General features: G+C 40.4%; 2 protein-coding genes across 2 annotated transcripts; both read left to right on the top strand.

The window, feature by feature from the left end:
* Positions 1-26,233: 26,233 nt before the first annotated feature.
* On the top strand, positions 26,234-43,989 carry LOC131234424 (rho GTPase-activating protein 5-like). The gene is made up of 5 exons (XM_058231283.1): positions 26,234-26,995; positions 33,599-33,719; positions 33,797-33,916; positions 41,748-41,978; positions 43,184-43,989. The coding sequence occupies exons 1-5, from the start codon at positions 26,568-26,570 to the stop codon at positions 43,775-43,777; spliced, it is 1,494 nt and encodes a 497-aa protein (XP_058087266.1). The 5' UTR covers positions 26,234-26,567; the 3' UTR covers positions 43,778-43,989.
* Positions 43,990-67,882: 23,893 nt separating this feature from the next.
* On the top strand, positions 67,883-69,192 carry LOC131235198 (uncharacterized). Its single transcript, XM_058232343.1, has one exon. The coding sequence runs from the start codon at positions 68,009-68,011 to the stop codon at positions 68,885-68,887; it is 879 nt and encodes a 292-aa protein (XP_058088326.1). The 5' UTR covers positions 67,883-68,008; the 3' UTR covers positions 68,888-69,192.
* The last annotated feature ends 2,897 nt before the right edge of the window (positions 69,193-72,089 follow it).

Consider the following 72,089-nt stretch of genomic DNA (forward strand, 5'->3'; position numbering starts at 1 on the left):
TGAATTCGAGACACCTCCTGTGTTAGCTCCTAATGAACCTTGGGGCTAGTATAATGTCAAGCACACCAAGTTTCAAGGCGAGCTCGAAAGCATCTGCAGCCGAAAGAAGATATACCGCGTTGTGGCCGACTCCTTTTGCTTTTATCTTTATGATTTTATCAATGTAATTCCACCGTGGATACTCATGTAATCCGATGCAAAAATCATTTGATGAATGAACATACTTAGTCTTTTTACTCATTTGACTCATCTTACAAGTTTTCTGTTTCGCTGAGTCTTCACGAATGCTCAAAGCCCGACTTATGGATAATAGAACTTTAGATGTTTGGCGTTCCATGGATGGGGCAACAACTGACTAGTTAAGTCTTCCAATTGATACGTTCCCGGTTGGGTGGTGCTTGAGATTCTTCCCAATTGGGTCACAGTGTGCCTGCACCAACTTCCTTTGTGTTTAGGAACATTTTTCGGAGGACCATGTCCCCAACTCAGAAATGCCTGACCTTGACTCGGGCGTTGTAGAATCGAGCTATTTGTAGCTGCCGAGCCATCATTCACAACCGAGCTCTTTCCCTCTGTTCTTCTACGAGGTCGAGTCCGAGCGTCAGGATTTCTTCATTGTCTTGCTCATTGAACGAGCTGACCCAGGCTGAAGGTAGTTCTATCTCAACCGGGGTGACAGCTTCTGATCCATACACGAAGGAGAAGGGAGTCTCTCCCGTGGCTGTTTGAGCGGTGGTTCGGTATGCCCACAATATTTTAGGAAGCTCCTTGGCCCATGCTCCTTTAGCTCGGTCGAGCTTGGTTCAGAGATGTTGTTTTATGATTTTGTTGACTGCCTCAACTTGTCCGTTAGTCTGAGGGTGATGGGTGATGAGTTAACATTTCTGATCCTGAGATTATCGCACATTTCTCGGTACTGCTTGTTATCGAACTGCTTTCCGTTGTCTGATATAATGGTCTGAGGTATTCTGAATCGGCAGATGATGTTTTTCGAGACAAAGTCTGTGATCTTTTGTTCGTTTATCTTTCCCAATGGCTCAGTTTCAGCCCATTTTGTGAAGTATTCCACCGCAACGACGGCAAACTTTGCCTATCCTTTCCCCAAAGGGAGCGACCCGATGATGTCAATTTCCCACTATCCGAATGGCCAAGGACCGGCCATGGGAGTCAGTTCTTCGGGAGGTTATCTCGGAACGGCCATGAATCATTGGCATTTATCGCAACTCTGGACGAGTTTACGCGCGTCGTGCTGGATGGTCGGTAAGTAATATCCTTGGCGTAGGACCTTGTGTGCGAGTGATCGTCCTCCTGAGTGATTTCTGTAAATACCCTCGTGAATCTCCCGCAATACATAATCATCTTCGTTGGGATTCAAGCATCGTAGCAAAGGAGCAAAAAATCTTTTTTTTACAATACTCCATTGAGTATAGTATAACGAGAGGCTCAGATCTTCAATTATCGGGCCTCGGCACGATCCTCGGGCAACTCTCCACTGCCGAGATATCGGACGATCAGGTCGAGCCAAGTAAGTTCCGAATCGATTGTATGTACGGTCGAGCTAACCGGATCATCAATACTCGGTTTAACAACGTACTCGATCAAGATGAACTTGGGTATGTCGTCCTCGTCGGCAGTATTCGAGTGACAATACATAGCTGAAAAGCTTCGATCAACTCTTTGACTTTCTTCATATATGCTTTCAGCTGCTCTTTTCGTGTCTGATACACACTAGTGACTTGATTGACGACCAATTGCAAATCGCTGAAGACATTGAGATGAGTAATGCCCAGACTTGCTGCGAGTTGGAGGCCAAGCAACAAGGCTTCGTATTCTGCTGTATTGTTCGAGGCTTGAAATCCATGTAGGCTTGATCGGGAGTTTCTAAGACGACTCTTTCCCAGCTTGCGTTAGAGTTGGAAGAGTCATCGACATACAGCTTCCAGGGTTTTGGGTCGGGCGAGGATTCGGGAGAAGCTATCGTCAATTGATTAATGAATTCATCTCCAAGCTCGATAGGTAGATTGACCGATGGTGTCACTTCGACTATGAAGTCGACTACAGCCTGTCCCTTAATAGTTACTCTCAGCTTATACTGAGTTTGATTGCCCACTTTGTTAGTCGGTCGGACGCTTTTGGTTTCTGAAGGATCAGGCGCAGTGGGAGGTCGGTCAAAATGGTGATCGTGTGAGCTTGAAAGTATGGCCGAAGTTGTCGCGAGGAGACGACTAAGACCAAGGCCACCTTCTCCAAAGGCGGGTATCTTGTCTCTGCCGGTAACAATGCTTTGCTGACGTAGACGTAATAGACCAACAGTTGCTTTCCTTCGTGTTCGCGTATCAAAGCCGAGCTGACAGCTGCGTCGGATACGGACAGGTATAGTAGCAGAGTTTCTCCTGGCTCGGATTTTGACAAGAGAGGTGGGGATCCAAGATAAGACTTCAATTGTTAGAACACTGCTTCGCATTCTTCCATCCAATCTAACGTTTACCATCCTTTCAACTATTTGAAGAATGGGAGGCATTTGTCGGTAGCTTGGGAGAGGAAATGGTTGAGTGCGGCTATCCGTCTAGTCAGCCTTTGTACATCTTTAATTGTTCTCGGGGACTTCATATCGAGCAGTGCTTTAATTTTCTCTAGGTTTGCCTCGATCCTTCGCTGACTGAGAAGGAATCCGAGGAACTTTCCTGAGCTTACGCCAAAGGCACACTTGCTCGGATGAACTTCATTTGGAACTTGCGAAGGATTAAGAACATCTCTTCTAGGTCGGCTATATGATTGGCTGCATATATACTTTTGACAAGCATGTCATCAATGTATATTTCCATGGTTTGGTTGATCTGCCGAGCAAACATTTTATTCACCAATCGTTGATAGGTCGCTCCAGCGTTCTTTAAACCAAATTGCATCACATGGTAACAATAAAGTCCTTTGTCAGTGACAAAGGTAGTCTTAGATTTATCAGATTGATGCATTACAATTTGATTGTATCCATAATAAGCATCCATAAAGCTAAGGAGTTCATGCCCTGCCGTGCTATCTACCAGCTGATCGATTCTCGGAAGAGGGAAGCTATCCTTTGGGCAGGCTTTGTTTAGGTCAGTATAGTCAATATAAACTCGCCACTTCCTATTGGCTTTTTTCACAAGTACGACATTAGCTACCGATTCTGGATAGTATATCTCCTCTATGAATTTAGCCTTGAGGAGCTTGCTGACCTCTTCTTCAATGATAGCGTACCTTTCAGAGCCGAGGGGACGTCGCTTCTGTCGGATCGTCCGGTGGGTCGAATCAATGTTGAGTCGATGAATCATCACCGAAGGATTAATTCCCAGCATGTCTTCATGGCTCCATGTAAATACATCAGCATATCGTCGGAGTAGAGCTATCAGCTTATTTTTCAAGAGAGATAACAGAGACAAGCCAATCTGTACTATTTTGGACTCGTTTGTCTCGACCAAAGGCACCAGAATAAGGTCCTCTACCGGTTGTCCTCGCTCGTGGGTCTCAGAACGAGGATCCAATGATTCAATCATGGATACCTCGGCTGGAGCTTTCACGGTCGTGGCCTATTGGTCACCTTTAACGATTCCTACACTCGACTCGGTCGGGAATTTCATGAAAAGGTGGTAAGTCGACACCACAGCTTGGAGAAGACATAGAGAGGGTCGGCCGAGTATCCATTGTAAACTGATGGTTGATCGACTATCAGAAAGTCGACCATTATTGTTACTTGATGAGGAGGGTTCCCCGCATTGAGAAGCAATAAAATAACTCCTTCAGGGAGTGTTCGTCCTCCCGAGAAGCCGATCAATGAGGTGTGAACCGGCCGCAAAGCTGATTATTCGATTCCCATTTTGTCGATTGCTTGAGTGAACAGTACATCTGCAGATGACTCTGTATCGATGAGAATGCGGAATACTTTTCGGTTTGCTATAGTCAGCGTGATGACTAATGCATCATCGTGCGGATGATAAATGCCTCAGGTGTCTTCATCGGTGAAGGATATGCAATATCTCTCCATTTTCTTCCCCATCGGGGACCAAGACAGGATCAGGATTTCAAACTCGGGTCGACTGATGTTCTTCGCATGATTTTTTCGAGCATTGTTTGAGTTGCCCCCACCTCGGGGACCACCTACAATTGTTCAGATTTCCTCAATGGGTCGATTATCACCCTGACGTTCGTCCGTTGTCTCGGTCCTCTCGACATGCTCTCTGAGTTAGCCTTCTCGAATGAGCCTCTCGATTTCTTCTTTTAAGTGATAACAATCACTTATATTGTGGCCATGATCGTGATGGTAATGGTAATGTTTATCCTTACTCCGTCGGTTCAGATTGCCTCGGAGTTTATTCGGTCAATTAACGAATCCTTCACCCTTAATTTCCAACAACACCTGCTCCTGCGGTTTATTGAGTGGAGTGTATGTTGAAAATTTATGATCGGGTCGTTTACCTGACCTACGCTCATCACGCGCCCAATCTTCCTTACACTTCTTTCCTCCGGCCAAGTCAACTTCTTTTTTCGCTAACTCTTTGGTCGAGATTTTTACATTCTGAGCCGCTTCACGCATGATCCGGGTTTCCTCGGTATCCGCATACTTATCTGATCGGGTCATGAATTCAGCCAGAGTCAGGAGCGAATTTTTATCCAGAGATGCTATGAACAGTTTGTCCCTAACGCCTTGCATAATCGAGTTAAGGGCTATTTCATCTGAATGCTTCCGGACTTGGAGCGACTCAAAGTTGAAATGCTTGATATATTCTTTTAGTAGTTATCCCTCCTTCTGAACTATGTTGTTCAGATGCGCGGGTGGTTTTAGTTTCTTTTTCCCACCAATGAAATTAGTGAGGAAAGCGTCGCTGAGTTCCGTAAATGAGCTGATGGACTTCGATTTTAACTGTTTGAACCAAAGTCGAGCTACGTCGGCCAGAGTAAGAGAGAAGGCTTGGCACATCAAGGCATCTGAGGCGTCATGCAGTTCCATATATGTTCTGAAGGATTCAATGTGCTCGGTCAAATCAGTCTTACCGGTGAAGGGTGTAATCTGCGGGAGACGGAATCGTTCGGGCAACCGAGCTTGCATTATTTCTTCTATGAATGGGGATGCTTTTGCCTCAGGCCCCATCTGGTGTGCATCACAACCTTGTTTCATGTCTGCAATCTCTTCTCGTACTTCCCTCCTGAAGTCCTGGAGGAAGGCTTTCCAGGGTTCATCGCTTTCTGCAGTCCCCTCAACCGGAGGCCTGCTACGCCTTCTTCGATTTATTTCATGTCGAAGATCGTTGTCAAGTAGTGGGGCGGTCACGGAATGAGCGAGTACTGGCTCGGATGAGCCATGGTGTCGACTTTGCTAAGGGGCAGATTGCTGAGCAACAGGCTGGGCGTCGGTGAATTGCTGTGGAGCGTTCATCACCTGACCTTCTGTGCGCAGCGGTAACGGGAGTTGCTGATGATGAATTTGTTTCAAAATTTATTTCATGACGTTTATATCAGATCTGAGTTCCTGAACCTCCCTGTCCAAACGCCCATTGTCTCGGTTCCGCTGGGTATTCCTAGTCGCGGCAGAGGTTGCCGGACGAGCAGCGGAACCCTTCCGATTGTTGGGTTGATTCTGAGCTCCTTGGGCTCCGTTCATACCCGGTCGTCCTTCGGTTGCAGGTGGTCCAGTGACAGCAACCTCATTCGGCTCCCCTCGACTAGTTCTTCTAGTTGTTGCCATTAAAACTCGTTTGAAGTTACTGGATAAAGCCTGGAAAACGACTTTCCGTATCGTTTCTCATAGACGGCGCCAATCTATTGATGTAAAAAACTGTTGCATCCTCTTCTCACGTCCTAGCGCCTGCACAAGAAGGACACAAGGGAGACCCTGGCTCAAGCCGGGGAACCTCTGATGCTAAAGTTAGCGCTAGGACTGTGCAAGAGAAGGGTGTTCTGAGAGAATTTTCTGCGTACCTTTCACTGTAGAGATTTTTCATTTTTATAGGAATGGGAGGGTCCCATCGTGCAGGCATTCTCTTCCGAATATCTCGGAGATTTGATTTTATTATAATCTGTTTATGGATTCTGCCCGATCCCGAGATCTTTGGGGTCGGGAATCCTTTTCACAAGATTTTCGAGACAATATTTATGTTTACACTGTCTCTTCCTTGCTCGACTCGGCCTCAACCGGCGCTGGTAATAAATGAGTCTCGGCTGGCTGTAAGGATGGGGCTTTTTGCCTTCTGTCGGATGAAATATAGTCGGTATATAACCGATATCCTTTCTTAATCTGATAGCTGACGCTGTAACCGACCTAATATGGGGTGATTTTATGTTCGGTTAGGAGACTTCTAGCGTTCGGGCTTTAATCGGTCCCATTAGACGTTGCTGCCTCGTTATCTGAGTCAACTTTATGGGTCTTATATATTTTGCCTAAGGCTCATGACTTTGTAAGTCTCGATCGAGGTTCATTCCTCACCATCCAAGCTAAGTCTCTCCTTGAGGCATTTAATTCTTTTGCCTCGGTCGGGCTTATTGCCTCGGAATCCCGGGCAGTGTCAATAGAGTTGGTCCATTCCATAACCGGGTCTCCGAACTTGTCATATTTTTCCCCAACACATCCCATTAGTAGTAACCGTATGAACGATTTGTATTAAAAGTATTACGGTGGACCCCAGGAAGCTTTCAATGGCGGATATTTCTAGCTCCATGATTTCGTGTAGTGTGGGCCACTTGAGTTTTGTTTCTGCCTCATTTTTTACTAATGTCCTACCATGAGGTAGTGAAAGTGATGATGGACAGGGTGGATGTCAGACAGATTGGCCCCACAGAGCTTCTATGTAGCTAGGGTGAAGTCTGTCCTCTATTTGGTAGAGCAGGTAGAACTATCTCTTCACGAGACACGAGGCAAGGTTTTATCTCAATCAATACCGTCCACATTGGTCATCCTATCATGGATGGCCCACAAGTAAATAAAATAAAATAAAAAGCACTTATCAAATAATCCTATCCACTAGTTAATGGCGTTGAAAATGTAACTACAATAACATTTGAAAATGTAACTACAATAACATTTCTTATTTTTCCGATCACTTCCTTCTGTACGGTTCATCTAAGATTTAAAATGTTTCATTTTTGGAATCATGCACTATAATGATATGTTAAAATGGATGAACATGTAACACACATGCATCAAGGTGGCCCCACGGTCAAGATCCCGAAGTGTACTGGGTGGCCTTACCCACCTTGGTGGAGATGTGGATTGCGTCCTGCCAGTCTTGTAGCCCAAATGGGCAGTTATGTAAGTGGGCACCCTGTGATGTATTTGTTTATCTACATTTCTCATCTGTTCTCTAATACCATTCAAGGTATATGCACAAAAATGAAGCAGTCCAAGACATATCATACAAAATAATAAACCCGAGTTGCATTAAATGTACAAAGCATTAAATGTCAATTGTATCAAAATGCAAGAGTCAGCTGTAGTGTTGTCCACTTTAACATTGTATCTGCCTTATTAAATGTATAAAGCATTGAATGCGAGAGTGATATGTGGTGTTATCCACTTTAGCATTGTATCCACTTTATTTTTTGTGCCAACATATGTAAATAGATAAATCACCATAGGCCCACCCACAGAAATGTTGTTCATTCAAGGCTAAAGGCGGTGGGTAGATTGCAATCTGCGTACCTTCAGTGCAACCTTAACTATGATGCCCACCTTGATGTATATATTGTATATCCACACTGTTTATTTATTTTTGCAGCGCATTGTAGCAATTAAGAATAAAAATCATGCATATCAAATAATAAGAAAAAACAGGCAGATCCAAAACTTAGATAGTGTTGTCATCCATTCATTTTCCCAGACCATGCTGGATAATTAAAAACCTCCCGTGGCTATAAAAGTTTTGGATCAAGCTGATATTTGATCTTTCCCTCATTCAAATATGTTTAACCTTATCAATAGAATAGATGGAAACTAAACATTAAGGTGGACCATAAAAGTTTTTAATGGTGGGCCTTCAATCAATACTCTTTCCCATGGTGTCGTCCACTTGAGATTTGGATCTGCTTCATTTTTTTTGGCTCATTTCCTTAACTTAAGGCGTATTTGGATCAACGGCCCAGATTGTACCGCATTGTTTATATATAAAATAATACATTACACGGCATTTGATTTCGAATTCAAATCCAATATACACGTGCCGGCTGAGTACGTCATCAAACCAGATTTATAGGGACACGCATCTCTGTTGTCATTCCGAAATGCATCGTGCAGTGCAACGCTTTCATTGCACTGCACCGCCAGCGGAAAAAAAAAGAGTTTCAGCAGGTTTTTCGTTCGGTGGTCCATAACGCCTTTCTACCATCTCCTTCTACTTCTTCGATCGTCCTCACCCCCTGTGAGAGAAGAGATCGTCCTTTTCTGACCACATTTGAGACGTGGGGTTGGTTGTTAGCCTCTTTCAGGTCGGCTACGACGAATATGAGATGAGTTCAGTTGTTGCATGAATTTTGCATAAATTCATCTTCCTTCTGCCCTTTAAAAATTATTCTAACATATTTTGTGAAACCAGGTAGTTTATTTTCTTTCCATTATAGTTTCAAGGATGAAAGGTGATTAGGGTTTTATGTTGAGAGTATCTATCTTTAGAGTCGTGGATACAGTTAGTCTCCATATACCTTCTTTTACAGGATCAGTTGCGTATAGTGGAGACAGTTCTCTCCTATACCCTACGAAGAGGTTGTCCCAAGCAATACACCCGAATCCAATTTTTCGTAAAGGGAGATCTTCTTGACAACACTGCGTATCAGCAGTGTATCCGGGAGATGGATTCGCCTCCCGATACTCAGGACATGACCTTTGCATGTCATCTAGTGTGAGAGTAATGAACTCCATTGACCAATACAATCTCTATTTTAGGTATGGCTATAAAAGAAAATATTATCCTCCATCTTCTTCCACAAAAAAACTCAGATCTAAAAGTATTTCGTAGGGTTTGTAATATCCTGTGGCTTGTTGATTGTTGAAGGTAATACTCCTTTTCAACTTCATATGATCTTGAATCCATCATCCTTCTTCTCATAAGGCCACGATTTGATTGCATGTTCGGCAATCCTTATTTGTTGTGATTGTATTCTATCATATTGTGATTATTCAATGTTTAGGTAGATGTCTGAAAGACTATCATATAGTTTCAGGTTATGTAAACTCTATTGTAAAGATGCTCCAGGATCATGTCGATTCTAACTTCCATATTATTTTTGCATATCGTAAATAGTGAGGTTTGAATGTCGCCAACTGGTGCAAACAAGTCTTGCATACGTGCAGATCCTGATACTAATCGATTCATTCCTTTGTAACGAAGGACAGAGGTGCGCTAATACTATCCTAAAATCAAACATATATAACTAATATGCTCTTATTTCAATCTAAGTATATTTTTTGTTATGTTACTGTTAAACTTCTCCTAATCACGAACTCATTTTGCTCCACTGTAACGTGTGCTACGTCTTCGATTGCCTGATTGTATTATACTTCATAGATAGATATATTTTAGATATGTTAATCATGTTAAGAATCCATATGTTGTGATTTCAACTCACCTTTCGTGTACTATAATGCCTTGCTGTTCATTTAGTCTTATACTGTCATTTGCAGTAATAAATAGAAAATAACTGAAAAGAATAACGTGTCAGTTCCATATTGATCTTATGGGGTCTCATAGTGGTAACTCTAGCCGATCCCAGTCATCCAGTAGTGATTAGAATGAAAATGACATAGTAGCTGCATTAACCGCGATTGCAGCGTCTGCGTGTTTTATGGAAGTTGCTGAATATTATCGTCGTTATTATATCAAGGCTTCGCTTAGAGGTGGTCATATAAAGAGAAATGGATTCATAAATGAAATTATAAAAAAGAGCGATGTTGATTGTCTAGCACAATAAGAATGGGTCAGGATAAGTTCTTCGAATTGTGCTCTCTAATTAGAGATAGAAATTTACTTTTTGATTGAAGGAAGTGCAATTTAGAGGAACAAGTGGTAATGTTTCTGCATACCATTGGTCACAACGTACGAAACCATGTCATTGGTCATCGTTTTTCAATGTTTGGAGAGACATTTAGTCGTCATTTTAATAGAGTGCTTGATGCTGTAATTAGACTTTATCCGGAATATGTGAAGTTCTCAGGTTTACATACTCTCAAAGAGATATCCGATAATCCATTGTGGAATCCATACTTTCAGGTAAAACATTAAAAAGTTATTTATATGATATAAAGTATGTGCTAATTACTAAATAACAACCTAAAAGTCAGATCAATTTCTTATAGGATTGTATTAGGGCAGTCGATGAGACTCATATACCCGCATATTTTCCTAAAAAAGCAAGTGCCACCTTTTGAAATTGAAAAGGTTTTGTCTCAGAATGTTATGACAACTTGTACATTTGATATGAAATTTGTATATGTGCTTGCGGGTTTGAATGGTTCTGCCCCTAATGCTTGTGTTTTTCAAAATGCATTAACCCGTCCACTAAATTATTTTCTTGTTCCTCATGGTAAATAAAGAATGTTGTTATTACCTCTAAAGTAGTAGCATGTCAAATGTAATATGTTTAATATACATGCATTGCTTTGTGTAGAAAATTATTATGTCATGGGTGTGGGATACACACATTCTCCTGAGTTTATGGCGCCTTATCGAGGTGTTCGATATCATTTGAATGAGTTTCGTATAGGAAGAAAGTCTGCTAATAAGAAAGAACTCTTCAATTATCGTCGTGTCTAGCTGCGAAATGTCATTGAACGTTGTTTTGATCCCTTAAAAGGTTGTTTTCCCATACTACGTGTAGCACCAAAGTTCAAGTTTATAAGTCAAGTAAAGATTGTTATAGCTTGCTGTATTATACACAACTTCATCCGTATTTATAGTGAAGATGGTTTTAGTAAAGCAGTTGAGGATAGTGAAAATAGTTCTGAGGACATTTCACCAACTCCTGTGGAGGTAACTACGGCTAAAGAAAATTGTGCATTATCTCACGTGACAGACCGCACCAGAGAAGAATGGGCGAAAAAGAGGGATGAGATTGCGGAGATAATGTGGAATGACAGTCTCCCTCGCACCCGGCAGTAACATTGACTTTGTCTAATATCTGTTTTTGTGTAATGTTGTTTGTGTAACAGTAGAATTTTTAAATTATAGTGTTTTCGTATTTAGGATTTGTGGTTACATTAGGTTTGAAGTATGCACGGACTTTAATATAAAAGAATTTTACACTGCTTGCTATATAACAGTCAATGTGATACTGTATTTAGAATGTCGTCTTCTCTAATTTTCATTGACTAATAGTGATAATATGTTTCTTTATTTCATAAATTCTTATTTCCATTGACTATTACTAATGCATAGGTGTAATGAATTTCTTATGGAGTTCTTACAAGGGAGTAAGAGATAAGAATGAGATAGAATCCCCTACAAAAGGTAGAAGCTCCCCAAAAAAAAGCACGGCATCTCCGAGTAAGATATTCGGAATCCTAAGTAAGAAAACTTCAACACCAACCAGTAATGCTCCTTCATTGATGAACCAGCATAATCGCAATAGAAAATCTACAACTAGTAAAAAAATCAACTCGGATTCAGTGGATTGATCTTATGGATAATGCATTGGTAGATACACTAATCGAACAGGTCAATCTTGGAAGGAAAAGTGACATTGACTTCAAACCAGAAGCATATAGGGCAATGATCAATGAAATTTTTTATAAACATGGAATTGAACTAGAGAATAAACACATTTCTAACCGCTTGCGCACATTAAAAAGATTCTACTGGGCCATGAAAGACATGTTGGATGCTTCTGGTTTTGGATGGGACACTGAACAAAAAATGGTAATCGCTACAGATGATGTGTGGGATGGGTATATTGCAGTAAGTATTAGTCTTAAGTCAAGTAAATAGCTTTACTTCTATATGTTTTTTTCCCAGAATATGTGCTGCCTTTGCTGACAATATGCTAAGTCTAATATGTACTTTTTTACTATTTTTGCAGTCTCACCCATATGCAGAAAGAGTGCGTGGGAAACATATAGACAAATACAATGACCTGGCTTTTATGTTCAGCAACGAATGTCCCCATGGGTCATTTGCGAGCACTGCATACTCGTCATTACTTTCTGGTTGACGCCGATCAAGAAATGAGTTCAACTCTGACTCTGAGTCCGATGAATATGGGTCTGAGACAGTTCGCCTTTCATCTGACGATAAGGATGACCATGACAGTGGTTCCGCCCTTCGTTTGAATAAGGGATCACAGTAGTTAAAAAGGGCTAACAAAGTCCCTGTGGAGACCTTTAGGGGGTCCAAGAACAGTCAATCCATTGCTAGTGGTTTAACCTGACAAAAAAATGTTAAGCCGAGTGATCTCATCGGTGATAGGATGGGCGAAATGGCTGAGGCAGTCAAGTCGCTCACCATTACTATGTCTCAGGGCAAAACTATGAGTCGACTCCAAAAAATGTTGGGCATACTTGAAGAAGTTGACGGCCTCAGCCCCGAGGACCAACTTCGTGCTGCCAAGTTGTTGCGGGGGGATCTTATTAGTGCTAGTTTTTTCATGAAGATGGGCCATGAGAGGAAGAAGGAGTGGGTACAGAAACTCTTCACATGCAGTGGCCCTATATAAAAAATATCTACCTTTGATATCCGGGAGATGGGAACTTGATGAAACTTAACTCTTTTTTTTTTCTTTTTGTATAAATGTTATGGTGATTTGGGTTTGGATGTGTGCTTCTGTAGCACACAACATGCTGGATTAATTTAATTTTGGGTAGTGGCATTGCTGATGGTTGGACCATCTGCAACTATGTTGATATATCTCTGCCTAATTTCATCCGTATACATGTTTATATATTTTAGCTCACTTTATTTGAAATATTGGCCAATGTAAGTCTATTGGTTAATGCATATACCTATAGTAATGTTAGTCTGAAATTATTATAAAGACAAACATTTGGGTTGGAGTTGCAGTTTTAATTATCGTTATATCATCTCATTCAACTGTTATATATAGATCATATGTTAAAGTTGTGATGATTTCTTCATCTGGTCAGTTTTGTGGTATCACTGTCTGATTTCATATCATGATGATTGAACTTGCATGATGCTTCTTTTTATAAGTAACATGGTATATAAATTTCTACTCACAGCAGCCACGATTTGTTTCCATCATTTGGATGAGTATTGTTATGTCAGTTTGGGAATGAATAAAAGATCCGTTTTAGGTGAGAGTACAAATGTTTATAGTGGGGACAGAATTTACATTTATTCGTCTATAAATTTCATCATTATCTTCTCTTATCTGTTGTTGTTATATGTAGATGATTCTAAGGAAATTCCATGACCAGTTAATACACTTCAAATCTGACCCCATATTTATTTTTTAGGTACAAATTATGGGTAAATACTATATGGTATATGTGGGTAAAGTCCAGGAATCTATGACAACTAGGAGGTTGCTGAGGAACAGGTAAATGGATTCAGTGGGTGCAGACACAGATATTTCAAAACATAAGGTGAGGCTGCGACAGAGTGGACCAGATTCAAGGTATGAATCACTTTTCATATGTAAACTTCGAATAATCCATGGCGTATTTGTGGGTATTACGAGATTGGTAAACCATATCATACCTGAGATTGTCCTTGTGGTTCAATGAATGTAGGCCACTTTGTAGAAACGTGGATCTTGCAACACCCCTAGTGAACAATACAGGGCCTCAACAATCATGACAAAAGGACTCTCCAAAAGACTTGAAAGTGAAGCTGCTCCGTTTCATCCATCGGCTACCTCCGACGAACACCAAATTGGGGTGCAGAATTCCGATGAATCGAACTCCGTCGTGAATCGATATGGTACAGAGGAAGGGATTATGAATGCCTTCTTTAAAGTCCTAATTGGAGTGGTGCTTATATACGTAGTAATTGCATGGTTTCTTTCATACTTATGATCAAGGGATCATTAGCTGGGCCGGATAATATAGCCGAAAAAGCATAATGGAGATTGCTCAGGAAGAGCTGTTTTGTTTTTTTTTTCTCTTTATTATTATTATTATTTGTTAATGGACATATTTTACTTAATTTGTATTAATTATATTATGTATATGTTATTTCATAGGTTTTTTTTTTTTTGAAAAATTTTGGTACGTGAGTGATGGGGACCGCTTGACTGTTAATCACTCGCATTAATGTTATTTTGTATGTGTTTTGTGCTATATGTACTCTATCACTACCGAGTCTGATCCTTCAACAAACAGTGAATTAGAAATATCTACTGTTTACATATACAAACCTACTCTATACTAAACATTCTGTTTGTCAATGATAAAATGGAAGGATATGGTCTATAGTGCTATGAATACCATGACCATACAATAATACAATGCAATACAATCCTATATGTGCGCCCTTAGGCAGCTTGAATGTGAGACCCGTATCCTAGCTCGTACCGTTTTGTAAGCTTCCGCGGTCCTCCCGGTCGAATTCCAGCGACCCGCAACGCGTAGATAACAGTTGCGCGCGATCTTGAGTTGTATCCCGCATTCCAAAGTCGGCTCGACCCGAGACTTATACCCTAACGACCGCGCCGTCACCGCGTATAATGTTTCGAAAAAATCTGTATAAAGACCCAAGTATCACCTCAGGTAGGAATCATTAAGGACCGAATCCTTTAGAAATTAAATAAAAATTATTTAGGTACTAAACTAAATTAATTAGTAGATTACCTTGAACCGCTTTCTATATGAACTGCAAGACCCAAACCCATTAGGATTGCTAACTCTACATTACCTAAAAACTTAGGAGAAATCTCAAAACCCAGTTGCTCTTGAGAGCACAATGAAACTCTGTATTAGACCTGGACCGCGTGTCAAATGTCTGATTACTGCGAAACCATATGATTATGACCACCTTGCTGGGCTTGACAACCATATCGGGAATCAAGTCCAAATAGTATCCAGAAACGCACAACTTGAGCCCGGAGCGAAGTGTGTGAGGAACGCGAATATCTTTAGAAAATGAATTCAAACTTAAGTGATTTGGGTCATTTGCTTGCATGCCAAATCTAAGGTTTCAGACCATCAGATTTTGACCCAACTACACCCTTTGATCAAGGAAATTTTTCAACACATGTCAGTATACTTATAGTCCTAATCGAGTGACGATGACTGTTGAACTGAAACTGGTCCTCCACGGTCAATCCTCAAATCCGATCAGATCGAAATCTTAACCTGGCATAGATTCATGGTCAGAGAACTTTCTCCAGACCGTATGCGAGGTATAGTCCTCCAGATGGGCTCCGTTGGCCCGAAATAGACGATTTTTTGCTATAACCTAAGTATATCATGGCCCTAGGGCCATTGACATCAGTTCTGAGCCTATATAAGGGCCTTAACTCACCCCTCTATCATTCCATACGAATTTCCTAACCCTAGGAGAGAGAAGAGAGAAAAAAGGAGGAAAGAGTGAGGAGAAGAGAGAGAGAGAGAGAGAGAGAGAGAGAAAGATAGCTGCTAGGATTCATTCCCACCACTCCATGGGCCGAATCATTTCTCCCGTGTCGCTACACCGTCGAATTCAAATCTATTTTTAGGTAAGAAATCCTAACCCTAATCTATTTTTGGAATCCGAATAGAGGAACGGTGAAATAACTAACCTATTTCATGATTTAGGTAGTCGTGGTGCCGTAGACAAAGGCGTAGTGTACGAACCGAGTTCATAATCGGCGTATCGGCGAGAGGTGCGGACTATAAACATTTAGGTTATGATTTTTAAGGCTTTCAATGTCAGTTAATGATTTATGACTGACTTGATCGCTGTCACATGTACTTAGATGTGATATTTTTCGTGTATTGCACATACATATGAATTATGTTGAATATAATGCATTCTATGTGTTTGTTGAAATGTTTGAATGAATATGGAATTAGGATTTATGCTTGCCATGATTTCTAATTGAGAATACATGATTGTTGTATGTATAACAACTCCTTTACGAGAGGATTTGCCATAATATATGTTATAACTAAATTATTATATGTATGTTGATATGTGTAGTCTAAGTGTTTGATAAAATGCCTGAATGAGAAGTTTCTTGTTGAAATGTATTTAATAAGGGCGTTGAGATAGGATTCTCAAATACCTTATCTATAGTTACAGTTTCCTTCATGTAACCTATCTTGATACTATGTGAGTTATAGATGAAATGCCCATGTCTGACAACATGTGTACTATGTGTTTATTATAATGCTCAAATAAGATTTACATTCGAATTGTTTGTCACATGTTGTTTGACTATCACATATGAATGCCTACTGTATTTGAGTATGATTGAGACTAATACGTAGTCCAGGCAATCGGTAACGGTTTACGATCAGTGGACGACCTACTTTTGCCACAACGGATACGTTCAATGAATCCGAGTCGTATGGTGATTATTGACAGTGGTTAGGCCACTTACCAGTCGATGAATCCGAGGCATATGCACTTCCTGTCGATTAATTCAACGTGCGCTCGTACTAGTCGAGCTTGTCAAGTAACCCGATTGGCCTAATGTATATTCACCATGTATGAACGTTACTGCTTGAATCTAAGGTACCACTTACCAGTGAAAAGCCCATTTAACTTTGGTACCACGATCCGCTAAGACTCATGAGCCGGGCACGGTAGTATGAGACACCGTGGTCGAGCTGTCGGCCTACGCTGGAGTGACGAGCCTCCCCGTAATGTCCATTAAGCAACCCAAACTCGTGAGCCGAATACGATGGTATGAGACACTGTATTCGAGTTGTCAACCTACGCTAAGGTGATGAGTCTTTCCCGTAGTGACCTCAAGTATAAACTAGGCCTATACCGAGGTGAAGAGCCTCCCGTAGTGACCTGAACTTGCCTGTCCACTGTTTTTAAATCAGGGGTGACGTTGCCCTATAACTTTCCTATCGTATGTGATTAACTAGGATTGACGACCCTATATGGATCCTCGTTGAGTAAATGATATAAAGGGAGGTACCTTAGCTTCTCGAACCTGCTGTATGAATAAACATAATTAAGTATTGGCTAACACGATCATGCATCGCATTGTATGTGCTTTGGCGAGAAAGCGCACGTGTCCAGAGTGGTGTATGCCGCGATCGTAAGATGATGTCGCTGAAAGAGTGCAGGCAAGAGCATGCATCGTTGTAGCATATCATTCTTGCATTAACAAGAGTACTTAAGACATGATTGTTGTACTGCTTTATCATTACTAATTGATTGAATTGATAACATGTTAACCTTTGCCTTATAGCTCCACTGAGTTAATCACCCACTCCCACTCTGGGACGGTGTTTTAAAACACCAACCAAACTCTGTTATAGCTTCAGGTGATGGCGATGCTTACGAGGTGGAGTCTGACTTTTATGATGACGAGGAGAAGTTTGCAACTCTCTGGTGAGTCTATGTAGACTTGGAGTTGCGTCGACGGGATTACAAGGATACCGATTAAATGTCATTACATTGTATCATTTTTGTAAATTTTAGAACTATATATGTAATTATTTAACCTGGTGACATGTTCATACTTTGGGGACTTACAACTACTTATATGCTTTATATACTTATTACAATCTTCCACTTGCGTAATCTAATTGTCTCTGGAGTATGATATGCTGATTTGGTATAACCCCACTCATGTTTAATGCACTAATATGGACAACATTTAATCATCATTATCTATGTTGCATAAGTAATGCGTTGGAACTCGGGAGCTGAGCTTCTACTCAACCCCCGATTTTTAAGGTGTTACAAGTTAGTATCAGAGCATGATTTAGATTAAAATGGACCTGTGTTATGGTAACACGACGCACATTGACGTACTTTAACTTAGGAGGGAGCGATAAAACGTAGAAACGAATGTAAGATTCCAAGTTTCGCCAACAGGCGAAATTGACCGTTGAAACATGACCCGTATGTATCTGTGATCATGCGAGATGATCCTAGTTCTTTTCTAGACCGTCAATCGGCGGGTTTAGAAGATAATTTAATATATTCCACTCTTAAATGACCGGAACACATGAATATGCACGAGATAAACTCCGAAAACGTCTCAAACGAACTCGGGGGGCCCAAACGGTACAAATCAAGGGGACCAAGGTGGACGACGCCCATTTCCGGCACCCCGGGGGAATGCCATCGCCCTAGGTCCAGTGGACCGCGATGGCATCACCCCTACCACCAGGCCTCACGGTCCACGTTCAGCGGGCCTGTCGGGCCGCAATGGGTCGGGCGGGCCGACCATTGTACATGCACGTGGGGCCCACGAAATTGTGTGGGACCCCTTATATCTCCCCTTTTTGCTTCATTTCGTCCATTTGTGCAGTCCGCCGTGATGTAAGTGTTTTATCTGTACTGCTTGCTTATGGACCCCACCTGACGTGTGCTGTGTCCAGCAAGTGCACTTGGACCCTACTAGATGTATGTGTTGTATTTGCACACTATCCATCCACGATGGGGCGAACCTTGATGATATGTGGTATATCCACTCCGTCCAGACCTTGGATGGTGGGGATGAGATTGACTAGCATACCTCACTCCAGCTATGTAGCTGCTTTACCACATCAGCAAGTTCTGTGGGCCACCGTGATGTATTTGTTTCATGGCCCATTGGTGCGGCCCATTGATACGGCCCACTTGATGTATATGAGGCCCATTAGTGCGACCCATGTGATGAGGCTCAACTTGATGTATACAAGGCCCGTTGCGATGTATATTAGGCTCGGGAGATGTGACCCACTTGATGTATATTAGGCCCATGTGATGCGGCCCATCGTGATGTATTCGAGGCCCATGAGATGCAGCCCATCATGATGCGTATTAGGCCCTAAGATGTGGCCCATTGTGATGTATATGCGGCTCATGAGTGAGGTCCATAATGATGTGTATTAGGTCCTTATGTGAGGCCATGGGCCTACGATACGTTTGGCTCTATGTAGGTCACTCATTGGGAGCAGTGATGGTTAAATGTCCACATTGATGGACGATATGGTTAAATGTCCACATTATGACCTCCCCTTAGGCCATTTGTTAGGCCGATTTCGATTGTCGAGGCCGATTGCGATTGTCGAGGTCGAATCTGATTCTCGAGGCTGATTCCGATTGTCGAAGCTGATTCCGAGGTCGATTCTGATTGTCGAGGCCGATTCCGATTGTCGAGACTAATTCCCATTACCGAGGCCGATTATCGGTGCTGATTGTCGATACTGATTATGAGTATATAACAGCATAACATCATAATACATGCCCATACGAATCATCTGCATGTTTGTTATGAGATGTTGATGACCATTGCATATGTCATAGGGCAGGTTGTTTATGGGACTCCCTGATAGGCGGAGTCGTCCCACCTGAGCGCTCGGTATATGTAGGATTGATACATGATTGGACTGTATGACTTAGGCATCTCGCATTTGTGTGATATGACTACTGTTTGCCCTAGCGACATCAGGGCTGTGGCCTCCACAGACATGTCGTAGATGGCCGGATGAGACATCGAAAATGTTTGGTTCTAACATACGGGCGTCATAGATGTCCCTGGGTAAAAATTTCTAAACCCTCTTGGTACCAGAGGTTGCTCCAACGCCTAAACCGAGTGGATACATGAGCGCACGAGGGCTGCATACCGTTAAGCCGCGTCTCCCACTGTGTTGTGGTCGATTGAAAGGGGGTGTGACCTTACCTGCCTGAGTGAGGGGGCAACATTTAGGTTGAGTTTGACCAGCTTGAGGAATGAGTTCGCTATTGACGAGTCGGGCCCGATATTGGCAGGCGGATAGTGAGATCTCTTCCACTTATCCAGTTGGGCGCTCGGATAGGGGTGACAAACTGGTGTAGAGTGTAATAGATTCCGGTGATGATCCCAGAGATGTACAGTACTGATACGTGGACTTATTGAGTAGGAGTTGCATACTCATTCATTCATTCACTATCCACTCGAGCTGGTGGTGTACAACTAATTGTTGTGTACCTTCGCAATGACAAGGATTTCGGTTGGGCCGCACGACTAACTTGAGATTAGGAGTCTATTACATTGTGTCTGACTATTTAAATTAGGTATGAGACTGGTTTGGATAGAAGTCCATTGTAATGGACCTCATAGCCTATGATACTACGTACTATCATCCTAACTTCACTCCAGCTTGGTCATTTCATTCGCACCGTATATTGCATTACATCCATAGCATTTAGCATTTTGGGTTGCCATGTTTCTGCATTGATATCGCCGTTAGTATTCATGCCTTGTATCGTATAACCTTGGTACGACTGATGACACTTATGGACTTACCAGTATTTCCGCTTACTCTGATATCGTATGATTCATGATCTTGTCAGTATTTTCGCTTATTCCGATATTGTATGATTTATGACATTGTATTGTATACTTGGTACTTATCTTGTGTACACACTTATACCACCCTCTAAGCTTTCTATAAGCTTATGCATGATAAATGTGATCAGGTGGCGTTAGGTCGCAGTAGCATCAAGCTTGAAGCGTGTAGCCGTCTTTTGGAGCTTTGATTTTCAATATACGTATTTCTCTTTAAGTACTGTATTCAGATGTTTATATTAGTGGATATGTGATGATGATGTTGCCTTTATGATTTGGGTAAACTTGTGGTTATGCTTATTACGAGTAAAATGTACATTTGGAAAAAAAAAATCCTCCTTGTAGGATCGTAGGATCGGAATCTGGCATATGGACGCTGGGAGTCGAGAATGGGATATTATAGAAGCTGTCGACATTAAATTCAGCAATCGAAAATTTTATAAGCCTGGTTTTCAAATTTGAAGTGTGACATTGAATATGCAATATATTAAGATGGGCCCCACTTCGAATCCACACCTAATCCACTTCCCTTTATATGCATGAAAATTGATTAGCTGGGCCCCTATGGTGAATGCTAGTGTGCCAAATAGTACCTGGTCGTCTAGATGGGCCCACAACATGTAGGAAGGAGGATGGAGCACGCTGATTTGTGTGCCGTACATCTAAAGTGGCCCCCGCCGGAACGCCGGCGTCGAATTGTGACTTGAATACCAATTTCATCTGGACGTGGATTGCGTCCTACCCCTGCCCGTCTCTACTCACGAACGGGCAGTTCTGTGGCGGGCCCACCGTTATGTGTATGTTTATCCACACCGTCCATCTCTTTTCTCATATCATATTTAGGTATGTGAATAAAAATGGAACATATCCAACGCAATCCGCGTCCATTGCATCCATCCAACGAGCGGTCCTAAGACGGCTAGCCTAGAAAGTGCCCCACCTGTCAATGTTTTGTGAGATTGTTTTCATTCATCAGTCCTTTTTACGGTGGATTCAGCTCGTTCCACACGTCACTTGGACCACACTTTAACAAGAAAACTGACAATGAAGGAATAAACAGCACATATATAGTTCATATACAATGCTCATGTGTAGCCACTTTAATGATAATAACGTTCTATTTATATGTCCAGGTGAATCTTCCCTGTTTTTTCCACCTGATAAATGGTTTTGATTTGGTACCCCATGTCAAAATGACACGTAACAGCGAGCATCCATTTCCATATCACTCGCGCGATTCTGCTCACATCTCGTAGTCATAAATCTAGCTCTCCTGCGCTTTCTTCACAATCGCAGACAAGACAAAATCACAGGAGATGCGACCGGATATCCAGGCGATCTTAACCATGTCATCCAAGGGCGCGGATTAGATACTGACAAGGTCAGTAGCCAAATCACTACTGAAGTGACGTCACCAAGTCTGTGGACCTTATCATGATGCGTGCGTTGTATCCATACCATCCAACCATTCGTAGATATTGTTTTATGGCATGAAAAAAAGAATGACATAGACCTAACTTAAAGTGGACCCACCACATATAACGGTGGACCAGTCACACCCACCGTTGAAACATTTATAAGGCCCAACATGATGTATTTTTTAGATCTAACCTATTCATAAGTTAACACAGAGATAGATGAAGTGAAAAAAGAAATATATAAGCTTGATCGGAAACTTCCGTGGCCCCTAAGAAGTTTTGAACGGTGGATGTCACTGTCCCTACTGTTTTCTATGGTGGGGTCCACTTGAACTTTAGATCTATCTCATTATTTTTCTCATGCAATAAAATGATCTGTCCAAATGGATGGACGGTATGGATACAACACATGCATCATGGTGGGGTCCGCATAGCTTGGTGACATCACTTCAGTATCTAATCCCTGCCCGTCATCCGAACTCACGATCAGGTGGACCCTATCTGTACACACAATCTAAACCATTGGTAAGTTCCTTTAGTTCCTTTCATTCCATTTACGACAGTCGATTAGGTGAGAGGACAGCCTCACCTAAGACGGTGTGGTCCTTACAGTGGGGTTACCATGGGGCCCACCTTTGATGTATGTATTATGTATCAACCGCATCCATCCGCTTTCTCCGATTAATTGTAGGGCATTGTATCAAAAATGAAGTAGATCAAGTTCAAGCGTACCATACCATAAGAAATATAGTGATTGACCATTAATGAGCCACAAATGTTTTGAATCAAGCTAATATAGTTTTTTCCTTATCCAAATTTATGCGACCTTGTCAACATATTGGATGGTAAATAAACACTACGAAAACATAAGGTGCACTCTAAGAAATATTTTATAGTAAGACCATTAATCACCACTGTTTCTTCCTATGGTACAGCCCACGTAGTAATTAGAATTGCTTCAGTTTTATTATAATACGCTGAAATGATTTGGAAAAATAAATGGATGGCATGGATACGTAATACATGCACCAAGATGGGCATCACAATAACTCCTTACCAAGGTATGCACCGCACTATCTTGTCTGAGCCTGGATCTCACATAATCCACTCTTTCTAGGGCCAGAGTGATTTTTATTTATCATCCAACTTTATTTATAAGGTCTATTTATAAGGTCACATGGACAAGCATGGAGGGAAAACATAAACATTATCTTGATTCAAAACTTATGTGGCTCATAATAAAATTTCAACAGTTGGTATTTACTTCACACCACTCACTCGGTGTAGCCTACTTGAGAACTGGATGTACTTAAACTTTGGACTCAGGCTCTAAAATGAGCTGGTAAGACAGATAGACAGTGTAGATAAGACATATATTAAAGACACTCCCCACCATTTTATGGGATGTAAATTGCGTCCTACCCCTTCTGTCTCTGGCCCTGAAAATTGATGTTTCTCTTTATCCAAGCCGTCCATCCTTCTTCTTAAATCATTTTAAGGCATGACTATAAAAATAAGGTAGATCCAACATTAAAGTGGACCACACCAAATAATAAGCTTGGTTAAATTAAATGCAGAAAACATTAAAGGTCAATTGCATTAAATGCAAGAGTCATCTTTCGTGTGGTCCATTTGAGCCTGGGATCTGCCTCGTTTTCGTGCTTATACCTTAAAATAATATGAGAAAAGTTATGGACAGCTTGGATAAATAAATACATCACCGTGGGCCTGCCCACAGAACCGCCCCTTGGGGGCGGGGTAGGACGCAATCCACGTCCCATTTAATCGTGTTGTCATCACCTGACGAACGCCACTAGCTGGCACACAGTACATTTGTAAAATGAGAGAAGCTTTGATACTCTGGAAGTGATGGACAATGACACACAGGCACTTGCAAATTACTTTAAAATTGTACACGTGTCACACAAGCATTACAGATTAAACTGTGCAAGTTATGTTTAAGAGTTTCGACGATAAAGCGAAAATCACTCTTATTTAGTTATTTAGCTATGAGTGTCCATGAAGCAGAGGTTTAATCTGATTGTTCAACCAGTCTTGAGTTATGGAATATTGTAATTCAACGACAATGATTTCCACAACTTGGACAGTTTCATTTGAGTTACTTAATAGTACATGCATCATTTCTCAGTGCCTGCGTATCAAAGGTAATCCGCAGCCAGAGCATCGAATGCTATCTCCCACATCCTGTCTCTCGTGTTTTGTTACTTCCTTATAAGTACATCCCACTGTACTGCTAATCAACTATAGCTGTTGCATCTAGTCTCATGTTTTTAATAATCCACGCCGTTAATACAATGGACCTCACCGTGGATGGATTTAAAATACCTATAATCCTTCGATTATTCAAACTGATTTCTTCTTCAGAACAACTTTGATACTCTGTCAAAGTGTCACTGTCTATACTCAGGCACTCAAAAATTACACAGCAATTGCGCATGTGGAATACCAGTGGTCAAAGTAAACTGTCATATTATCATACCTACTGTAACGTATCGTCCACTAAAAGTCATATAATTCTACCCACCGTAATATAGTGTAAAACTAGGGCTGGGAGCCGGGTTGGGCCGGTTTGGTGCTCAACCCTAACCTAACCCAAGGTTCCTTACCTCAATCCCAACCCAACCCAACCCAGCCTCCAGTTGGGAATTCTCAACCCAAGCCTAACCCAAATGGGCTCGGCCGGATTGAGTGGGTTGGTCGGGTATACATGCTAATATTTTCATTATTACATTAGTTTATTATATTTCAATATAGAATTTATTTTTTTAATTTTTAATTTTATTAATTATATATGTGATTATTCGTAATAAAGAACTTCATTTTTTTCCCTAAAAAAACAAGTTAAAATACAGGACAACTACTCTATTAAAAGTCATGTTGTATAGCACACAATCTATTTGAGGAGAGAGAAATCTGGTGTATCTTGTTAGCTTGAGTAATTGGAAATGATGTGGATAAATGAAACCTGACAACACTAGAATTTCCTATGCCTTCGACACAAATAATCCACACTCAATTATAATTTATAAGTAACTTATATATCGATTGGGTTCGGATTGGGTCGGGCAACCCGAGACTTCAACTCGAGCCCAACCCAAGTTTTATCGGGTTGGTGTTTGCATAGCCCAAGCTTGAAATCGGACCCGATATATCTTTTCTGAGCCCAACCTAATGTCGGGTCGGTTATGGGTAGGCTGGGTTGAACCCACCCAACTTTCAACCTTATGTAAAACCCATATCATTACCTTTTCCATCTAATTGGATATTGCTTACTAATGAGTACAGTTGACATGGCATACTTTTGTGGCCTCCATCATAATGTGTGTTATAGCTACACCCTTCATTCCTCTTGCATGGTCGTTTAATGAAATAGGACAAAAAATGAAGCAGGTTCAAAAAAAGACAGGGACCACACCATGACCAGTGTAGGGATTAAATGTCTGCCATTAAAAACCTCTTGCAGTCATGGACGCGTTAGATTAAGTTCATTTTTGAAGACCGTCCTAAAATGATTTTACAAAATGGATAGATGGTGTGAATAACATATATTAGCATAATTATATTCAAAATTATTCTATACATAGAAAGTAAAGATACCAAACTAGTAGAGCATAACTTCACCACTATACTTTTCTCTCTACTATCTTACTAATAATTATCATTACATTTTTACCACAATTTACAACACATTACTGTAAAATTCAGTAATCCAGACAAGCTTTTAATTTTCTAAAGTATATGAAGTATATTAGGTATTGGTGAACAATTACTGAACCGTTGAAAGTGAAAAAAATCCAGCACCACGGATACCTATAGTGGAAGTGGAATGTACTGTTAAACCACAGCACCACACTAGGTTGAACGGTAGAGATTGAGACTCCTTGTTGAAAACTTGGTGGGGGCACGGAAGTTTTGTATCTGGTACTTGTACTCTTCGTTCATTCATTTGTGACCTTAGGATCAGGTTAGATAAAATCAGGGTGGGCCCTAAGAAGATTTCAATTATTTCCAGCCCTGTAGTCTGCTTAAGCTTTGGATCTGCCTAATTTTTAAGCTTATGATTTAATTGAGCTAGAAAATCTGATGAACGGCACGGATAAAACACATACACCATGGTGGGCTCCACAGAGCATTGCCATCAGGGATATCCCTGGTGGCGTGGTGGGTGCGCTGCAGTTAATCCGCTTCCAACCGTCCGGTTGGTTTAATGGTCGTTAGTACAAGCTACGAGTGCAACTACCATTGCTTCCGTATCAAGAGTCATACGTGTCCTAAGTATTATATAACTCCTCTTTCTTCTACCATTAGTAAAATTTATATCACTTATCATCCATCCAATCTACACCCCATCGAATAAACGGTTTGGATCATTATAAAAGGACCCCAGATCGAACGGCTACAACCCCGATGTAAAATATTAGCAATACATCCAAATGTACTGTATCAATCAACCCTCCTTTCTCTCTCTTTCATCTCCTTTGCTTCTCCAAAACCCCTCAAAAAACATAAAAGCCAGAACAGCAGATCAAAGCTCGATCAGAAGATTAAAGAAAAAATTAAAAAATACCGAAAATACCCTTCATGATTCTCACGTCCCACCACCACAAATCCTTTCTTCAATCAAACTCCTCTCTCCAATATTCTAGTCGTTCTCCTTCCCTTCTGTAAAAATCCTTCCCAAAATACCCCTCCCTTCTTACATTATACCTTTTTCTTCTCAAATTGCCATCGCCCATGACAGAAGTCCTCCAATCCCCCTCTCACTTCCCTTCATCCCCAAGCTCTTTATCCTGCGCACCCCACGACTCCTTATCCTGTGCACCAAATGATGCTACCTCGCCCCACATCACACCATCCCTTTTGAATCAAGGCCCACCTCCTTCACTTCCTGTAGAAGAAAGCGACACAGATAAAGAAGAGGAGGAAGATAGGAAGAAGAAGGAGGAACAGCTATCGCTCTTAGCGCTGCTTGTGGCCATCTTCCGGAAGTCGCTTGTGGCGTGCAGGACGGCAGGGGGAAGGCAGGATCTGCGGTCGATGGAGATCGGGTGGCCTACCGACGTGCGGCATGTCGCCCACGTCACGTTCGACCGGTTTAATGGGTTCCTTGGGTTGCCAGTCGAGTTCGAGCCTGAGGTCCCGAGGCGGGCACCGAGTGCCAGGTCAGCTGGGTTTGCTTTCTTGTTTCTTTTAAAAATTGTGGGTTTTGGATTTTTGAATGTTTGGAGGGATTTGGGATGTGGGTTTTTGGATTTCAGGTGGAATTTGAGGTTTTTAGGTGGTGGGTGTTCTCTTTCGCTTTCGTTTAAAATTTGGATTGTTGCTGTTGTTTTTCTTTTTGAAATTTTTGGGTCTGGGATTTTTGAATTTTGGAGGGATTTGGGATGTGGGTTTTTGAATTGGAGGTGTAATTTGCGGTTTTTATGGGATTTTTTTATTTTTTGCTTTTATTTTTAAATTGATATTGTTCTTTTTTTTTTTTTTGGTGAGTTTTAGCTGTTTGGAGGGAGTCGGGATGTGGGTTTTTGGATTGGAGGTGGAATTTGAGTTTTTTATGTGATGGGTGTTGCCTTTATCTTTTATTTAATTTTTGGGTTGAGGTTGTTGTTTTTCTTTTTGAATTTTCGGGGTTTGGGATTTCTGAGTGTTTAGAGGGATTTGGAATGTGTTTTTTTTTTTTTTTTTTGTGTATTGGAGGCATAATTTGAGGTTTTTTGCTTTTATTTTTAAATTGACATTGTTCTTTTTTTTTTTTCTTCTTCTTTTGTGTGTGTGTGTGTGTGTGTGTGTGTGTGAGGGATTTGGGATGTGGGTTTTTGGATTGGAGGTGTAAATTGAGGTTTTTATGTGATGTGCATTATTATTATTATTATTATTATTTTTAAAGTTGTCCTTGTTCTTGTGTGATTTTATGTATTGTTTGGGTGGCATATATCGTGATGAATTTGGATATATATAGTTTCTTGTTTTGATGTTTGGATTTTGCTGCTGCATTTGGCGGCCTTGTTGCCGTTGTTGGATTTGTTTATGGTTTGAGATTTTGATTTTTTGCAAGTTTGTGAAGCTGCTTTTGGGAGTGAGGTGTATTTTGAGGTTTTCTAATGACGGATTTTTCTTCTTCTTATTTTTAATAATTGATTTTATTTTGAGTTTGAGATTGTTGTTGCTGGCTTTATTTAAGGTTTTAAATCGTGGTTTTGTGAAGTTTCACAACATGTCTGGTGTTGAAATTTGTGGTTTTTTAATGTAATGGATGGCTTTTACTTGGGGAAAGTTCTGTGTGCACTTTTTTTTTTTTGAAAGGTAATTTCTGTGCACATATCTACCATCAGATAATGGAAGGTGTGACATCCATTTGGATATGGGGTTCTGAAAATTCATATGTTTCATGCCAACTCTCTTTAGATGGGTGGAGAACTGTGCTCCTCGACTCCCCACCGGATTTTGTGCAAATTTTAGTCATGCACTTCCTTTTGAAATTGAAAATTTTCTAGTTAGATTTGTTTAAAGTTTTGATATCTTGTTTCTGAGTAGTTAGTGAAGTGGGTGTTACGTTAGGCATTTGTTATGGTTTGGTTTGAATTCTGAAATATTATTATTAATTTTATTTTCTTAGTCACATTTACAAATTTGAGGTTTTAACATGATAGGCCTTTCCTTTTCCTTTTTCTTTTTGACAAATTGAAACTGGATTGTTGGAATCTTAATTTTTTGTAGTCATGATTTTGTGGAGCGGGTTTTCTGTTCGGAATACAAGTTTGGTGTTTATTTTGTAATGCTTATATTTGAGATTTCCAGCAATGGGTGTTCTGTGCAGAGTTAGAATTTCTTTTTTCCTTTTCCTTTTCTAATTTTAGTCTTTCTCGTTGTAGCATAAAATCCCGTGCTTGAAGAGAGCAAATTCAGTGGTAGATTTTTTTTCCTTTTCAGATTCATAACCAAGATTCCTCTCTCTCTCTCTCTCTCTCTCTCTCTCTCTCTATATCTATATATATATATATATATATATATATATATATATATATATATATATATATATCGGTAGTGGAGATATTTTGGGTGGAAATGTGTTGGAACTGCCTGCTGTTTTGCTGACATGTTCCTACAGTTTTGGAATTGCATTCTAATTTCGTAAGTATTAGGGCTAGTAATTTGATGCCATTGCCAACTGTACGAATGATGTCAAAGTTACATCCCTTTTTTCTTTACATTTGTTGTTGCAGGATTTGATTGAAGCTTTGTGATTTTATTTGTTGAGATTGTGTCTGCCTTTTATTTTTATTTATTTATCTATTTTGGGGAGGAGGGTTTCGAATGGATGTTTTATGCAATGGTTTCTGTTATTAAGTCCTGGTAAGAGGTTTTTAGGATCTTTCCATTATTATTATTATTTTAAATTTATTTTTTATTGATCGGTAAGAAAGAAATTTATTCAAAAAAGATGAGAGAAACAAGCAGTTAAAAGGCAATGGATACTGAGGTCTAATATATAGACAACATCGCTGCACCTTTTGTAGCCTATGGATTTAGCTTCCCTGGATATGGGCAAATATGGAAAAGGCTGAGGCCCTTCTTTTCATCTTATTGGCGAGGAATGTGCGACTCCAAGCGACCCAAGGGACTTATTTTTCATGAATACCTTATTGTTAATGTTGCAGGAGCTGTTTAAATGCTAGGACAAGATTTTACCCCTCTCAACTTCACATTGCCTCCATCAATGCAAGGATGCTGAGTTCCGCCCATTTTTGTCATTGGTTTAGATCCTAAATATTCTGCCTCTAGCAAAAGAGAAATATTCACCTAGTGCCATTGAAAAAGGTGCATTGTCATTTCAAGGAGGGTCATCTTTGGGTAATTTTTTAGGGATTTGGATTTGGATATCATTGGAAAATTGGATGTAATGGTAATTTGGGGCTGCCTGCAGATTTCTAAATATTTTTGTTGGAATTATGGCTGATGTGCTTTTTTGTAAGGAAGAGTGATGCTACCGTCTGGTTGAGTTATTAGACCCTTTAATTTCAATGCCTATTCTCTTCAAGTTCTTGATTGGTGGCAGGTTGGTATAATCTTATTTCTTTTGTGAAGGATGAGACTTAGGTGTTGTAGCCTGTAGGTTGTCTTTAATAGTTTTTGACTGAAAAACAAACACAAAAGGTATGCATTGTCTTCTTTCTAAATAATTAGAACCTTTGAGTGTTGGTACTGCAAGATGGTTGACTATTGCTGTTATGCTTGACAACTCAGATTGTATGCATTTGTCAAGTATGGTCTTCTTGATGGAGGAAACCTAGAATGTCTCTTTCCTCTGCCAAACTTATCAATGACCCTGTGTTATGTACACTTGAGAATTGTGTAGAAGATCCCAACTGTTCATCAGGCAGGCCCTACCTTGCCTGGGGCATATCCCAAAATTCAGAATTATTGGATGATCTAATCTTGGAGGATTTTTTAAGGAGAAAATTGACAGTCAAAGGAGCTTTGGTCGGCTTTTCTTTATGATCATCTTTTCTCTATCCCCAGGATTAGGATTTGTCATATTGGTGTGATTTTGGGGTATGGCCCATCTATTGTATATCCTACCTAATGATAAGTTCAGATCTCGTACATGCTTGCCATGTCTATGAAAAACAATTCTCAGATTAGTTGTTAAGCAAATGAAAGTGACAGACACCATACCCTATCCCTTTTTTATGCTCTTTGTTGGAACATCTTGGAAATATTCTTTGGTCAAAGATGGGGATTGTCTATTTGAAGCACCATTGTGCTATACATCTCCCATTGACTTCCTTGATTCAGGAGTTATTGGTGGTATTTTAAAAACACACAAAGAGACTGTTTGGATGAGGTGGCATTGGACAGTTAACCTTCTTTGTTAGAATATCTTAGATATGTTCTCTGGCCAGTAACAAGCTTGGGTCTAATCGGAGCATCTTTGTGCTATACACCTCCTTTGACTTCCTTGATATGGGAGTTGGTAAGATCTAAAGCATCAAATGAGGTGGCATTGGACATTCAACCCTCATTTGTGGGAGGAGTTTTTCCCTCTAACGATTTTGTTTACAACTCTAGACTTACCAGCTCACATGCTTCACAATTACGCCGAACCCTCTTTTGAATTTTTTGCAAATTACCAAATTGTCCCTTGAAAATTTGTTTAGTTCTCTGTTGTCTGATGGATCTGTCAGATCTATGTATGAAATGTAGAAATGAAGCAATAACATAGTGAAGGTGAAAAAACATGTTATGCTAAAATGATTCATAGCTTTTTTTTTTTTTTTTTTTGATGAATTAAAATGATACAACCTTGGGGTCTAAACTTGTTGCAAACTCATCCTTTCTTTATTATTGGTTTTGTGCAAAAATTGTTTCTTCAGACCTATTGATGCAATGATGATATATACTTTTTAATAATTCTTTTTAATTGTTTGATGGATCAAATTTGAAAATTTCTCTTTTCTTTCTAAATATTCCTATGTTGTGGGTGTGTAAATGGAAGTCTTGAAGTCACAGGTTTAAAAATCGTTGGATACGAATTTGCTAAAGCCTGAGTCGTATTGGTTTCAGTGGGAACTGGTAATAATTAAATTAAATCAGGGTGACTTGGACAGACTCATTTTGGATTGGCATGAGTCGGACCGAGTCAGACCTAGTTGGATGAGTCGGACAGTTTTGGACCGAGTTGGGATAAATGTGGACTGAGTCGAGATTGATTACGGAGTGAGGCGCACTCTGAAAATGAGTTTTAAAACCTTGCTTAGAGTTAACCATCTGGAATGGTAAAGTTCCAATGGAGATGGTTGTCTTGACTTATTTTAACACAACCATTTTGAGTAAAGGCACATGGTGGTATGTACTATGTAGATGTAGGTCTTGAGAACTTCATGGGCGTGATGATTCCTATGCTGTTCCCAATGAAGGATTTGAAATATGAACCAGCCTTTTTGCTAGTGATTCAAATGCATAAATCCATCTCTACATGTTTCTGGTAATGCGTAATCTGTCTATTCTTTAGTGAGGAATTGTAGGGCCCCTAATCTTATGCATCAGGACATGCATAGTTGCCTGAGATGCTCAGTCTGTACAAGTGGGGCCCATGTATTGGTGATCTAGACTGTTGATTTGATGGGCCACCCTGGATGATGGATGCCCCAAAAACTTCTAGATTTGAAGATCTTTGCCGTCCGATCTTTGGTTTTTTCTAGATCACAGCTGTAAATTTTTTTTTCTTAATAATCTATTTCTAGGCCACCAATGAAGGTTTGGATTTTCTGCTGGACAATTTTTGGGATGTTTCCCAGCCATGATGGGACCCATAATCGATAATCTCGAATCTAGATGGATCCAACTTGTATAGATTGGGCACATCAGGACATTATACATGCTGCAGTACATCAGGACCATGGATAAAAAGACTTGGCACTTGGATTGACTTGTTAGGTCCTAAGTCAAGGTGGGGCTTGCCCATTGGTTTAAATATCAATGATATCGGCTGATATATCCCACGATATATCTTGTATCCCACCTGTGCGATGCGAAATGCACAGGTAGTGCCGATATATCCCACATGTTCGATCCGGTGAGCCTTTTTAATTTTTGATCCTTTTTGTTGTTGTTGTTGAAATTATGTTAAATCAGTATCAAATGGTTATAAGTCCATTGGTTTTTCATGTTTTGCATGAACAATCATGGAGAGTTGGAGCTTTGATATCAATATCCATTGGTTCTTCATGTTCTCCATGTTTTTTTTTTTCCTCATGAAATTTTCTTTCAACCAACTATCAATTGAGACTAATTTTGAAGTATTTAGTAGTATTTGATGAAATGATAATCACATACACTTTAATTTCGAAATTTGAGTGTAACTGGTCTGATGTGGGGAAATTTGGGAAAAAATTGAAATTTCTCCAATTTCTCCCAAATTGCTTGCAATGTTGCACTCCAAACATGAAATCAAGCATGTACGAGGGCTGATCTATTGATTTGTCAAGTCCTGGTCAATTTTTAGAAAATAAAAATCATTTTTAATTAAAAATTAATGGAAAATTATTAAAAAATATATATTTATTTTCAAAATTTTCCTTCAACTAGCTGTCAATTGAGACATTTTGAAGTATTTAGGAGTGTTTGATTAAATGATCATTACATACACTTTAAATGTTATGCATTCAATTTGAATATAGTTCCATTAGTTTAGTCAGACAACGCATAGCTTATGACCCTATACAAAGGAAACCTATTATGTGCACTTCTTTTTTGAGATGTTATGATTTAAAAGTGTGTATTAAGGTCTTATTAAACAATCCCTGAAGTTTCATTGAAAAGATCAATAATTACCCAATGTTTCCCCATGTTCCTAAAAAAGTGCGATAAATTACCCGATGCCATACTTAACACGATACCGATATTTCGGACATTGGGCTTGCCCAAATTGGGGCTGAGTCGGCATGACTTGTCTGAGTTGGGGGTAACTCATGGTTTCGAACTGGATCGGGTGATACCAAATGCGAGTCAACTCCTACTTTTTGGAGTCCGATTCTGATTCTTAAAGCCATGATTAGGACCCCTATAATTCTCTTACTTAACCAGGACAAACCTTTTTATTTTATTTTAATTTCCACCTGTGGGTTTGGCTGTGCATAAAGGCCTTTGTCAGGGCATTGGGTTATCTTGTTTGCCCATGTAAAAGATACTACTTAACTGTTTGAGTCCTTTGCCTCAGGCATTAATGGGTTCTGTTCCCCTAACTCAAATCTCCTTTTCTGCAGTGCGAATGTTTTTGGAGTTTCTACAGAATCTATGCAATGTTCCTATGACTCTAGAGGGAATAGCGTGCCAACAATACTCCTGCTGATGCAGAGACGCTTATATTCACAAGGAGGTCTTCAAGTATGTACAGCATCTCTTATTGTATGAGGGCTGAATTCGAAACTTGTTGTGTTCACTGTTTAGATTTAAACATGCAGGCTGAAGGCATATTCAGAATCAATGCTGAGAATAGCCAAGAGGAATATGTTAGAGATCAGCTAAATAGGGGGATTGTTCCTGATGGCATTGATGTGCACTGTTTGGCGGGTTTGATAAAGGTACCTTCTTTTTTTTTTCTGTAACCGTTGGCCATGAAGATTCTAGAGATCCAAATCAGAAAACTGAAATATCTTTTTCACGCTCTTGAGAAGATTCTGTCAGGTCTTTACTTTTGATGGGCTAGAATTCTATGTGCATTTTCCAATTTATGTAAAAAAATTATGGTCACTCATCCACAGTACATATGTTTTAAATGTATGTTAATACAGATAATTGAAGTTGTGGGCCCCACCATGGATTGAAAGTCCCAATAATCACACAGACATGATCATATCTATCTGGACATCAGATGTTTGGTTAAGAAGAAAATGGTCAGAATTTGAAATTTAATGGCCAATATCAAACAGTTAAGATTGCTGATTGGTGTGATTTTTGGGACATTTTCCATCCACAATGGGCAACAATTTGAGTGACTGGTTTGACATGTATGTTGCATGCATGGTGGATGAGTCACCGCCATTGGAGAAATGGTGGAAAGCACATATAGTCTAGTCAGCTTTGAATTTTACGCTCTGTAGTATGCTTCTGTTTCTTTTATGTTTTCTTAAATGATCTATTGAACTTCTTGTTGGGGCATGAAGATCAAGCAGCATAAATATGTCTAATGTAAATGACTTTATTTTTGTTTTGTCGAAAAAAGATAGCAGAATATTGAAAATTAGAAACTAAACTATGGGATAGGAATTCCAACACAGAGCTCCACACCCTTTTTGGAATGTGTCTTGATTCTTGGACACTGGCGTGGTTGTTGGGAACAGATACAGGGAGTCGAATGTGGAGATAAACCAAACTGGCTTTATCATGGAATGCTGTTTACAAATCATAACCCAAAACCTGACTGAATGGATGATCCTTACCATCCAGCCACTGGTCATAAAATGGACGTGTAAAATGAGAAATAAGCATGGTCCAGGTTCAACAGAAAATCTCAGTTAGTGCTACATTGGGATATTCCATTTGATCTGATTTTGGGGATATGACATGAACAATGAACCCACATTTTGGACAGTTTGGATTGAGGCTTTGAGGTACAAATCCACCATTTGTACAGTGGCGGGGTGCATGCATAGATCATCTTAGCTTCCCTTCATATCAAATAACTCATGTTATATAGGCTAACGATACAAAACCAATCTATTGCCAAAAGATTAGGTGGGTAAAAATGATTGTGAGTACAGATGCAAGATTAGAAGTACATTAAAATGTAAAAGCTAGGTAGAAGATTGATAGAGAGAAATACAAGTTGGCACATGATAGGCAAAGGATTTAAATCTTGGTTTTGGAGTGTAATCCGTCTGTGTTCAAAACCAACATGCACAAGTGAAACTGGTACAACTAGTGGATGAGTTGCACAAACAATCAAAAGGGCATACATCTTTTAATTAGGGCATTTTTGCAACTATTCTCTTCCTAATAAAGAGCAATTGGGCATATAACTCTCATTTACCCACTTCGACCATTCTACTCTCTTGCTCTCTTTCCCTCCCAAAACTCTTAACAATTTACAGAGCTCATGAAGCATGTTTGCATTGCATTCCCATTTCGAGGACCTTTTGTTCATGTGGATACTGGTTAGAAGCTCACCTAGTGTTGGTTGTCCTCCATCTTCTAAAGCATGAGTAGAACCACCTTTATTGATGCAGGACATGAGTCTAGGCTAAATGATGTCATGAGATTAGTCAATGGATTATCATATCAATGAGAAACATAAAAATATATAATCTACCACAGATATAAAAGATGTGCAAGTAAGCAACTATATTTAGATTCAAGGCCCAATGGAAGATGGGACTTCCGTTTATAGCATAGAGATTGATCTACATTCAAGGTGATTCACATATGTCCGTCAAGGGTCAAGTATTCTAGGTTTGGATTAATTGGGAATTAGGTCAAGGGTTTGGGATTGGGGATTTAGGGTTTTAGAAATGGGGATTTAGGAACTTGGGGTTTAAAAGTTAAGAAAATAGGAGGAAAGAGGTATGGAAGTGAGAAGATCACTATTCATGGCACTGTTCACCGGCGGGAAAAAAAGGTGTAGGTTTAGGTTAGGGTTTGATGTGGTCTAGTTTGGGTTTTGATAAGGATGAGAGTTGGGAATGAATATTGTGGAGATGGGTTGAGAAAAGTGGAAAATAAAAGGGAACTTTGAAAGAAATAGAGATAGAAAGAAGAAAACTTATCTAGATTAAGATTAATGGCTTCACACCATTCGCATCATAGGAAATTGTAAGAAGACAAACCCTAACAGAGAAATCTCCTTCATAATAATCATAGCCTCCTCAAATTAGAGCTCCCATAACCCTTAAATAGTCTCAACTTGGGACTTTTACAAAAAGACGCCTCTCAATAAGGAAAAGTCCTAAAAACCTCCTATTTTAAAGCCAAAATAAGACATAACCCCCTAACTTTCTAATAAATATAAAATAACCCCTAGCTAAGGAAAAATGTGTCTCCATGTGTAAAATGTATCTCCATGCTCCCAATAAGCAACCCCACATGTATCGCCCTAATGTATGGTCTTCAATGATGCACCAAATATGCATGCGGGGTTTTCCACTCACCTACGATCCGGAGTTGGACCCCATGTAATGATCATCTAGCCATAGGAAAATTAGGGCGGAGGCCACAACTCGTCTCCTTCTTTGATATACTCAATATGGTGCCTGGATGTCCTCATCAACTCCCCTTAGCTGAGAAGAGATCGCCTCTGGTGATATAAAGCTATGTGATACTCAAGAAGATCTAGGTCAATTCTTTGAAGCTCACTCTCCGTGATCCATGTACTATATGACTCTGGCTTGTTCTTCCACTTGACGAGATACTTCTAAGAACCCCCGTGCTCGGTGGAAACCACTTGCTCATCTAGAATACCCTCTATCTATTTTCTTCTAGCCTGTATGGATGATAAAGGGTGTAGAAGATGAGAAGATGGGTCTGATAAAGGCCACGGGTAAAGGGCCAATGGGCGAAGCTTCTGGTCCTTGAATAGAGACGAGATCTTCCACATTGAACGTAGAGGTAATGCCTATGCTAGGTGGAAGATCTACAACATAAGCATTGTAACCCACTCTTTTCAATATTTGATAAGGTCTAGTACTGTGGGCATGTAATTTCTTCACGGCTCCTTGCAGAAACCGGTTTGGCCTTATCTGAACCATGACATAATCATCCACTCGAAACTCCTTCGACCTGCGATTTGAATCAAGTAGAATTTTATATTTCTCATTGCTTACGTTAATCCGCTTCTTAATCTCATGATGCAAGTCATGAATATGGCGTGCAAATGCATCTGTGGACTCTGACAGCGTATGTGAGACTGACATGGGGATGCGATCTATAGGCTTCTTAGGCTTATAACCATGCACTACCTTAAATGAACTCATGCCTATTGACCTATTGATTGAACTATTGTATGTAAACTCTGCAACCGGTAACATTGAATCCTAGGTCCTATGGTCACCCACAAGATATCACAATAGATTACCCATACGTCCATTAACCACTTTTGTTTGACTGTCAGTCTGTAGGTGGTATGCTGACGAGAGCTGAGGCCTCGTATCCATCATGTGCCAAAGTGTCTTCCAAAAATATCTCATAAATCTCACATCTCTGTCAGACACAATGGTCTTTGGCAAGCCATGCAAACGAACCACCTCTTCAAAGAATATTTTGGCAATGTGGGAGGCATCTGGTGTTTTAGAACATGGGAGGAAATGGGCTATTTTAGAAAAAACGGTACACCACTACAAATATAAAATCGTGTTGTCTGATCATCTTGGGAAGCCTAAGCACGAAATCCATACTTATGTCTTGCCATGGAGCATGAGAGACTGGTAAAGGCATATATAATCTTGTATTCTACCTTTTCTACTTTGCCAGGTGACAAGTCCTACATTGCCCAACAATTCTAGTGACGTCTCGCTTGAGACTTGGCCAATATAACGTATCTTCAACAAGTGTAATAGTCTTGTCTCTCCCAAAATGTCGGGCTGCTACTCCGACATGAAGCTTCCAAATAAGGAAGTCTCACTGGGAAGTGCAAGGAATGCTGAGTCTGTACCCTTTAAATAGGAACTCATCAATCAGGACAAACCCACTATCACTCAGCGGACCACTCAAAAGTGACGTGCATATCTTCCCAAAATTTGGGCACGCAGTATGTTCTTCTTTCAATTGCTCAAACCCAGTGACTTCCACACTCATAGACTAAAGCAAGGTTACGACGACTAAGGCCATCGACATGTTTTTTCTCGACCCCGACCTTGTGCTTTAGAACAAACATGTACTCTTGGAGAAACGCAACCCACTTGGCATGCCTTGGGTTTAATTTCTTATAAGAGTTGAGGTATCTCAGAACCTTGTGGTCAGAAAACAAGACGAACTCTTGCAACAGTAAGTAATGTCGTCAATGTCTTAAAGATTGGACTATTGCATAAAATTCATTGTCATAGGCAATTTAGCTTTGCCTGATTTAATTTCTTACTAAAATATGCAATAGGGTGCCCGTCTTAGCTAAGCACTCCACCTATACTTGTGCCAAACGTGTCACATTTAATCTCAAATGTTTAAGAAAAGTTTGGGAGACGCATGACAAGAGCCTCAATCATCTTCGCTGTAATGTCCTTGAAAGCTTTGGAGGCAGTATTAGTCCACTTGCACTCACTTTTTTGTATGCAATCTGTTATAGGAGCCATAATGGAACTAAAGCTTTGAATGAACTGCTTATAAAAGTTAGCTAAGCCATGGAAGTTACACACCTCATGAATATTTTGCAGTTTAGGTCAACCGACTATGGCCTTGACATTGTCGGGGTCTGTAGACATGCCCTTAGATGACACAATGAACCCTAAGAAGATAACTTTGTCAAACATGAAAGAACAATTCTTCAAGTTTGCATATAATTTCTTTATCTTAAGGACCCCGCAAACTTGCCTCAAATGGTCTTAACACCCGGGTCATCACTCTCATAAATGTAATCGGAGCATTGGTCAAGCCAAAAGGCATGACCAACCACTCATATAGCCCATCCTTCATCTTGAAGGCGGTCTTCCATTCATTTCCTAAGCGAATACGTATTTGATGATACCTACTTTTGAGGTTGATCTTGGAAAAGATTGTGGCACTGGTCATCATGTCCAACATGTCGTCAAGACACGGTATAGGAAACCGATACTTGGCCGTGATCTTGTTGATGGCCTGACTGTTCACACACATGCGCCAAGTGCTATCTTTCTTAGGCGTGAGGGAGGCTAGCACAACACATGGACTCAAATTCTCCTAAATGAACCATTTCGTAAGGAGTCCATCAACTTGTCTCTTCAAGTCTGCATGCTTTGATGCCATTCTGATAGTTGACAACCGATTAGAGCACCAAAAACTCCAAAGCTAATAGGGAAGGACCAATTTATCTCTATATGTAGGCCTTCTTAGGCAAACCTAGGGAGACCTCCTGTGGGCGACCCCCGCTTCGCACGGGTCCCTGAATCGCATGGCCCCATAGTGGGCCCTACCCAGTGGCCATTTTGCATCCCATAGACTCCACCTCGTGGGCCAACCTACCCCAATGCAGAGATACGGTGCATCCTGGAATCACACTTAAGATGCCCCCACATCATCCACCCGTGCCGATGAGGAGACTCAAACACTAGGTTCCCGCTTTGATATCATTCTGATAGCGGACAATCGACCAACGCACCAAAAGCTCCATAGATGACGTGGAAGGACTGATTTATTCCTATAGGTAGGCCCTCTCAAGCAAACCTAGGTGAGACCTCCCCATGGGCAACCCCCACTTCGCTCGGGTCCCCGAATAGTACAGTCCCACAGTGGGCCCCACCGTGTGGCCATTTTGCATCTCATAGACCCTACCTCATGGGCCACACCACCCCAGCGCAGAGATATGGTGCATCCTTGGAATCACACTAAGATGCCCTCGCATAATTTACTTTTAATGTGTGACATGATGCCTTCAATCTTAACCACTTTAAACATTTTTAGGGGTTGTTTCGTTTGGCGTCATATGAAATTTCAGTTGTCCTCAAAATCAAATACCCACATTTCCATAACGGAACGAAATGCCTCCTTGAAGGGGTCATAGAAGAGATGGTTGCAGCCATATGATTCTAATACATGGGAGAATCATATGTTACATAATTCCTGTTAAGTTTTAGACACTTCTTTAAGTTTCTTCATGTTACATTTGCCAAAGCAAATACCATCATTAAGAATTGCTTTTGAAGCATTTTCTTTTTGTTGTTTTACATAATTCCTTCTCCCCAATCTCTTCTTGAGAAGAAGCTATATCCAATAACTTCTGTCTTTTTTCAAGTTGGTCTGTCACAAAATCAAGTTCTCTTCTTCCAAATGCAAAGTCCGTGCTTCCAATTTTTGGCACTGCTTCTTAAACTAATGCTCAACATTTCGTTTTGCACACTTCAATGGTAGGCGTTCAATCCTCACTGTCTTCTGCAGTGTAGTGCACTTGATATTTGGAGCTGCCTCATCTTTGGGCTCATGCCCAAAAAATGATATGAAAAAAATGAATGGATGGTATGGATATAACATATAAATCATGGTGGGCCCACCTGTTACAATGTTGATTTTTGCTAGATTTTCGAGATGAGATTCCGAAGCTAAGCCAAACATGGAGCACTTGTCATAATTGCTTGTTTACCACCGTTTACATGCATTTACAACTAACCAAACATCTCCTAAAATCATTGAAAACTTAAGCTTATTTTCAGTAGTAAAATGTTAGAAATCATTGAAAACATTAATCAATAGTACCATTTTAGTGAAAAATATCATGCAGTGTAGGCTTCATAGAATACAGTGTATGTCAAATGTGAAGATATTTTCATGAGCCACATAGCAAGAACCCTACACTATGCTCCATAGTGTAAGCTGCACAATATGTAGTGTAAGATGTTTAACACACTGATCATGATATCAATAACATTGTGATATATTGGCATGCTTCTAGTTATAAAATTGCATTGTTTTGATAGAAACTCTCAATTATTTGTTAGTTCTAATTGAAATGGCTTGCATTAGAGTAAATTATAAGAATAAAAAAAATACATTTTTTACCCAATTTTTTTGGGAATCCCCTTTTGTAGTTGTGACTTGAGTTTCACATCAAAACATATGGACGTGCACATTGCTAAGGATAAGTACCATGGATTTTTTCGACTGCACATGACTGGTATTATAAGCCCATGAATTGTGCATTTTTTTAGAGTTTTAGAAATGTAGAGAAAATTAAAATTTTTTGAAGGTTCATATTAGTTGATTAAGCTCCGACGATCACCATTTAGATATCATCAAGTTTCTATAGAAAACCAAAATAAGAGATTTCAGGTCTAAATATTCCTTTTGACTGTCGTTGTCAAAACCGTTTGATTGTCGATGTCGTACCTTCAAAGCAGAAGGTTCTTTCCCAGATCTATCCTAGATGAGGAGAGGAGAAGCCAACGCGTAGAACTCTAGTGGGGCTAGGGCAGAGAATATAGATGCATGCAGTGGCCCCACATGTGTGGGTGCCTGGAAAGAGGTGAGAGGATTCTCTCCTCTTTTCTCTACTCACTCTCTCCAAGTGATGATGCCTTAGGGGATATGGGCATCTCTCTTCGCAGTGGGTCTCCTGATGTACAACCCGGATGCCCACCACGTGTGTGGCAGGTGTGGCGCATCTAGAGATGCTTGTGATTGTGACGCTCCAAATGCTTTATTTCCTTTTCTTTCACATCAACAAAAGTAATAGAACTTATAAAAAAGAATACTTACATATGACATTGATTTCACTTTTCATGTTTCGTTGTATTTCTGCAGGCTTGGTTTAGAGAGCTTCCGAATGGGGTGTTGGACTCTCTTGCGCCCGAGCAGGTAATGCAATGTCAGTCGGAGGAGGAGTGTGCTCAACTCATGAGGCTTCTACCGCCAACCGAGGCTGCTCTAATGGATTGGGCTGTCAATCTGATGGCTGATGTCGTTCAAGAGGAGCATCAAAACAAGATGAATGCCCGCAATGTCGCGATGGTTTTTGCCCCCAACATGACTCAGGTTACCAAACAGAAAAATCTCCACACAGCGTCCTTTCTTGATCCAGTGACAATTATGTAGTAGGGAGGAGCTGCTACTTACACCTGCCTGATTGATTTGCATACACCCATTTTCTTATTTTGGATAATGAAATAGTACGGACATGTACTATTTCAGTTTCAGAAATGGAAAATGATTGGATGCATATCAATCAGCGTGCTTAGATTTCAGTTCCCTATCCAAAAATGAACTTACCATTGCTTTGACTTTCCTTTTCTTTTAGTAGTGTAGCATGGAAATGGCTGGTTCCATTGCCTTTCACATTCATGATTTCTTTTCCAATCAGACTTCCGAGGGTGTCGATTGGTTGGACCATGGTTTTAAGACTTGTTGGAATCAGGTGCGACTCAGATTCAGTGGCACCCGATCTGGTTCGACACCCCGCGTCAGCCCCCGAGTCGCACCCAACTCGGACAAGTCATGACTTGGCTCATGGCTGAACGAGTCTATCCAAGTCTTTTAACCATGGGTTGAGCGGGTGTGTCAGTATTTGGGCCAACCAACCTGGGGGCAGGGTGGTCAAGGTCATGTCGGATCCTGGCTGGTAATGATGATGTTGACAATTATTTTAAAAAAAAAAAAACTAAAAATAATAAGGGTTATTTTACCCACTGACCCTCATATGACAATTGTACATGCCTCTCCTCTATTTTGAATTTGTATAGATACATCCCCTCTGTTTCAAAGATTCATGGGTCATGGCAGATTTCCCAATACACACGACTAGCTGCTGACATCTGGTCCCACCATCCAACCCAGTCAGCTTGGTCACTCCGCCATGAAATTGGGACACCCGAAAGATCAAGCTGATTTAAGCATCAGTTGGCCCACCACATGAATTTGGAGATTTTTGAGTGGTTGTACATTGTTTCAATTGTCTGGCCCACCTGATGATGGGATTAGCCCAAGTTTTGGGCATATAATTTTTATGACGACCGTGTTTGGACAGGTTGGATGCCATTTTTAAGTGACGGTGGGCCCAACATGGACAACAATGACAACAATTATAACAATAACAGTAATAACAATGTCTGATGGGCTTGGGGCCAGAAGGCTTGGAAGTTGGCACCCACCAGAGTTCTGAGCCTGACTCAGTCCAGACGTTTCCACTAGTATGAAATGAATGAGGTGGACGATGATGATTGGTCAACTTCTCTTAATTGCAGATGGCGGATCCTTTGACTGCACTAATGTATGCGGTGCAAGTGATGAATTTTCTTAAGATGCTGATCATAAAGACACTCAAAGAGAGGGAGGATCCTGTGTTAGCGGCCGCTTCAGCTTCCCATTCAGACCCATCTGATGAGAATGGCCGCCACAGCCCGTCGCAGCCTTGTCTGGAGGTCCCTGGTAATGAAGATGGAGAGGCAGACCGTGCCTTTGTTACTGAAGAACCCGTCTTAGACAGTCATGCACCCAGCGCTGAAGAAAATTCCACAACCGACGATGCGGATGATGGTATTCTAACGTCAAGTGAGAAGGCTGTCCTGGATGGAAACGGGGTTTCTAACGATGATGCTAGCACCCCAACAAACAGGGCAGAAACTGCTGTTAATGCTTCAAAAACGGGTGTGCAAGTCAACACCCGGAGAAGTAAGGCAGGCCAGTCAAGTAATTTGAATCTTAGGAAAAGTCCAAGGAGAGTTGGCGGGCTGCCATCCCTTGTTCGGGCCCCGTCACCACCAGCTGAGAAGTCAAAGGGTGCCAGCATTGTCAGCCGTATAAATTCGAGGGTCGAGCGAGTGGAAGCTTGGCGATGAAATGGATGGCTCTGATGGTGGTGGCCTGACCTGACCCACACGCATGTTGTCACTGTAAGTTTCTGTTTGGTTTGTCCCTGTCTTTGGCTTTAGTTTGGAAGTTTGAGATTGCTTGGCTTCTCTTTTTTTTTTTTCCTGATTTCATGAAAAGATGGTTTCACAGTGTCATCCCACACTAACTGTTTCTGTTTCGAAAGAACGACTTTCTGCCCCCTGTTTTGAGTACTGCAACATCTTGCTTTCGATGAATGTTCACCTACAACCAGTTGTATGCTACAACGCATTTTTTTTTTTGCACTTGCTTTGCCCTTGAAACTTTCATGTACTTTCAAGAGCAAAACATGGTTTTTAGACTTGGATTGATTCACCTGGTCTCAAGTTGGGTTGTGAGTTGAGGGTGACTCTTGGTATTATATGTAATTGTGTATGCCGAATCTGAGTCAACTCGGTCAAGTCATACTGAGCTCGTCCGAGTCTTAGAACCATGTTTTTAAAAGAAAAGAAAAAGGGTACGATGGGTTGTAGCTGAGCAGTCTGCATTTGTTTCCCTAGCTTTCTTTGAGGGATTCATATGGTCCTTTGTCTAAGGACATGCGAAATTGCCGGGGGCCCCGAGTTGCGACATTGATGCCACTAGTATGGTGATCTGGACTGTTGTAGGTATTCCATAATGGTAATAGTGGCCGTAACGGCCACCATTGTTACCTTTACAATATGGGCTGTGACGGCTGTTATGGCTCCCGTAATGACTGTTACGGTCTCTCTTTTTTTCTATTGAAAAAAACCCGAAAAACCTGTTATGGTCGCTCTCTTTGCTCTCTTTTTTCTATTGGGCTTCTTTTTTATATGCCATCAACATAGCTTCTTTCTTCTTCTTCCTTTTTTTTTTTTGGTGGGGTGGTGGTGGTTAGATCAACGGCATGGGTTGCCAGTTTTACAAACTAAAGGCTCAAGGGACAAGAAAGGTTGAGGTAGGCTGAGGGTCATATAGTTATTTTCTTTCCAGCTATGCATTGGTCTCATGACCGCTGATCCGATGGGCCGCAGTGGATCTCTCCCAGTTTGGAAGATCCTAGCTATTAAATCTTTGGCACTTACCTGTTGAAAATGGATTGCTGTTGTGTTGTTCTCTCAACCGTCTGTTTGTGGGTCACTGATGAAATGGTTAGGATATTTCACTCAGGAGAATCGGTGGGGCAACGTCCATCTATGGTTTTGTCCACCAGATCAGGAAGCATGGATTACTGTCTGATGAAGAGTATACAATGCCTCTCATCCTTCTCCCTCAAAATTCCTTCGAAAATTCTCTAGATGTGCTTTTCAGCTGAGAAAATGATGAAAATGTCTCTTTTTTCCCTAAAAGTCCGAGAGTCAGCCTTGTGGGCCCCATGCTATGTGTGTGACATCAAATCCATCCAATGTGGCATCCGTCAAGCATGTTGGCCCACCTGATGATTAGATTGGCCCGATTTGTAATTTGAGTGATCATCATGGAGAAAACACCTGTTGGACGGTTTGTATTTCATCCACAATACATGGGCCCCACTTGTTTAGGAAAGAAAATAAAGAAGGCAGTTAGGTGATTTCACCCTCTAAAACTTTGTAAAATCAGAATTTTTGGACTTGGCAAAAAATCTCTGAAGAACTATGGGTCTGTTCCATGAATGTTGGGGCATGATTCAAATGATCCAAGTCGTTCATACAATGGGCCGCACCGTGGATGGGGGAACCCAAAAAAATCTCCACGCTTGGATCTTCCAGTGCTTTGATCATTGAAGCATTGTCATTTAATATATGGACCGTCTGCTTAACCAGACTTGTATCTTGAAGATTTTGGAGGCAGTCTCCATCAGCTGTCTTTCATCAGATTAGCGGTTTGATCAATCATCCGGACCGTTTATATAACATGCTTCACCGTGGATGTGGGACATCAGGAAAAAAATAAAAATAAAATCCATTATTGGCAATATTAGTTTGGATATGGAACGTGTTCTTTACGTTCTTTTTGTTGGGCATAGATTGAATGGTTAAGATCTCCCATCTTGAATATTTTTCTGTCGGCCCCAATCAACTGTGTATCTCGCCAAATCAACGGTTTGGATCACCTAAGCATGGCCCATGTACTGAGTCCTGTCCTTAGCAAAGTATGCCGATGTTGATGAGCATGACTCTTATCTATAATTCCCCTTTGGACGCGGTTTGGCGAGTGACCCCATCATCAGCCAGCTAGCTGATGTCAAAGCTGTGGGCCCCACCATGATGTATTTGTTTTATCCACGCCGTCCAACCATTTTCCAGCTCATTTTAGGGCTTGACCCAAAAGAATATGGCTGATCCAAATCTCAGGTGGACCGCACCACAGGAGACAGTGGGGATTGAGTGCTTACCGTTGAAATCTTTTTGTGGGCACAGAAGTTTTGGATCGAGCTGATATTTGTGTTTTCCCTTCATCCAGGTCTGCGTGACCTTATCAGCAGGTTGGATGGCAGATAGGCCCTAGGAAGTTTTTAATGGTGGATGTTCAAACAATACTGCTTCCTATGGTGTGTTCCAGCTGTGATTTGGATCTAGCTCATTTTAAGCTCATGCCTTAAAATAAGAAAAATCGATGGACGGCGTGGATAAAACACATACATCATGGTGGGGCCCACAGAGCTTTGAAAACCAGCTAGCTGGCTAGTGTTGGGACCACTGGCCAAACCACATCCCCTTTGCTAGTTGTCAGTGCAGATGCTGGTCCCGCTAAACGGTGATGCATGGTTTATGGGAGAGATTCCGTACACGATATGTCGATCCAAACCGTTGGTCTGATAGTCTGCACAGTTGATAAGCGATGCCTTGAAAATTATCCAGATCAGGGTATCCTATCCCATCAAGAAATGGCCCATGAACTGTACGTTGCTGATGAGTGGATTTGATTATGGTGGGGTCAGAATTTTGAACTGCTCTCACTTGATTATCGATCTGGGCCGATGCAGAATTTCAATTTAGCTTCTCATAGGCCTAGCCCGTTGCTAGTGGCCCACCTACCTATAAGAAGGGCCATTTGATCAGGGTCCAGTCCATGGCATGCTATTTCAAAATGTGGGCCATACAATAATCCATTTTCAGACCCGATGAATGAATGGTCCCCATTTGGATAGTCTTAACGTGTTATTTCTCGGGTAGTGGGCAAGAGGAATGGACGTAGCGTTCGAGCTGTGGGGCCCACCTTGAAGCACGAATGCCTATGCAACCCGTCCATTAGATGCCTCACTCATCCATAACTCAGGTGGGCCCCACCGATGGGAACATTGGGAGAGTTGGGGCAGTGGATACAGAACGTAGAGATTATTGAGTGGAATGAGGGGTCCATCGTGTTGTGTATCTATCATCCAACCCATTCCATCGGGTGAGACCTTCATGATGAAGACACTCTACGAAACTAAAGGTATCGCCAAACTTAGGAGGGCCACACAGTCAATATATAGCTTTTAGATGTGATTGTACACTGCTCCCTTTGGTGTGTTGCTTCCAGATGAGTGGCCAGGATGATTTCTGGGTGGTGTGGTTAACATGAGGTTGCGAACCAGATGCACAGTTTGGATTCCACGTACACATCAAGGGTGGGCCCCACACATCTCGAATATATGACTTATGTGATTTGCGGACTGACACTGCCAGGAGCCAGTCGCTACTGGACGGTTCTCTGTGGGCCCCACGGCGATGTATGTGTTTTGTCCATGCCGCCCATCCATTTTGGATCATTATTTTAGGGCATGAGCCCAAAAATGAAGGAGAAAAAAAATCTCAGGCGGACCACACCAGACGTGGATTGCGTACTAACACTTCCAAGAGCCACGTCACTACTGGACGGTGCTCTGTGGTCCCCACGACGATGTATGTATTGTATCCACGCCGTACTTCCATTTTGGATCATTATTTTTATGGCATGAGCCCAAAATTGAGGCAGATCCAAATCTCAGGTGGACCACACAACAGGAAAACAGAAGTGATGAAACGTCCACCATTCAAAACTTCCTAGGGCCCACTCTAATGTTTATTTTCCATCCAACCTGTTGATTAGGTCACAAATACCTGGATGAATGGAAAACACAAATATAAGCTTAATCCAAACCATTTGTGGCCCTCAAAAAGTTTTTAACGGCTGGCGTTCCATCACCACTGTTTACTGTGGTGTGGTCCACCTGATATTTTGATCAGCCTCATTTTTGGGCTCTTGCCCTAAAATGAGCTGGAAATGATGGACGGCGTGGATAAAACACATACACCCTGGTGGGGCCCACAGAGCACCATCCAGTAGTGAGTCGCAATGTCAGTGTCTGTAGGCAATCCACGTCCCAAACATGTAGACCTCAACGTTGCAAAAACCAATAATTACAACTTGTGTGCAGGTGTGGCCCACCTCATCAGCGTCGATTGTGATGGGTTATCCTCATGTAATAGCTACCAGCCGTTGGTTCGATATCCAGATTCCTCAGTGGCATATTCCCATCTCTAAAAACAGCCAAACACATCCACGGCAAGCTGGGGTCCAGTGTCTCGGATCACCCTCACACACATTTCACATCCAAACATCATTGATACGTGGACCGTTCCCACACCCAACGTTCCACGTCAGATGCGACACGATCGTGACTGGCACGTTTGGCACGTACTGGGTGGATCACCTAACTCCGAATGTGTGAACGGTAGGAAGCCAAATGTTAGAACAAAAACCACAGCCGATAAAATTGTATTTTTTTCCCCGACCTTTCCACGTCGGTGCTGGAAAAGCTATGTGGGCCCCACCACGATGTATGTGTTTTATCCACACCGTCAATCCATTTTCCAGTTCATTTTAAGGACTACCCAAAAATGAGGTAGATCCAAATTTCAGGTGGACCACACCATAGGAAACAGTGGTGATTGAACGGCCACCGTTAAAAACTTCCTAAGGTCCACTCATGTTTATTTGCCATCCAACCTGTTGATTAGGTCACAAAGACCTGGATGAATGGAAAACACAAATATCAGCTCCATCCATAAATTTTTAATGGTAGGCATTCAATCACCAAAGCTTCCTACGGTGTGGTCCACATCTGATTTAGATCCGCCACATTTCTTGGGAGGTGAAAAAGTGATGGACGGCGTGGATAAAACATATTATGATGGGGCTCACAAAGCTTTTCTAACACCCTCGTGGGTACTGGTGGGATCACTACCGAATCTGGGTCCTGTTTGGCTGCCACTAGTTAAAAAATGATTTCATCTCATTTTAGTTTACAGTAATAGCCAGTACTGCTCAAGTCACCCGGAGAACTACAAGTTAGAGTGATTTTAGTTGCATGGATTTACTTAGTCCAATAAATCAAATCCCAACTGTTCGTTAAGTCAAAGCACATTTGATGGGCTATCATGTGGACATTGCACTGATCAGAATCTAATCCACCTTTGATTTGGCCTTCTTTTTTTTCCCTGTCTGCAGCCATTCCTTTTCCTGTCTATGGATCTGATGGTTAAGATTGCCTAATAACTTGGTTTTTAGAATTGTATGCGATCGAGGATGGGCCCAAACAAATAGACGGATTAAATTGTTGATTGCCGTGATTGACCATGAGATACTTTGAGTTTTGGATCAAGCTGATATTGACATAGTTCAATGATTAATATTTCATGTGGTATGGCTCACCTGATATTTGGATACTTTATTTTCTTGACCATGTTTCAAAATTAGCTGGAAAAATGGATGGGCGGCATGGATATGCTTCGCATACATTAAGGTGGGCCCCACCATAGGAAGATAGTATTGATCCAAAACTTATGTCCCCTAACAAGTTTGGATCAGTGGTTTGGTCCAAACGAAGGTTTGGTTCTTCTTTATTTTTGGTCTCATATCGTAAAGTGAGCTAAAATTTTTGATGGACTGCTAGATAAAACTCACATATCATGATGGGGCCCACGGAGGTTTGACACCAACTACACAAAGGTGTTGAGGTCACCAGCCAAATTCAAATCTCGCTTTAGCACACTAAGTAAACTTTGTAGGCACACCGTCGTGTATATATATATTATCCACGCTGTCCATCTATTTCTAGATATCATTTTAGGACATGTTCCAAAATTGAATCATATCCAAAGCTCAAGTGGACCAAACCATAGGAAACCATGTGAACCATAGGAAACCATGTGCATACAAACTATGAGCCGATTCAAACCAAGTTGAATCAGCTGGTCTTCGAGCCAAGCCGGTACTACCCTGGTTTGAGCTTGGTTTGTCTTCCTAAAAGATTGGTTTGTCTTTCTAAACGAGCTTGACTTGGAGGCTTGGTTTGGTTCAACTTACATTGGAATCAATCCAAGCCAAGCTTTTTAAAACCAATCTGAGCTGAGCTTCGAGCCCTCTTCTAGAGGGATCATCTAGAAAGCGAGTGGTTTTAGATGCATTAAGACAGAATTAGGAAAACAACAAATATTTCTTGGTTTTGGTACTGCCCTAGTTTAAGCTTGTTTGTCTTTTTAGATGAGCTTGAGCTGGAGGCTTGCTTTGATTTGGACTTCTATTCGAACCAATCCAAGCCGAGAATTTTCAAACCAATCTAAGCTGAGCTTTCGAGTTGGCTTGGTTTATGTCCAGCTCGAACAAGGGTTAACACAATCAAACCTAACAAAGAAAGAAATTAATATGACATGGGCTGTCAAACGTGTGTAATGTCTTATTTTTACACTAGAAGATCTAAATGCTGTATTTCATCTAATGAAAAACTCAGATCTCACCTACGTGCTACACCGTAACAAGTGAACTTGTGTGTGGACGTGAAGGGCTTTCATACTCGTGTGGAATTAACAAATTTTTAGTTCATAATTAATTACTATTAATTAAAATGAGATGAACTAATTTTTAAGTGACAACCAAATAAGTCTTTACTTTTAGCTAATCTAAGTGGTCCATTTCATCCACATGGTGCACATGTATGGCATTCAGACCGTTCATGTGGTGTGAAAAACCATAGTCGGTGATATATAGAAAGCCACACTAGTTAGGTGATTTCAGCCTGCTATTGAAGGATTTCCTCCAAATGAGTGTTGATCAAATGCTTCTTTTTTTTGACACAGAACATTGTCCTTCAATCAGTAGGTTGGACCACCTAATTAACCCGATTTTTGATTTATACCCCATCTGCAGTTGCGTCATGCAAATGAACAGTCAAGATCTCTTGCGATTAATATTATTTATACAGGATGTTGCATGCTTGATTACAAATGCACATGTAGGACACTTTTAGATAGGTGGATTGGTCGAATTGTCAAATGTTATACAAAATGAAAAGGCTTACATTAAATAATGTATCATAATAAATATGAATAAATGAAATGATTGGATGGGAATATTGTTATTATAATTACGATAATAATGTTAAGCGTGGGCCTCTCAATGATGTAATGATGACATCCACTCCGACAATTAGAAGAAAATGAGGGTTTGAGCTGAATAGGAGATTATGTGAATGATGATGTTGGATATGAATATGGCCCACGTTACCATATTTCAACTTCTATGATGTTCTTTCACATTTCAACTATTCACATTTGAGGATGTCTCTTCGCATTTCAATGAATGTCCTTTTATATTCCGAGACTTTATATTTTAAGGGATGTCATTTTACATTTTGAAATATGTCCTTTCATATTTTGAAAATATTTTTTAACATTTCATACACGTGACTTTTTTCGTTTCAAGGTAATTTTATTTTAGTATAAAAACTCTTAGAATTTCATTGTTAAATTAAATCTTTCAAGTTAATTGGAAGAGACAGAGTGACATAATTAATTAGTTTCTTTAATAGATTGGAATCAAATTGCAATACCCTGGCCCTCCAATATTAGGGTATTGGATGTACTCGGGTGTTACCTCAGGAGTTTCTCACATAAAGTTTATATCCGTATATGCACTCAACGTGAGAAATCTAAATGGGGAAGTCCCGACCTTTATAACGCCTCATATGCAAACCACACGCGTTTGAATGACCTAAAGAAATTAAGAACTAGCATTTAAGTCTTTTGAGGGACTTGGAAGCACATTGTTGGTTCCTATTGGTTTGATCGACAGAGGTCGTCAGTCCGATCGATGGGTCACATTAGTCAATTTACCCACACGATTAGAAAAACGAATTGTGGGTATAAATATCCATTTGTATTATTATTATTATTATTATTTTAAAATATCAAAATCAAGTGTTAGAAAGAGAATGAAAAAGAGAGAGAAAGGGAAAGAAAAGGAAAGAAATTAAGAGGGAGTGTGTGGGGAAGGCCGAAGATTGCTGCACCTCGCACTATTCTTCTCGACAGATTTGCATGGACTTCTCAGCGTCGATTCTTAGCTAGATTTGACCTCCCTTTATTAGGTAAGAGGCCTTTGACCATTCATGAGTAGTTCTTCCCATCTTCCTAATATGTTTAAGCTATTGAAGCAGAGAATCATCCGTATTCCCCCAAATATAGGAAACTCGAACGTTAGGGTTTGTGTGCCATGGGTCATGCGCTCCCGATAGTCGAATGGGACTGATCTTTCTGTCCAGGGGAGCCATGGTTGGGCGTGGCCTTATTAGGGCTTTGGCGGTGCATTGATTTCGAGCTCCACTCATTGGAACGGGTCGAGCGCATTGCTAACCAAAGGTAAGTGGTACTCTAATAATTGTTGGCACTTAATTAGGATTTGAATTTTAGTCGTAACACTAAAGGTGTACTCTAGTTTAGGGTTGGAGCACTTTTCCTAAATTCGGCCACATAGGTCATGCGCAGGTCAATGATTCTAACCTTGAGGTGAAGTTATACCCTTCAAGTTTTTTCGCGACGTTTTGGGTCTTGAGATAGTCTCAAGGGTCAAATATATATGATAATCTATCTTATATTTCATATACCATTTGATGATTGATCTCACAGTTCGATGCCATCGAGAAAATTCAAAAAATACATGTTTAGTCGTTGGAACGTTTTTGTGTTCTGTTTGATACCATCGAAGTGACATCGAAGGTGTTATCGAACAATCGCGCAGAGTTGCTTTAGTGCGGAATTTATTTCCTCTGTGTGTGTGTGTGTGTGTAATTGGGAATAGGGGGTAGATCAACAGCTTTCTAATTCGCTCCTAGGGTTTCAAGGGTGTAGCTTGGGTGATTCGAGGATTGTTCGAATCGGGTAATCTCTATCTCTTATCGTTTTCTTCTTTCATAGTTCACATATGTCACTTTGTGTTGTGGTTTTTTTCTCGAAAGGGTTTTTCCACATTAAATTTGAAGTGCTTGTGATTGAGATTGATTGTATGATTGGAATACTTTGTTTAATTCATTTATGTGTGCTTCCGTAGTTACCCAACAGATCTTTCACTTTCAATCTCATTCAATTCATCAATATTCTTTTTGAAATCGAGCTTGGTCATTTTATCTCCAGGGAATTCATCTGCTTCAAAATTTCCTATTCAATGGTACATTAGCACTTATGAAACACCACTTTAAATAGAAATTCTTCAAGTTGATTCCTAACTTGAGATGCATAAACTAAATCCTTTACATTGTCCAAACATATTTACACACCATCTTTTTTAATACTCTCATATTTTCTTTTATAAATCATCATTAATCAACTATCGTTTTCAATACTCTCAAATTTTCATTCATAAATCATTATCAATCAATCATTCTTTCATATCTAGGGCTTGTACCAATCAAAGTTTTTCCAAAGCCCACGACACTTGCAAATACACATACTTTTTTTTTTCTCCAAGCCGTGTAATTAGCTAGTTTAACTCCTCCGTTTATTGAGATATATGTCTTTAACACTTAAAAAAAATGCTATCAAATCTCTTTCATAGCCAAAAAAAACAAAAAGATTGAATTGCCATGGATATTTATCAAAACTCCTCCAAAACTTTTCACTTTCACCAATGCTCTTTTTCATCAAGAAACTTCTTCACCATAATTCCAATATCAATTAATTAATAATCCTTTAAATCTGATTATTAGATCCACTTGATGGACCTTTTTTTATGGGCCTTTTGATATGACCATTGTGATAGGGTTTTCCTCCTCAGTGCAGAGGAGAGATAGTGTAGCACGGATGTCTTAAATCCTGTTTCACTGCGCTGCTCGACTGGTCGAAGGGATTTGCTCGACCGGTCGTGGCTTGCTCAAATCGAAGTCCAGCGTGCTCGATTTTGTGGTGTTGACTAGTCGAGGGTCAGGCTCGACCAGTCAAAGGGGTCCTTCAACCAGTCGAGGACCTGACTCAACTAGTCGAGGGTTATGCAGATTCTACGTGAATTTTGTGCGGACTGCGTAAATTTGAGGCAGTTTCACAGATGTGCGGAATGAGAGTTTCCTAAACTATAAATAGGGGTCCCTAGGGCTATTTTAGGGCATGCTAAGGTGTTTTCACGACCAAGGTGAGAGAGAAAAATGAGAGAGGAAGCTTGTGGAAGGGAGGATTCTGCTCGTAGAGGTGATCTACTATGTAGTTAACGTCTCAGCGCTTCTACGTCCTCGTGATTGGTGAGATCTCTCCATTTTCATCATTCTCTTATTGTTCATCCACTCCTACGTGAGTGAAGAAGGGTTGATCCAAGCGGTGTGTACTTGTGATCACTTGTAACGTTCTACTTCATAGTGAATTGTTGCTCTGGACGAGTCCGTTGGTTTTTACCTCTTTGAGGGTTTTCCATGTAAAATCTCTTATGTCGTATGATTTATGCTTTGATTTATTTCATTGCTTTATTATATCCCATAATTCTAGTATTTTGGGAGGCAAGATCCTAAGGTTCTTGTGCAACGCTCCTAATAAAGTGGTATCAAAGCGTTTAGGTTGGTTGAACTGAGTGAGATCAGTTTTGAATTATGGAAGGTGGCTCATCAAGGATGATCAGTCTCAATGGTTCTAATTGGACCATATGGAAGGCTAATATGGAGGACTTGCTATATTGTAAGGACCTGTATGCTCCAATTCTAAGCATATCAACAAAGACAGGATATGTCAGATGATGATTGAAAGAAGTTGGACCAGAAGGTGGTGGGGTTTATTAGACAATGACTGAACCATTCCGTATTCTACCATGTGTCTAAGGAAACCTCAGCAGCTAGCCTATGGCTGAAATTGCAAGGGTTGTGTGAGAGGAAGACAGCCGGCAATAAGATTTTTCTGATAAGACGACTTGTGAATCTCAAGTTCAAAGATGGTGGTTCTATGACTGAGCATATGAATGAAGTCAACAACATATTGAACCAGCTCTCCGCTATGAAGATGGTCCTAGATGATGAACTACAGGCTTTGCTATTGCTTAGCTCATTGCCTGACAGTTGGGAGACATTGGTGGTGTCTCTGAGTAACTCCGCGCTAAACGGAAAGGTGTCCATAGAACAGGTAACTAGTTGTCTCTTCAATGAGGAGACAGAGGAAGTCTCAGGGGTCTACTCAATAAGAGGCCCTTATGACACAAGATCGGGGGAAAGGAAAGAACAGAAAGAGCGGGAAGGCCCGAGATAAATCAAGAGGTAAGTCGAATGTCATGAAGGATGTTGAATGTTGAAATTGTGGCAAGAAGGGCCACTACAAGCATGAATGTCATAAGAAGAAAAATGACAAGAAAGGAAAAAGAAAGGAGAAGGAAGATGAATCAGACTCCACTGCAGTCGCTTCAGATGGCAACGTTGTAGTTATTCTTTCGGCAGATCATGATGTTTATCTCACGGCTACGAGTCAGGACACCGACTGGGTGATAGACTCGGGAGTCTCATTTCATGTGACTCCACGAAGAGATTTCTTCACAAGCTACAAGGCAGGTGAATTTAGGACCGTGAAGATGAAAAATTCTGATGTATCAAAGATCGTAGGAGTTAGTGATATTTTTGTAAAGACCGATGTGGGCTATACATTGGTTTTCAGGAATGTGAGGATATTCCAGACCTTTGCCTCAACTTGATGTCGACGAGAATGTTGGATGAAGATTGCTATGAAAGCCGATTTGTTGGTGGGCGTTGGAAGCTCATCAAGGGTTCGTTGATCGCAGCCAGAGGGAAGAAATGTTGCACCCTTTACAAGGCAAGTGTCATTGTATGTAAGGGTGGGTTGAACGCAGCAGAAGATTCAGCCACTGACATGTGACACAGGCGTCTAGGCCACATGAGTGAAAAAGGGCTTCAGCTACTAGTGAAGAAGTGGTTCCTTCTAGACGTAACAGGTATACTTCTCAAAACCTGTATTGACTATTTATTAGGGAAATATCATAGAGTTTCATTTGTTAAATTTACTTCCAATGTTAATAAAATGCATGCATTAGATTTGATTTATTCTGATGTTTTTGGTCCTATGAGGACAAAAACCTTGAGTGGGGCATCGTATTTTGTCACTTTTATAGATGATGCATTTAGAAGGGTTTGGGTTTATGCTTTGAAATCCAAGGATGAGGTCTTTAGTGTGTTTAAAATATTTTATGCTATGATCGAAAGAGAGACAGGTAGATCATTAAAGTGCATTCGCACTGACAATAATGGTGAATACATTGGTGACTTCCCTGAGTATTGTAAGTCCTTAGGTATATGGCATGAACAGACGGTTCCTAAAACCCCCTAGCATAATGGTGTGGTCGAGTGAATGAATCGCACCATTGTAGAGAGAATCAAATGCATGTTATCCCATGCAAAGTTGCCCAAGACGTTCTGGGGAGAAGCAATGCACACAATAGTGTATTTGATAAACAGGTCTCCATCAACCCCGTTAAATGGAGAAGTATCGGAGAATGTATGGACTAGACAAGATCCATCGTACAGTCATCTCAGGGTGTTTGGATGCAGGGCATCCATTCACGTACCAAAAGACGAGATGTCCAAGCTCGATACGAAGATCAGACAATGTATGTTCTTGGAGTACAGTGATAAAAAGTTCGACTACAGATTGTGGGATCCGACCGAGAAAAAGCTCGTTAGGAGCAGAAATGTGGTCTTCTTTGAAGATCAATATATAGAAGACATTTGTAAGCTAGAGAACCCACCCTAGTTCAAGTGAGCTAGAGAACATGGATCCGGTTATTCCTCCCGTGGTGCCTGATGATGGGGGAGTACCGCAAGATAAAGAGGACGAGGGAGTTTCTACAGAAGATGGACCAGGAGAGCAGCCCCCACTTGATCAACCTGTTGAGCCACAGGTGAGGAGGACATCTAGGGACATCCATCCATCCAAAAAGTACTCGCCGCATAAGTACTTTATGCTCACTGATGAGGAAGAGCCAGAAGATTATTCTGAAGCCCTATTCGATAAGCATAAAAGGAAGTGGTTGAAAGCTATGTAAGAGGAGATAGAATCCTTGCATAAGAACCATACCTATGATATGGTGAGATTACCTAAGGACAAGAAAGCTCTGAGCAACAAATGAGTGTTCAGAAAGAAGATTGAGCAAACGAATTCACAAATAAGGTTCAAGGCTAGACTTGTGGTGAAAGGGTTTGGTCAGAGGAAAGGTATAGACTTCGAGAAGATATTCTCACCAGTAGTGAATATGACATCTATACAAGTATTGCTAAGGTTGACAGCTAGCATAGATCTAGAGATAGAGTAGTTAGATGTTAAAACTGTCTTTCTCCATGGTGACCTGGAAGAAGAGATGTACATGCACCAACCAGAGAGGTTCGAAGTCAAGGGCAAAGCGCATATGGTGTGTAGGCTTAGGAAGAGCTTGTATGAGCTAAAATAAGCTCCAAGGCAATAATACAAGAAGTTCGACTCGTTCATGTTAACGCATGGATATGACAGAACGAAGTTGGACCACTGTGTGTTCACATACAAGTTCTTAGATAGTGATTTCTTAGTTCTGCTGTTATATGTTGATGACATGCTCATCATGGGTAAAGACATCAAGAAGATTAACAAGATAAAGCAAGAGTTGGGTAAGTCGTTTGTGATGAAAGACTTGAGCCCGGCTAAACAGATAATAGGAATGGAGATAACCCGTGACAGAAGTAGTAGAAAACTTTGGTTGTCACAGGAGTGGTATATTGAAAAAGTCCTATAGCAGTTCAATATAAATGCAGTGAAGTCTGTCGGTACTCTAATGGATGGTCACTTCAAATTGAGCGAGAAGCAGTGTCTAAAGACGAAGGCTGAAGTGGATGAGATAAAGAAGATACCCTATACATCGGTAGTAGGAAGTTTGATGTATGTTATAGTGTGTACGCGCCCAAATATAGCATATGCGGTTGGTGTTGTCAGCCGGTATCTTGCCAATCCTAGTAAAGAACATTAAACATCGGTGAAATGAATACCGCGGTATCTAAGAGGCTCATCCAGGTTGAGCCTATGCTATAGTGACGGAAAACTTGTGTTAGAAGGATACACAGATGCAGATATGATAGATAACATAGACTCTAGGAAGTTTACATATGGGCTCATGTTCACGTTTGTAGGGGGAGTGGTCTCTTGGCAGAGTAAGCTACAGAAGATCGTAACATTGTCGACGACAGAGGCCGAGTACATTGCGGTCATAGAGGTATGTAAAGATATGCTTTGGATGAAGAGATTTCTACAGGAACTTAGCCTGAAGTAGGAGCAGTACGTGGTCTATTGCGATAGTCAAAGTGCTATACACTTGAGCAAAAATCCAACTCAACACTCCAAGTCGAAGCATATAGAAATTCGGTATCACTGGATCAGGGATATTTTGGAACAGAATGTGTTACAGCTTCAGAAGATCCACTCGGATGATAATGGGTCAGACATGATGACCAAGGTATTGCTCAAGAGCAAATTTGAGGTTTATAAAAACCTAGCTTGAAGAAGGTGAATTCCTCATGAGTCGGAAAGGGGTAGATTTGATGGAATTTTCCTCCTCAGTTCAAAGGAGAGTTAGTGCAACATGAATGTCTTAAATCCTGTTTTACTATGCTGCTCGACTGGTCGAGTGGGCGGCTCGACGGTTGAAGGGAGCTGCTCGACCAATTGAGGCTCGCTCGACTCGAAGTCCAACATGCTCGATTTTTTAGCGTTGACTAGTCGAGGGTCAGGCTCAACCGATTAAAGGGGTCCTTCGACCAGTCGAGGACCTACCTCGACTAATCGAGGGTTATGCAGATTCTACGCGGTTTTTGTACACACTGCGTAAATTTGAGGCAGTTTCGCAGAGGTGCAAAAGGGAAGTTTCCTAAACTATAAATAGGGGTCTCTAGGGCTATTCTAGGCATGCTAAGGTGTTTTCATGACCAAGGTGAGTGAGAGAAAAGAGAGAGAAAACTTGTGGAAGGGAGGATTCTGCTCATAGAGGTGATCTACTGCGTAGTCGATGTCTCAACGCTTCTACGTCCTTGTGATCGGTGAGATCTCTCCGTTTTGCATTATTCTCTTATTGTTCATCTACTCCTACGTGAGTGAAGAAGGATTGATCCAAATGGTGTATGCTCGTGATTAGTTGTAACGTTCTACTTCATAATGAATTGTTGCTCTGGACGAGGTCCCGTGGTTTTTACCTCTTTGAGGGTTTTTCATATAAAATCCCTTATGTCGTATGGTTTGTGCTTTAATTTATTTCGTTGCTTTATTATATCCCATAATTCTAGTGTTTAGGAAGGTAAGATCCTAAAGTTCTTGTGCAACACTCCTAACACATTTCTTATGAATAAACTAATCAAGATTGAGATAGAAAACTACAGGGAAAAAAGATAAAGCAACAAACCTCACATGTATATGATCTTTTATTAAATACCTATTAAAGCTATATATCCAAAAGGACTCCCCATCAAGATATCAAATCAAAATCAAAATAAGAAGGTAAGATTCCTTGTAAAGTCCAACTCAATCAAGCTTGTTGCTTGTAGGACAACGACTTGTAAAAATACAAGTTATACTGTACTTCTTACTAGGCCCACCTAGTGAATGATTGACATTTCTAGACGTTTACATGGTGGGTCCCACCTCACTTATGGCTTAAATGTTGTGTGAGACCAGATTTCTTTTAAAGAACGTCAGCACGGGGCCCAATAAGTTTTTTTGAGCTTGAATGGACCTAAGGTCATGTAATGTAGGGCCAAGATGTGGCACATACCCAATGGGATTGCGTAACGAGTAGTTGTTGTTTTGGACACGTGTCCTTGTTTCCATGTGTGAAGCAAATACTCCGGCTGCATGTTACTCTTGATGCACAGGCACTTCAAAATTGTACATTTGACATACGTCATTCATTTTAAACCGTTCAATACATGTCCACTGATCTGAGAGTCGGATAATCAAATGAACATAGTTTTTGGCTCATGATCCATCTAAGCTGTGATAATAAATTTGAACAATTTCATTTGAATATATATATATATATATATATATATGGAAAAGGTACTATGCACTGAACCGCATGTTACCTTCCATGAGGTGGAGTGCTGGCGGCATGTTATTCATATGATGGTAACACTACAAGAAAACCCACTTTTACTGACGAAAATTTTCGTCGTTAAATGTCATTTTTTCGTAGGCAAAACTTTTTTCTGACGTAAATTTTCGTCAATAAAACAACGAAGCAAAAGGTTTTTACCGACGAAAATTTCAATCGTCGGAAATGGCAAGTTTTTACCGATGAATTTTTTTGTTGATAAAAAATAAACAAAAAACTTTTACCAATGATCTTTTTCGTAGGTAAAAATATTTACAAAACTTTTACCGACAAATTTTTCCGTCGGTAAAAAATAATTGTAAGACTTTTACCGACGATTTTTTTCGTAGGTAAAAATTTTTACAAACCTTTTACCGACTAATTATGTTGTCGCTAAAAAATAAGTGTAAAAAGTTTACCAACGATTTTTTTCGCAGGTAAAAATATTTACAAAACTTTTACCGACGATATTTTTCGTTGGAAAAAATATTTTAAAAACTTTTACCGACGAAATTGTTCATCGGTAAAAAATAATTGAAAATTTTTTTCCGACAATCGTTTTTGTAGTTAAAAATATTTTAATAACTTATACCGACGAATTGTTTCATCGGTAAAAAATAAGTGAAAAACTTTTACCAACGAAAATGTTTGTAGGTAAAAATATTTCACAATACTTTTACCTATGAAAATCTTCATAGGTAAAAATATTTACAAAACTTTTACCTACGAAAGTTTTCGTAGGTAAAAGTCTATATACACCTGTTACAATCTATTTCATCATATTCTTCCTAATATACACCTATTATATAATATATTTTATCATATTCACATTCACATCCATCTAAACCCAAATTACGTAAATCCATCCAAACATAAACTACATTCATCTAAATACAAACAATCTTATACACATCACATTCATCCACGCATAAATACATATAAGTTTAACATCATAAATAAAATACAAAAAATTATTCATAGCCTATTTCCTGGTGGGGCTCACAAAATTCAATTTGGTGAACACATCGCTAACTGTGCATACACACCTAGGTCCTTACTCATGCCTTCATGGTAGATTCAAAATAGTTTCAATACAAGTTCACGAGTTCAAGTACTCATTGTGGCTGTAAGCGACTTTGGTGTGTGAGTGTGTGTTAAAAGAAAGAGAAAGAAAGAAAATGCTGATTTATCTTTTGGGTTGAGCCTAATGGTACTTGGTAATTTCTTATCAGGTATAAATTATTATTAGTTGGTTTTAAAAAGGTGAGATTAGGTCACTTATAATTATATTAACATGATAAAATTTTATACGTATATTTGAGCAGATAAAACAAAATAAACAATACTATGGAAAAAAAATGAAAAGAGAGAGAATATATGAGAGGTGATCCTTATCTCCTTTGATGGATGCAAGCTGCATGTTCCCTACCCAACTTCCTATAAGGAGAAGTTATATGGGTCTTGGAATAATGTTGGTGACAAATCCACGTTGTCTATTAATATTATCATATTGTGTTAGGATATAACTCTAAAAATGAGATAAATTCAAATATCAAATAATCAATGATATAAGAGATAGTGGAGATGGAAATAGATACATTGTAATGCTTGAGTTCGAGTATGCTTGCTAACAAAGCAAGATTATCTTGTTTGTTGCTATGTGACTGGGCTATACATTATTACATCAATCGGGTTCGGGTTCAGGATCGGGTTTACGTTTGGGCTTTCAAGTTTAGGTTTAGGTTTAGGTTAGAGAGTTTAGATTAGGATTAGGTGTAAGTTTAGGTTTAGGGATTTGAGAATACATTTAGGCCTTAGGTTTAGGTTTATGTTATAGGTTATAGGTTTAGGTTTAGGTTTTAGGTTTATGTTATAGGTTATAAGTTATAGGTTATATAGGTTAAGGTTTAGGTTATAGGTTTTGGTTTAGCTTAAGGTTATAGGTTTAAGTTTAGGTTAAGGTTTAGGTTTAGGTTATAGGTTATAGGTTATAGCTTTAGTAAATTGAGAATAGGTTAGGATTTAGGTTTAGGAAATCGGGTTCAGGTTCGGGATCGGGTTTAGGATTGGGTTTTCAAGTTTAGGTTTAGGTTTAGGTTAGGGAGTTGAGATTAGGATTAGGTGTAGGTTTAGGTTTAGGTTTAGGTTGGGGAGTTGAGATTAGGATTAGGTGTAGGTTTAGGGATTTAAGAATACATTTAGGTTTTAGGTTTAGGTTTAGGTTAGAAGTGTAGGTTATAGGTTTAGGTTTAGGTTATAAGTGTAGGTTATAGGTTTAGGTTTAGGTTAGGTTATAGGTTAAGGTTTAGGGAATTGAGTTTAGGTTATAGGTTATATATTTAGGTTATAAGTTATACGTTATAAGTTAAGGTTTAGGTTATAGGTTAAGGTTTAGGTTTAGGTTATATGTTATAGGTTTAGGTTTAGGTTATAGGTTTTGGAATTTGAGAATAGGTTTAGGTTATAAGTATAGGTTTAGGTTAATATTGTAGGTTATAAGTTTATGTTAATATTATATGTTATAGGTTTAGGTTTAGGTTTAGGGATTTGAGAATACACTTACGTTTTATGTTTAGGTTTATGTTTTACGTTTAGGTTAAGGTTACAGGTTTAGGTTTAGGTTATAAGTGTAGGTTATAGGTTTAAGTTTAAGTTAGGTTATAGGTTAAGGTTTAAGGAATTGAGTTTAGGTTATAGGTTATAAGTTTAGGCTATAGGTTATATGTTATATAGGTTAAAGTTTAGGTTTAGGTTTAGGTTTAGGTTATAAGTTTTGGGATTTGAGAATAGGTTTAGGTTATAAGTACATGTTTAGGTTAATGTTGTAGGTTATAGGTTTAGGTTATAAGTTTATGTTAATGTTGTAGGTTATAGGTTTATGTTTAGGTTTAGGTTTAAGGATTTGAGAATACATTTAGGTTTTAGGTTTAGGTTTATGTTTTACATTTAGGTTTAGGTTTATGTTTTACATTTAGGTTAAGGTTACAGGTTTATGTTATTGGTTATGAGTGTAGGTTATAGGTTTAGGTTTAGGTTAGGTTATAGGTTAAGGTTTAGGGAATTGAGAATAGGTTAAGGTTTAGGTTTAGGAAATCGGGTTCGGGTTCGGGTTTAGGTTTGGGTTTTCAAGTTTAGGTTTAGGTTAAGGAGTTGAGATTAGGATTAGGTGTAAGTTTAGGTTTATGAATTTGAGAATACATTTAGGTTTTAGGTGTAGGTTCAGGTTTAGGTTTTAAGCTTAGGTTAAGGTTATAGGTTTAGGTTTAGGTTATAGGTTATAGCTTTAAGGAATTGAGAATAGGTTAAGGTTTAGGTTTAGGAAATCGGGTTCGAGTTCGGGATCGAGTTTAGGTTTGGGTTTTCAAGTTTAGGTTTATGTTAAGGAGTTGAGATTAGGATTAGGTGTAGGTTTAGGTTTAAAGATTTGAGAATACATTTAGGTTTTAGGTTTAGGTTGAGGTTATAGGTTTAGGTTAGGCTTAAGTTTAGGCTATAGGTTATAGGTTATATGTTATAGCTTTAGGGAATTGAGAATAGGTTAAGGTTTAGGTTTAGGAAATCGGGCGTCACTCAATCCACTATTTTTTGTGGTGGGTCCATTCGAGCTTTGGATTTGACTCATTCTTTGCCTCATACCTTAAATTGATATCTCCAAGTGAATGGACAGTATGGATATAACACATACATCATGGTGGGTCCCACAGAACTTGGTGACCTAACCTATCCATAGGGCTGTACATCGAGCTGAGTCGAGTCGAGGTGGGCCAAGCTTGGCTTGGTTTGTCCATGCTCTTCTTGAGTTTGAGCTCAAGCTCGAGCTTTGCCTCGAGATTACTATTGAAGCTTGGCTTGTTTGCCAAAACTTTCAAGTTGAGCTCGAGGTGCGAGCTAATGGATCGAGTCGAGGCGAGCTTACCTTAAGTCGAGTCGAGCTTGCTCCCAACTTTATCCAACCTGCAAGTCGCACCTGACTTAACCCAGCAACCCGACTCAACTGACTCAACCCCCAAATCAAATATTTAATTAATAATACACACACACACATATATATAATATTAGATAAAACTATAGATGGTACTTTGTTGTTGATACTAAGAGAGAGAGAGAGGGGGGAGAGAGAGCTCAGGTGAGTGTAGGACGTATGACTGAGACAAGCCGGGTAGATGCTAAGTCAAGCTCAGGCGAGTGGCCGAGAGAGAGAGAGAGAGAGAGAGAGAGAGAGAGAGAGAGAGAGGCTCGATTGCGGCGGGTTAAGTAAGGAAGGGAAATGGTATGAGAGGAATGGATAGATACAATAGGGTTTATGTTTTAATTTTTTTAATTTTTAAATATAATATAATATACATTAATATATATAATAATATATTCGAGTCGAGCCGAGCTCGAGCTTCGAGCCAAGCCGAATTCGAGTTGAGTCGAGTTAAACTCCACTATGTTTGAACTTGGCTTGTTTTCAAAATGAGCTAGGTCATATAAAGCTTGACTCGCCTTGATTCATCGTTCGAGTCGAGTCAAGTTGAGCTAGATCGAGCCAAGTCGAGCGAGCTTTTCGAGCTAACTTGGCTCGTGTACAGCACTACCTGTTTGTAGCTAATCCACATCTAGCTAGCGTTGAAGTCCATTACGACTTTTAATAGGACGCGGATTACGTTCGAGCAGGGCTCTGTGGGGCCCACCGTGATGTAAGTGTTTTATTCATGCCATTAAAACATTTTCTCAGACCGTTTTAAGGTATTATCCTAAAAATGAGGCAGGTCCACATTTCATGGGAACTTCCCATGAAGTCGATCTGTGTGGGCCCACTATGATGCATGTCGAACATCTAACCCATCAGTTAGATGCACCATTCCATGGTGGGCCTTGGGCTTAAAAATCAAGTCAATCCATGACTTTTGTGGGCCACACCACATATAAAAGTTGAGAGGGGTTACCCTCCCATTAAAACCTTCATAATGATGTGTTTCACAAATCCAGCCCATCCATTATGTGTGCCCCACTTGGATGAGGGGTCAGACCAAGTTTCAAACGCATCCAAATTTCAGGTGGAATCCACTAAGTGCTTTTATATGTTTTAGGCATGTCTTCACTTGATATTAGATGATATGGCCCACCTGAATTCGATATACGGCTGATTTTTGGGATATCCCATAATTTAAAGGGGACCCATCAAATGCACAATGTTGATGTTCGCCAAGGATTAGGGTGGGGCCCAGACAGCTGGGAAATTTCCATGAGGTCCACTACACAGACCATTTCCTATATAGAGAGAGAAATGCTCACCTGCACACCTTCTCCTGTAAGTACCCATGCGCACCTTTGCACACGTGTCATGGGTATAGTATCCAAACAATCTGCATGCTGGGGTACTTGCCCAATTTTCAGCCCAACACAAAACTCTGGTGGGCTACGATAAAGGAAACAATTTCCTCCCTTGATTTTCATTTCTCTTTGTTACGGCTCACTAGAGTTTTAGACCAGGCTGAAAATTACGACAAAAGAATTTCAGGGGGTGCTGCATTACGTGGACCATTCAGATTCTATGCCCATAACACGTGGGTGCTCACGTAAGAAGGTGTGCATGTGAGAATTCCTTGCGCGTATTTATATATACAGAGAGAGACATGCATGCAATTTCTTAGCATATGCATGCGTATCATCCATCACACTCTGCCTGAGTATCATAGTTCGAGAAGCGATCGAATTACTGTTTGTTATCACATTCGGAAGGGGATGGGTCCACATTGATGTATATGTTTTATCATTTTAGAGCGTGATACTAGAATTGAACCATATCCAAAGCTCAAGTGTACTGCACCACATGAAATAGTGGGGATAATGATGGCCACTGTTGAAATCTACCTAGGGCCCACACTTATATTTATTTGTCATCCAACCTGTTCATAAGGTTACACAGATATGGATGAAGGGAAAACACAATATCAGCTCGACCTAAAACTTCTGAGGCCCTCCAGGAAGTTTTCTACCGTAGGCGTTCAATACCCACCGTTCCTTGTGGTGTGGTCCAGTTAAGCCGGATCGAGGAAGGCAGCCATGTACGCACCACCACGTCAGCTTCGAACATAGGTGTGTGATCCAATCCGTTCATCAGGTCCGTCCCTTCATTTCTACCCTGTGGTATTTTAGGCAGACCGATCCAAATATGGACAGATGAAAAAATGCGGCAATTTTTTCTAAGCCACTCGCCTATTTCTGAATTTTTAGGCGACTTGATGAGTAGACCAGCCCAAATTTTACTCCAGAGAATCTAAATAATGCGAATCACCTGATGGACGGCTTGGATCTCAAGTCCATTGGCTTGATCAGCACGTGGTGGAATGTAGATGGAATGCCGTATCCATGGGGGTGGTGGCGAAGCAGTAGTACTAAAAACCAACAAAGCATTCAAGGAGACTGTACAGATGTGAGGTGTAGCTGAGATATCCTTCACTTCGACTACCATCCACCACGTATAGAATTGGTTATGTGATAAGCTGTCCAGCACATGCATTTATACACCGTACACGTGGCATATATGTAGCTAGATCCAAATGGTTAAAATGATATTGATCAAACGTCTAAAAGGTCCGGTAAGGACATGTAATCACTGAATTTAGACCGTTAACCATTTTTCATTTCAATGGTCCACCAGATGAGGCCCACCACTTGCAATGTATGGATTGGTTCCTGTACCTCACACGTGCAGTGGGTGTGAGCAAAGATGCGGTATTCACACGCTGGGATGGTGTCAATGCTCTTTTTCGGGCGCAGATTGGGTACTACCCTGACCAGTACCTAACTACATACGGACGGTACTGTCAAGAGCTCTGTGGGACCCACTGTAATATATGTGCTTTATCTAAGACGTCCATCCATTTTGAAAGATCATTTTAGGATGTGAGCTAAAAAGCCGAGGCAGAAAGAAGGCTCTAGTGGACCACACCACAGGGAAGCAGTGGTGACAATGAACCCTATCGGTGAAACCATCCTAGGGCCCACCGTGATGTTTATTTTCCATCCAACCTGTTCATAAGGTCACATATACCTGGATGAAGGGAAGACATAAATATCAGCTTTCTTCAAAACTTCTGTGGCCCCCAAGAGGTTTTCAGCGGTAGGCATTCAATCCCCAGCCTTTCCTGCAGTCTGGTCCACTTGAGCATTGGAGCAGCCTCATTTTTGGGATCATCACATTAAATGATTTGTAAAAATGGATGGATGGCGTGGATAACTATATACATCACTGTCGGCCCCACGGAGCCTGAACAGGACCGTCCGTCTCTAGCTAGGTCCTGTTGGGGGTAGTACCTCATCCGCGTTCCTCTTTTTCTCTATAAACAAAGGGCCCCATCCAACAGTTCGACGATCCAAACTGTTAATCCAATGAGATGCACAGTTGATTGGTTAATCAACCGACCAAAAAGAAGAAGGTTAATTAGATGATTCATATTCAAAGGAAAATATTTAAATGACCAAAGGTTTGAAACATCCCAATATCGTAATTTTTGTTGGGTATCCACATCAACTACAGGCCCAGCATATAAACGGTTCAGATCATTGAAACATAAACCATATGTACGGATACTGCTGGCTGATGTGAAGGTTCCTCCGATGCATATGTCACACATGAGCTGTGGTGTTGAAATTCACATGTCACACCCTTCCCAACTGGCATCCAAACAGCTTCACCAATAATAGCATCCTCCCCTTTATCTCCCCAGACCCAGTCCACCCCATTTCCATCCCTTCCATCTCTCTCTCTCTCTCTCTCACACACACACACACACCTAGACCAACCCATTTTAGTCTCTTCCATATCAATCCCTTCTCACTACTAATATTCCATTCTCTTACCCACAACCATGGCTGCCTGTGGGAGCCTACACCACTTCTTCGAAAACCCGTTGCCGGAGAACCCGACACTCCTTGAATCCTTGACCGCGTGGAAGCAAATCAAGCCCAGAAACCCCACCAATCCCTCCTCATTCACTGAAATCTTTGGCGAGCTCCACTTTCAAGAGATGTCCAAATCTGCCCCACCTTCCACTCCTTCAAAATCATCAATAGACCAAAACCCACGTCCCAGTGATGAGAAACTCAACAACAGTAACTATTATCATACCAACAACAACGACGATAGCAACAGCCCGTCGTTAGACTCTTTGTTGGGTCACAACAAGAATAACAACAATAGCCCGTCGTTGGACTATTTGTTGGGTCCATCCAAAACTCAATTCAACAGCAGTGGATCGAAGAATTCAGGTAGCCTACAGCTATGCACTGAAGGCCTTGGATTCGAAAGCTCGGACGATGTGGAGGACTCAAAGAACATGAAGGTGGGCAGTGATTGGAGTGATGGCGAGAACGGGAAGTTGGGTATCGTGAAGCATTCCAAGGGTAGTTGGGAAGCTATGGGGGCCCGTGGTGGTTTCAAGAAATCGAGGATGGCTGGCGCATTCCCCCCTCCGCCCATCACATCCATGGGGAGGCAAGGGAAGCCATGGTTCTTCTTCAAGTCTTATAGGCATGAGGGGAGGTTTGTACTTAGAGAATTCAAGATCCCCACTCAGGAGTTCCTGCATGCTTGTAGAGAAGATGGGCGTCTGAGGCTGAATTTTGTTGTCCCGGACAAAGAGAACATCGAAGATGGAAGGGCCGAAGGCAATGCAGAAGAACAAGAAGAAGAAGAAGAAGAAAAGATTCACGGAGAGGAGGATACGGCGGGTAGTGGAATTTCTTAGTTTGGTTGGTTTTATCACAAGGCATGTCCAAGCTTCTTTGATGTGAGATATTGGTAAATTGCATAAACAAAAGGAAGAAATAGACTACTTTGATCGGTAAAAGAAAACTTAGGTTAACGCGGCATGAGAATGATGATGTGGACCGTTTGTTTATTTTAAAGCCCCATAAATAGACATTCTGCCGAATATCGAAGTGATCAAACATTTCTGTCCATGTATAAGAAAAAAAAAATGTTTTACAAATTTTGGTGATCTTTGTACACTGCTTTTTTTTAAATGGTCAAGATTCTGGTGTATGTAACTTTTGGTTCATTATCCATCCATGGTTGTCGGTGGCGAATGAATGATTTGGATGACTATACATCTCTTAGTGGACTGAGTCTCTCCCTTTTTGGTCCACTAAGGCAGGTTTTTTTTATTATAAAGTAGAGAACTTCTTTTTCTTCTTTTTTCTTTCCATAAAATAATTCATGGTATGAATTTTATTAGGTTGTGTTTGGTTGGTCCAAATATGGTGAAATTTCATAGTTGATCATCCTAATTTTGTACAAATTGTTCATGATATTTAATGAAATATGGAACTCCTCTCACCCCTTATCACTCTTTTTTAAGCTGAAGTTATTTCAGTTCTACACTATGCATTGCGAAAGGCAGGGTTTGGGTGTATCCCTAATTGTGGAGCCCACTATGATATATGTCTCTTATATCTACACTGTCCATTCATTTTGAAAGCTCATTTTAGGGCACAACCTCAAAAATGAAGCTGATCCAAATCTTAGGTGGACCATACCACAGGAAACACTTGTGATTGAATTCCCACCATTAAAAACTTTATGAGGGCTACCGAGTATTTATTTTCCATCTAACCTGTTAATAAGGTCACGAAGACCTGGATGAAGAGACCAAACAAATATCAGCTTGATCCAAAAAAAAATTGGCCCACAGGCAATTTTTAACAGCCGATTACCATTGTTTCCAATATTGTGGTCCACCTGAGATTTGGATATGCTTCATTCTTTGGAATAAGCCTTAAAATGAGTTTTAAAAATGGATGGATAGTGTGGATAAGCGACATACATCACGGTAGGCCCCATAGGCATGGATACCATGCCGTGCCCCACTACGAATGGTTCTAAATATGGACGGGAATTGAGTTTATTTGGCTGAGTAGACTCAGCTTTCATGACCCCATAAAGCGAATAATGATCAAAATTGTACCACTTGAGACAAATGGTTTTAGATATTGGATGAAATCCAGTCGATTTGACCAAGGTGACTTAATTTCTGTTGGAGACGCAACAACTCTTAACACGATTTGTCAGGGGCAGAAGCAACCTTAAATAGAATCAAACAATGTAATAGTGAATGAAAATTCAATCAACCACAAAGAACATATGAATTTTACATGAAAAAAGACTTTCGAAAAAAACAAAACTACAACATAAAGCAACGAACAATTCATTATTATCAGAAAGTTACAAGAGATGGAACAACTTATGAATTCAAAACCCCTAGCTTTCTCCTTCTCAAAATCCTTGGCTCACAAGTTCTCACGTTCTCATTAACCTCACACATCGATCCATTGCTTAAGTGATAGAAAGATAACTTTGTTTCAACACTAAGGTCTTGGTATCGATTCCCAAGTGGGGAGTGGCAAACAGTGAGGTGTACTAACGATGGGCGTGTACTAACAAGCTAACAAAAAAAAAATGTTTCCATTAACCCTAAACCCATATTAACATGGTATTTATAACCTCCGTATAGAATTAGAAACAAAATGCGCACTTGCCCAGAAACTGTGCAAACTATTGATTGGATTGTCGATAAAATCAAAACACCATCGATAGAATCGACAATGCCAAAAACTGTCCAAAGGGTAAACTTGAATTTTTTGAATTTTCTCAATTGAATCGAAAATCCTGTTTGAACAACATATTGAAAGCACTTGATCAACGATCTCCACCATGGCTTCAATCTTTCATCTCCACTATTCTAAGATACTATTACCATCTCTATTGTTCTTCATAGTAGCACCATTATTGTTGCTTCTCGTGCATACTCCGTGTTCATCTCTTCTTTGCCAAGCCCAGAGAAGTCAAATAAAACCTGAACTTTTATATGGGTACTACCTTCGTAAGCATGTCAACTGAATTTTCACTAGTGTGAATCTTATCAAGAGTAACATCACCTTCCTCTAGCATCTACCAAATAAAATGATGATGCACATCAATGTGTTTAGTGTGGAAATGAAACACTGAGTTCTTCGCCACATTGATCACACTTTTGTTGTCACAATACATAGGCACGACTTCTTACTGAAGCCCCAACTCATTCATCATCACTTTTAACCAAACAACTTCCTTGAATGCTTTTGTCACTGTCATATATTTCGCTTCGATTGTTGAAAGCGCAACCATAAATTGAAGCTTTAACATCCAACTGATCGCTCCACCCGCTAACACAAACGAGTAACCGAAAGTCGACCTTGTATTGTCAGCATAATCCGTATCCACAGGACCTACACATTTCTCTTAAAAATTTTCAAATGTCAAGACGTAGTCCGTCATACCTCGTATGTAATGAAATAACCATTTCACTGCCTTCCATTGTTGCTTATTAGGGTTTGACATGTATCTACTTATAACACCCAATGCATGTGAATATTCAGTCCAATACAGACCATGACATACATAAGACTGCCAACTACATTCGAGTAGGGCACACGAGATATATACTGCTTTTCTTCATCTTACGTAAGACATTGCTCTGAAGAAAGCCGAAAGTAAGCAGCGTGGGATTTACTAACTAATTCAGTATTTTTAAGTCCAAACTTGACTAAGACTTTCTCAAGATACTCTTCCTGATACAATCATAGTCTACTTCTTTCCCTATTTCTGTGTATATTAATACCGAGAATCATTTTTGCAGCCCTCAGATCTTTCATATCAAATGTCTTGGATAACCGAGCCTTCAATATGTTGATTTCAAACACGTTATGGCTGGTTATAAGCATATCATTAACATATAGTACCAGAATAATGAATTCTCCATCACTTAGTGATCTGAAGTAAACACAATGATCGAACTCACTTCTGAATAACCATTGACTCAACATGAAAAATCAAACTTTTTGTACCACTACTTAGGCTACTATTTGAGGTTGTATAACGACCTCTTTCACCTGTAAACTTTATCCTCTACT

This window comes from Magnolia sinica, chromosome 19 (assembly GCF_029962835.1).
Source record: "Magnolia sinica isolate HGM2019 chromosome 19, MsV1, whole genome shotgun sequence".
Lineage (NCBI taxonomy): Eukaryota > Viridiplantae > Streptophyta > Magnoliopsida > Magnoliales > Magnoliaceae > Magnolia > Magnolia sinica.

What these genes read in the sequence shown, in the direction of transcription:
- LOC131234424 (XM_058231283.1), top strand. Translation starts at nt 26,568, where the DNA reads ATGACAGAAGTCCTCCAATCCCCCTCTCACTTCCCTTCATCCCCAAGC. An exon ending in AGGCGGGCACCGAGTGCCAG is followed by an intron (nt 26,996 to 33,598) that starts GTCAGCTGGGTT and finishes CCTTTTCTGCAG; the next exon opens with TGCGAATGTTTTTGGAGTTT. An exon ending in GTTTGGCGGGTTTGATAAAG is followed by an intron (nt 33,917 to 41,747) that starts GTACCTTCTTTT and finishes GTATTTCTGCAG; the next exon opens with GCTTGGTTTAGAGAGCTTCC.
- LOC131235198 (XM_058232343.1), top strand. Translation starts at nt 68,009, where the DNA reads ATGGCTGCCTGTGGGAGCCTACACCACTTCTTCGAAAACCCGTTGCCG.